The sequence below is a fragment of the Pistacia vera genome, unplaced genomic scaffold (assembly GCF_008641045.1).
Source record: "Pistacia vera cultivar Batoury unplaced genomic scaffold, PisVer_v2 Contig673, whole genome shotgun sequence".
In the NCBI taxonomy this organism is placed as follows: Eukaryota; Viridiplantae; Streptophyta; class Magnoliopsida; order Sapindales; family Anacardiaceae; genus Pistacia; species Pistacia vera.
The window spans coordinates 1,452,795-1,505,452 of record NW_022196527.1 but is presented as its reverse complement, the minus strand read 5'-3'; the positions used below and the strand labels follow the sequence as shown (position 1 = coordinate 1,505,452).

General features: G+C 34.6%; 4 protein-coding genes across 7 annotated transcripts; all 4 read right to left on the bottom strand.

The window, feature by feature from the left end:
• Positions 1 to 3,458: 3,458 nt before the first annotated feature.
• LOC116113158 (bax inhibitor 1-like) lies at positions 3,459 to 6,094 on the bottom strand. Its single transcript, XM_031399316.1, has 6 exons — positions 5,904 to 6,094; positions 5,253 to 5,396; positions 5,064 to 5,155; positions 4,135 to 4,321; positions 3,870 to 4,025; positions 3,459 to 3,783 (listed from the first exon to the last, which is right to left on the bottom strand). Exons 1-6 carry the CDS (start codon positions 6,006 to 6,008, stop codon positions 3,733 to 3,735), a joined length of 735 nt encoding a protein of 244 aa, XP_031255176.1. The 5' UTR covers positions 6,009 to 6,094; the 3' UTR covers positions 3,459 to 3,732.
• Positions 6,095 to 8,547: 2,453 nt separating this feature from the next.
• Positions 8,548 to 14,850, bottom strand: LOC116113162. The gene is made up of 15 exons (XM_031399319.1): positions 14,466 to 14,850; positions 14,336 to 14,373; positions 13,062 to 13,925; positions 12,832 to 12,898; positions 12,689 to 12,751; positions 11,707 to 11,770; positions 11,481 to 11,574; positions 11,324 to 11,407; positions 11,151 to 11,240; positions 11,001 to 11,028; positions 10,074 to 10,598; positions 9,925 to 9,986; positions 9,164 to 9,273; positions 8,989 to 9,076; positions 8,548 to 8,907 (listed from the first exon to the last, which is right to left on the bottom strand). The coding sequence occupies exons 1-15, from the start codon at positions 14,836 to 14,838 to the stop codon at positions 8,602 to 8,604; spliced, it is 2,856 nt and encodes a 951-aa protein (XP_031255179.1). The 5' UTR covers positions 14,839 to 14,850; the 3' UTR covers positions 8,548 to 8,601.
• A 1,530-nt stretch (positions 14,851 to 16,380) lies between these two features.
• Positions 16,381 to 45,497, bottom strand: LOC116113058 (vesicle-associated protein 2-1). Of its 4 annotated transcripts, none has more exons than XM_031399208.1 (8): positions 45,299 to 45,497; positions 44,958 to 45,105; positions 43,971 to 44,041; positions 43,779 to 43,860; positions 43,311 to 43,426; positions 43,088 to 43,219; positions 17,162 to 17,230; positions 16,381 to 16,692 (listed from the first exon to the last, which is right to left on the bottom strand). In XM_031399208.1, exons 2-8 carry the CDS (start codon positions 45,016 to 45,018, stop codon positions 16,561 to 16,563), a joined length of 663 nt encoding a protein of 220 aa, XP_031255068.1. In that variant the 5' UTR covers positions 45,019 to 45,105; positions 45,299 to 45,497; the 3' UTR covers positions 16,381 to 16,560. The 4 variants fall into 4 exon arrangements, with proteins under 4 accessions (XP_031255068.1, XP_031255067.1, XP_031255069.1 ...); XM_031399207.1 differs by having other exon boundaries at positions 44,958 to 45,086; XM_031399209.1 differs by having other exon boundaries at positions 44,958 to 45,058.
• Positions 25,032 to 27,437, bottom strand: LOC116113056 (50S ribosomal protein L19-1, chloroplastic-like). The gene is made up of 5 exons (XM_031399206.1): positions 27,329 to 27,437; positions 26,885 to 27,235; positions 26,593 to 26,679; positions 26,367 to 26,500; positions 25,032 to 25,226 (listed from the first exon to the last, which is right to left on the bottom strand). The coding sequence occupies exons 1-5, from the start codon at positions 27,350 to 27,352 to the stop codon at positions 25,118 to 25,120; spliced, it is 705 nt and encodes a 234-aa protein (XP_031255066.1). The 5' UTR covers positions 27,353 to 27,437; the 3' UTR covers positions 25,032 to 25,117.
• Positions 45,498 to 52,658: the final 7,161 nt, after the last annotated feature.

Genomic DNA, 52,658 nt, shown 5'->3' with positions numbered 1-52,658 from the left:
GGTTTGAAACATGTTTTGTTTCTTTTAATATTTTATTTATTCGCAGCATTGTATGCCATGAGGTTAGTCTCATGGTTATCTTTAAGTATGGTATGAATAAAAGGCATCTTATCTATCTTATAGTTGCCTCATATATATATAGGTAAAAAATTTGTTTGGAGCTCTTATTCGACTTTGAATTTTGATTTTGTTATGACTTATGTGTTTAATTTGACACTATAGTTGAATCTTGGCTAAATATTGTGTTTAAGTCTGGAGACTATAATTTGAATATCAGTTATATAGTGTGTATTTGTGTTATTGGTTAATTGAATACTTTGCTTTTAACTAGGTAGTCCATAAAAGTGTTAAAACTAAGATTGATATTGCCGTATTTTTCAAAACGTATTATTGATAATACACCGTATTAAACCCGTATATACCCGTACCGTATTTTTCCCGTACCATATTTTTCCCATATCCGAATTTTATGGCAGAATTTTTATAAATGTATTTTTCACTATTTGCCGTATTATACCCGTATAATTCCCGTACCGTTTTTTTGCCATACCCGTATTTACTAACTAGGTTGACAAATGCCCCCTCCACCTTTCAGGCATTGATGAATGTGATTTTTAAACCTGTCCTCTAGAAATTCGTGTTGGTTTTCTTCGACGATATTCTCATATATAGCCCTAATTGGGAGTCCCATTTAGCCCACCTCGAACAAGCTCTCAAGATTTTGGAAGAGAACAAGTTGGTAGTGAATAAGAAGAAATTTTTATTCAGGCAACAGAAATTAGAATATTTAGGCCATTTGGTCTCGGCAAAGGGGGTAGAAGGCGACCCTAAAAAAATTGAAGCCATGGTTTCTTGGCCCATTCCAACGAATGTGAAGAGTTTAAGAGGATTCTTGGGTCTCAAGAGGTACTACCGAAGGTTCATAAAAGGTTACGGAAGTATAGCACAACCACTCACCATGTTACTAAAAAAGGACTCCTTTACTTCGAACCATGAGGGACAATGGGCCTTTGAACAACTCAAGGAATCCATGACTTTTGTCCCAGTCCTAGCAGCCCCAAATTTCGAGCGCCCATTTAAGGTTCAGACTGATGCATCAGGCCACGGTATTGGTGCAGTTTTAGTCCAACAATCACAACCCATAGCTTACTTGAGTAAGGCATTTTCTCCCCAAGCCAAACAAAAATCAGTGTATGAAAAAGAGTTAATGGTCTTTGTCTTTGCGGTACACAAATGGAGTCCATATTTGTTGGGTAGGAAGTTCATCATCAAAACTGACCAAAGAAGTTTACAGTTCCTCCGAGATCAGTGGGTTAAAACTCCGAAGCAGCAAAAATGGTTGTCCAAACTAATGGGTTTCTCCTTTGATATTCACTATTGCTCGGGGACCACCAACAAGGTGGCTGATGCACTGTCCAGAAGAGAGGAAGCTCCAGCCATTAATTCAATTTCAGTAATTCAGTTTGATGAGTATGAAGATTTGGAAAATGAAGCCCAACGTGACCCCAAGCTCCAACACATTATTCAAGACCTTCTTGTGGACTCTAGCAACCATCCATATTACTCACTACGCCGTGGCTGTTTACTTTACAAAGGGAGATTAGTTTTACCCAAGGGATCTCGGTTTATTAGTAAGTTGTTGGTTGAATTTCATTCCAATCTAGGAGGGGGTCATTCGGGATTTTTTTGGACTTACAAACGGGTGGTAAATGTGGCCTATTGGGAAGGAACCAATCATGATGTTCAGAATTTTGTTGAAACTTGCATAACCTGCCAAGTCAACAAACATTCCGCCCTTAAGGCCACAGGGTTGCTACAACCTTTACCTATTCCATCTCAAGTGTTCGATGATTTGACGATGGACTTCATTGGAGGACTTCTGAGAGCAAAAGGGTTTGATAGTATCCTGGTGGTGGTTGATCAATTGACTAAGTATAGTCATTTTCTTCTCTTGTCCTACCCTTATAATGCTAATGAGGTGGCCCTAATTTTTATGAAGGAGATTGTGAAACTCCATGGGTTCCCAAAGTCCATCATCTCAGATCGAGATAGACTCTTTATGAGTCAATTCTAGCAAGAAATCTTCAAGGTTTCAGGGATAACTTTGAAGTTCAATTCTGCTTACCATCCACAAACGGACTGCCAATCCGAAGTGGTGAACAAATGCTTGGAGGCATATCTGAGATGTTTTTGCAGTTCTCAGCCCCATCACTGGCCGAATTGGCTCTCTTGGGCTGAGTTTTGGTATAATACAACTTATCATCGATCAACTAAAATGACAACCTTTAAGGCACTATATGGTCGTGACCCACCTACCCTCTTTAAGCTCACCGATTGTCCCTCCCCGGTGGAGGATGTGAACCACCAGATTTGAGAGCGCAATGCCATCCTCCAGGAACTCAAGCACAACCTGGAAAGTGCTCAAGTCCACATGAAAGTGCAAGCAGACCACCACCGTAGAGATATCAACTTTGTTCCAAGTGACCATGTTTACCTTAGGCTTCAGCCCTACAAATTCAAATCCTTGGCAAAAAAAATTGAATGAGAAACTTAGCCCAAGGTTTTATGGTCCTTTCCCAATGCTAGAGAAGGTCGATCAGGTGGCCTATAAGCTGGAACTTCCGCCCACAACCCGCATTCATCCCGTATTCCATGTGTCCCAGCTTAAGCGCAATCTTCACAGATCAGTCCCCGTTCAGCCCTTTACCCCTTTTCTCATAGAAGACCTGGAACTCCAGGTTCAACTAGTTGAAGTCTTAGCCGTGCAGACCCTTCTAGATGGCTCCAAGGAGGTGCTCATACGTTGGCAAGATCTCCCTACCTTCGAAGCAACTTGGGCACCCTTTGAAGTCATCAACACTCAATTTCCTCACTTCCACCTTGAAGACAAAGTGGCTCTGTTTACTGCAATTCTAGGAATTGATTGGGAAGTCCCTAACTCCTCGAAGTGCTAGGATCCATATTCTATCTCCTTATTTCATCTCTGTTTACTACTTTTCCATTGTTATTTTGAATACATATATGAAATATACCATTTGGGTTCCATTAAATCATGTCTTCTCTCTATATTGTGCACTGTTCCCGTGTGTGGTTGTGCGGAGTCTGATTCAATAGGAAGGGGTTTCCATCGTTATTTAAGATTTACTTTTTACTTTTTGTATAGAATAACATACTCTTACTTACTAACAAATATACAAAGATTGGCATTACAAGTACTTGGTCGAAATCACTGATTAACAATTGCACAAACCTAAAACCCTTTATTTCAAATAAGACAATTCGAGACTCCAACAAAAATTCTTTAAAGACCGTTGAAGTGCTACTTTATGTCTAAGTGACTTAGATAAACCGAAAACTAGAGTTTGTCAACTAAATCAAAATCAAAATCAAAGAAACACCACCTATTCTAAACTTGGAGTGATATATACTCGAGATGCCATAGTTTGAACAAACCAATGTAATACTGCAAACAGTGACTTTATTTAGAGAGAGCAGAAACCGACATGTCAGAATCCAAGGGGAAATGCAGCCATATACAATCACCAAAATTTAAGGGAACACAGACACTATTACCCCCACAGAGCACATATTTCCAACACCAGGGCCAGATGAATACAGTTTCGTATAGTTAGCTGTAGGAAAGTTTACAGAAACAGAAAACAAATATATACATAAATTTCATTGTTTGAAACCCTAAGTAAAACAAGTGGAGTTCACCAACTAGCCACTCTTTCAATCCCTTCTTTTCTTCTTCTTCTCATTCTTCTCACTGGCATTTTTCAGCTGCTCAACAAAAATAATCAACATTATGAACCATAATAATTATAATCAAAATTGGTGGTAACAATATCCCTGGCATTTTAACTTACCATGATAATGAGAATACGGACAAATACAGCAACGAAGTCAGTGAAAAGGGTCAGGGCATGCTTCACATAGTCCAGATCGCCAAAGTGAGCTTTCTCAATTATATCCTGGGTGTCCACCACAATGTATCCCACAAACACCAACAACCCAAAGTACAGCTGCAAACAATCAAAAGAATATTAAATAATGTCATCTGTGAACAACAATATCCAACTAACCCAACAAAACTGTCACCATAAGAAAGTTAACAAGTAATCATCTTCTCACCTCAAACTTGAAGATATTTGTTGAGCCCCCAAAGATAGAGGAAGCAAACTGCAACCAGAATAACATTGACAGGCCTGATGAAAGCAAGCCACCAAGGTAAAGATATTCTCTTCGCTTTGCCAACATAGCTGCTACTGAGAAACATGCAAAGGCTAACCCAGTTCCCACAAATGCTGTGATCAGAATGCTGTAACAAAAGATATATATTTCATAATCAGCAAAGTTAATTTTACGATCAACCATCTCATAAAAAACTCAATCATAATATTATGTCTTAAGTTAGTTGGAAAACAATTAACAAACTCAAGAAGCATAAGTTTGAAATAGACCTCCACACTGGAAGGATCACCCAAGCACTTAACCGCACAAGTTAGCTCCATTACCATAAGAAAATTTGGCGCTATAAGCACACTTTCTAACTAAAGTATCGTAAAGACATATAAACCAAAGGAGGAAGAAATCTTTTAGGGTTTAGCTGAGAGGTATGACCACATAAACTTAACACAGTATAAAGCACTAAATGCTCAATAATTACACTTATAGAAAAATTTGAAATAACAACACAAATTAGAAGCACACCCAAATTAAATTCGGGCATTAACTCAATAATTCCCAGAAGTCAAATGTTTATTAAAGCAGTGAAGAAGAATATCAGATAGATGAGAAAAAATTCCCCGCTCTCAGGAAATTCTCGTGCATTGAAACTTTAGTCAAACTATTCTCTGCTTACAAATCAGAATATATGTCCCTTGAGTACAACCAAGTTCAAAAGTAAAACAATAACTAAATTGCTAAATTGTAGCCACAGTTTATGGAAAGTGCCTATCAAATAATAACCAAAACACCGTAATCTAACTTATATAAAACCACAGCTCATAGCTTGAACATATGATACAATAGAAAATAACAAAATATAACTGGACTTGTACCTTGGGTCAATCTGAATGGCTAAATCAATCAAAGGACCAATTGAGGCCCCTTCAAAAAGGCCAGCTGCCATCAGTAGACCAACTCTCTTTCGCTACTCACCATGCAACACAAATCAAAATGAGAAGTGAGTTCTCATAACATTATAGAAACAGAATAAAAACACGAGAACACAAATAAAGCGACAGTACCTCTTCATAAGGTGGGGTTGAGAGCAGCCAAAAGATGCATCCCAGCATTGCAAAAGTTGTAAGGAGACCACCAATGTTCCAGAGGAGATGCAGGTAGACTCCAGTGGCCGATGCAACAAGGGCACAACATAAGGAGAGATAAACCTAGAAAATTGCAGAAGCCGCTTTTTCGATGAGAAAAGAAACAAATACAGAAAACCTAATTGAAAAATACATACTCATGGATGAGATCAACCTATTCTCTGAGCTCACAAAGTAGATACATCAAAAGAATCCATTGACTGACAATAAGTTTCCATAACGTTAACAGCCAGAAATCCTCTCTCGACTTGTATATTTCACGGCGACCAAACAGAAATAAAGATTTTCCAATACAATAGCCCCTTGGACCATCGAAATCATTTATCAATTTTATGACCAAACTATACATCTATACGAAAACCGTAACGCAAATAGACTAGAATTAAATAGAAACCTAAATATTCTAATAAGACTACACCTTCTAGATGTATCAAGACAAAATTATGGCTACAAGAGTGTCCTATTGAAACACTACAGCAAACTATGATAAAGATCGCATGATTCTAAATTTTCCAGCTAAATATTGAGAAATTTACATGTTCTCGAGAAAACAAATCAACATGAATTTACCTGTTTAAGATGAGACTGCACGACGGGAGAGATCTGGCTAAAGTTCTTGAAAGAGTTCCATCGAGATGCATTTTGAGACTCGAAGAAGGAAGAAAAAGCATCCATTTTTGTTTGGATCAAGAGAAACCGCGAGAAAATTGCCTTGAAATCGAGAGAAAGTAAGAGCAACTTCAAAATGATGAAAAAAAGGAAATTCTGGTCATATTTATAATCGTAAAGCAAGGAAGTTACATGAGAAACTTCTAGGCTATGCCGAGTTACAATAGTACCCTTAACCAGTTATTATTACAATTGTGTACAGTCTTTGGGTCCGTAAGCGATTAGGTTAGGGTTGTAAATAAAGGCCAATTACATTTTGCCACACTAACTTTTCCTTAAGACTTTTCCACCCTACGTTTGAAAAACAATCAACCATCCACCTATTTTTCAAATTCAGTTGTTACATTTAACAAGGAAAGGTATTTATATCATTTCCACTTTTATGTAAGTTAACCAAATCCCTAACCCTCATCAAACCCTATTATAAAAATGCAAAATTTAAATATAAAAAAATCCCACAAAATAATAAAAATTATAAAATATATACATCGTCAATGATTGACAAAAAAAAAAATATATATAAACATCGCTCATGATTGACCAATCATATAGTTAACCACCACAGTTTGCCAAATCATCTTATCATAGCATGGGCCGTAATTGCTTGCCATTTTCTTGGCTTGGTCGCAGCAACTTGGCCACAAACTAACTATAAATGATATGGTGTTGATTCTTACCGTTAAAATTCAGTTTAACAGAATTTTCTTTTATTTTTAGTTAGGGTATGTAATATATATATAATTTTGTAATTTCTTTTTTTGTTTTAATGAGTCATGATTGAGTTTACTATTGTGATGAATTAGCAACGAGTGTAAATAATTTGGAGAAGGGGTTGGTAGGTGAAGGGGGTAGTGATTTTGTAAATTGTGATGGACAAATATATTAGCGCTCATGAGTTGGAAAACAAATATATTAGTATCTGCCAAGCTTTATAGTTTATTTGATGGTAATTCTAGAATTTATTTCTCCCTTATCGAAGAGCTCGATAAGGTTTAGAATTATGTTTTTTTCTTCCTTAACTAAGGCGGTGCTTAGTAAGGGATTCAAAACATGAAAATCAAACCTATCCATTATTTCATATTTTATATATAGATTGTCTTAAAACATTAAGAGACAAAAAATTTAGTATCTCAATATATGTAAATTGAGTTTTTTTTGTATATAATATGCAATGAAATAAGTAATTTTTTTGTCTTCTAGTATCATTAACATGTGCCCTCAAAGTACAAGTTAAAATAACCCTTAATACATTGGTGATGTTTACTATATATTAAATTCTAACGTTGATTTTTCAACTTTAAAGAACCCAATACACTTTTTGGAGAAATATACTGCAGGTGTTACATCGAGTCCAAATGCTCCATTTGCATCAATCATCTATAAAGAAATAGAAAAGAGTATTTTAGTCATGGGTTTCCAAGAAACATCCCTCCATTTCACCAGTTTGGTGTGCCTATATTTGTTTGGAGTAAATTTTGGTGGATGAAGGGACTATAATTTTGTGTGGATGATTTTGATCTTGTGTTGAATGATTTATGTTGTCTTTTGTTTAATTTTGAGTGATATATTTTTATTATTCATGATTTTAATTTTTTGTAATTGTTTAATTTATATTATACTGTAATTTTTATTACAAGTGTAAAATTGGTATTTGATCGGTCAAAGTCAGTCAAATTAAAATTCAGCTTAATAGAAACTAAAATTGGGTGTCACATTGATAGTTTTGTAAAATAGGGGTTGTAATGGTAGTTTGCTAAGGATAGTAATTTAGCGTTAAATAAATAAATAATACCCGATCTAGACCCGTTTACACGGTGAATGTGAGAACGACTTATAATTTGGGTGGGTGGCAAGTCACGTTGACTGTTGACAAATTCCGGTCCTCGAATTATCCATGAGAATCAGGGGTAATTATGGAAATAGAAAGGTGGATCTGGAAAATTCGGAGATATTGAAGAGACAATACTATATTATATAAAGTTGACAAATTTTAGATGGTGACAAGCAAGGGATCTTTATTATATTATATTATAAACATCGCTTCGCAAAAAGAAATATCCACTGCTATTTCTCTTGAAGATACGTCATAGAACCAATCATATTTTGACACGTCAGTAAGACACTGTCTCTTGCCCATGCCATGTCATGAATCCTGGTTTGGTTTAGTTAATAACGAGTGGCAAAGGGTAATATTCGATATTTCATCAATAACAAAACATTTTATTGAGTACCCTACCAGTTTGTTTTTATAATTTCATTCCTCCACAGGAGTGTCTTTCAGCTTTTCAGTTTCTCAACTACTTGTTTTACAACTGAATGTGAATTCTCCCCGAGAATTACAATTACTGTCCCACCACACCACGTAAGGGATTCCTGACCTCTGTGTCAATGCTTTTCTTTATCAAGTGCTTTAGAATATAAACACATTTATTCATGTAATTGATACACTTGCTATTTCAACACGTAACTAAGAAGTAAATTTACAAGGGATTTAAAATAAAACTAAGCTGGCTCATACCTTCGCAGCAATTGTGAATGGCCACAACAGCTGCAAGCAAAGAATTAGCAATAACTACAGATTTAAGTTTCGAAAAGCTAGCTACCGAGAAAAATTCACAGGCCCAGCAAAGCTTTGTTTTTGTGATTGATGGGCAGTTGTGTTCTCAAGGGCGACCCCCTGCCTGAGCAACTTGTGCTTTTTCAGGCTTTCATGACATGGAGCAAACAACTCGTGTTTGAGAGCATCTTCTGCACTGAGCCTCAGTCTTGGGTTTACCGTCAAGCACTTGTCCACTAGATCAAAAAGTGAACTTGGGATTACCCCAAGGAAGTCTTGTCTCTTTGTGTTCATTTTACACCACTCCCGTAGGTTCATAGGTCCCAAAGATTGCGTATCATAGAGGTCCTTAAATAAAATGAGTAGATTAATATGCATCTTTATAATTAATTTAATTTGGCATTTAATAGATCATAATACTGTAAATACCTCAGGGAATGAGGATTCCCGGTTGTGTAGTTTAGCAACTTCCCATACTTCTTCGCTACCCTTCAATTTTACAATCTCCTTTATGTTCCTGAGGGTAACAGAGATTTAGTTGGCAAAATCAATTACTATCATGAAACTGCATTATACGTTTTGGATCAAACAAAGGGATTCTTACTGTTCAGGATCGCCAAAAAACGGTGCTCTTCCAATCATTAGATAGAGTAAGGTGACCCCAGCGGACCAGATATCAACCTTTGGACCTTGATGTTGAGATCTAAACAAAACCTGCACAAGCAAATAAACATGAGGCTCCATTTGTTTCATTGGAAACAAGATCAACACAAGTAATCATCTCATATACTCACTTATTTTAATGTTTGAGAGAGACCAAATAAAATGCTAAGTAAGCTGTAGTCCTCTCCCTAGCCATAAAATCTTCTACCCTGATATACCCAAAATTTATTCTGTCCTTGGTAAAACAGGCTGGGTTCATGAGGAGCTCCTCAGATTGATTTTTATCAAAATTACTAAATCTGATGACACTCCAATCACAAATACAACTAAGAGAGAATTTGAAGGGGAGAAAAAGGATTAGATTATTTGATCCAATCCATCATCTGAGCCAAAAACGGCAAACAATTTGCTACTCCCATCTCTTTCCCAAGTTTCACAAATTGATTTGAGACTTCATGATTCATAGAAATTAGCATGCAATAGGAGTGTCTTAAGAAGAGTCTTATAAACGATTCTAAGGAGAACTCTCTTCGCTAACTAATATAAACATGCATATCTCTAAGCATCTAAGTTTTTCAGTCCAGAAAAACACAATGCTGCAGCACTTCCAAGTCTTTCATGAAGTGTTGGGGCCAATAAAATAGGTAACCTAGTAATGGATCAGTGTTAAAGCATTAAGTGAAGTTGTTTATGATGCCTCACCTCTGGAGCTCGAAATCCTTTGGTTCCAGCACAAGGACCTTCTTTTTTGTTCTTGGCATTTCCTAATAACAAGAAAATATGTTTAATTACAGGAAAAAAATACAGTTTGGTCTAATCAAATATTTTAAAATCTAACATATGAAACAAACCTTTATTCCTCAAGCCAGCTCCAGCAACAGCAATACCACTCGAGTGCAGAGGCATTGGAGTAAGATACACAAGCTCTCTATCCACTTTTCCAGGAGGGGCAGCAACCCGCTTTCTCATAGGAGCTGGAAAATGTAATGTTTGATGATTCGGACTCTGCATTGCTTGCTGTAGTAGGCTGATGAGCTCCTTCCTACCATGGCATGGTAAAGGTTCTCTCAACCTTTCTGCAGATGGAGTCTTCGTGCTAGTCACATCTTTTGTAGAGGTTATGCCTGAGCCATCTGCACCTTGACTGTTGATCATGCTCCAACTACCCAAGTCGTTGCAGGCTTTTGCTTGTCCTGCAGCCTTTCTCTTCAGGTTTTTATGTTCTAAAGTAGAATTGGAGCCCTTGGTTGCCTCTTGGTTGACTGCAGCCAAAGTTTTACCACTTGGAACCTTCCTACTATTGGTAGGAGGTATGTATTTTGCACTAGGAAGAGTAACATGATTTAAGCTTACATCATACCCCACCTTTGATTTGTCTGTAAAAAGTTAAAATATAGCTCCATTAATTCTTATTGTCTAATCATGTGATAATAAGACCAGGAATCTTGGTGCAAACACATTGTTCTCATACAGAAGACACACGTCTTTTTTTTTTTTTTTTTTTAAACTTGAACTTAGAAAGAGAAGATGGTTAAACTAAGAAATTTTGCAAAAAGAGAAGTGAAGGAATAGATACAGTTGAGCAGACGATCTAATTAGTAACTGTCAAATTTATCCTAATATATATATATATTTTTTTTCATTAGATGAACTTATATTTCTACTAGTTGTCTATCAGATATAGAACCACCTTAAGGTGAAGCCTGTCAGGTGTTCATTTCTAAAATTTTGCCAGTTTTATTTCCTAATATATTAACTCAACAGATATGGAGGCTTACTTATAATTCCATACTTGTGATGCAGATCCTGCAGAAGTGAAGAACAAAACAAGGAGTCAGCAATTTTCTTCAATCACAAAACCAGGGAGAAAAGATTAGTAGAAACAAATCAAGGAAGCATATAAGGCGATGAAGACAAGTGTCACTTACCATTGCAAGATTGAAATCAATAAGATAACCTTTAGTTGCCTTACGAGAGAAAAGGAAATTTCCAGGCTTAACATCTCTGTGAACTGTTCCCTGCAAATGTATAAAACATCTTAAGATATGTAATTCAAGTAAAAATGTAAATCTATGTCGAACATATTTGTCAAACTGCAGACCTGCTTATGCAAACTTGCAAGTGCTCGGAACATACAGTAGCCATACCACTGTATCTCAGAAATATCTATCTCCTTTTTCAGAACCTAATATACAAAACAAAAACAACAGTCAAACAGAAAACGAACAACATATAGTCAGTGAAGATCTAAGAATTACCTCGGGTCTGTCATGCTTAACATGCTCTAGAACCAAGCAGTCAGAATCTCCACTCTTAAAACAGCCTTGATATTTTATAATAAAGTTTTTTCCCCTGAATCAAAAAAATAAGTAAAATAAAAAAGAAAGGAAAATATCACTTGCTTGTGATAATTCACAACTTCTTCACCTCAAAAGTCAAAACAAAAGGAAGATATCATATAACAAACTTAATCAGCAATCTTACCCAAAACGCTCCAGCATTCTCAGTTCATTGTTAACATGGTGTTTATTAGCATTTGCATGAGGGCCTGCAAAGTCATGAACAAGAAATTTGAAATCAGGGAAGTGCTATTATCTTAGAAAACACTTGCTGCAATCCTCTACATACATTCTCTAACTTGTTCATTAGCTTCCTATATTCTAGGTCATAGTAAAGTGCAAGTGTAAATACTGCATCCACATTAATGCTTCTTTTTCCCCTTAAAGCAATTTTGACACAGGGTACTTACTCTTACAGAACACTTGAAGCAAGAAATTAAGCATATTTAAGGGGTGTTTTAAGGAAACTCATGGTTAACTAGTTTAGGCATTCCTTTCCACGCTTAATTTGACAAAATTTTCAAACACATTACTACAGATAATGCCCAAAGTCTTGAAATATCCAGTCCTTCACATGCTCTTAAGTGTTCATGTTAAATGTGCTACAGAAAAGCCGTTGCTGTGATGAATGCTAATGCATGAATGAAAGCAACACAAAGTTCAAGAACTATCATAAGAATCCAGAATATATATTCCATGCATTGGTGACATAGATTTCCCAACATTCTTGATGCTACCTTCCGGTCATGGATGCATCAACTAGATTACTCAGACTCAGATTCAAGAACATTAAATTAACACACTTCATTTTGACTATTCTTGGCTGAAGTTTATGAACTGTCAGTAGGGGATCATACATTCCTGCTTTAGTTGATTGACAACTTCATGAAGTTGAAGCATTATCTTCTTAAAAAATTAAAGCAGTGTGATTTGTGGGTGCATTGTCATGGAAACCAGAATATAACACAAGATCAAAATGGTTTTCAAGAAACTCCAAATTTTTGGAGCAAGAGGAATAGGAAGATTGTCTAGGATCCCAAGCACATATCACTACTGTGTACACTGTATTAGCATCAACCATATTCATAAATCCGTAAGCAAAAATAAATGTAAGATGTCTTGCTTACATTTAATAGCAACTAAAGTTCCATCACTCTTCCTCCGTGCTCTGAAAACTGTGCCATAGCCACCTGATTGGAAGGAAGGTTACACAAAAATCCACGAAAGAATAATGAGGTTGGCATGGATAGGAACAGAGAAAAAAAAATACCTGAACCTTCTTCCTCTTCTACAATATATGATTCAAAGTTAGGTAGTACTTTTTGCTTTGCCTGATCCTACAAAGCAAGAAACAATGCATCTAAAATAACAATTAAATGTGACTAAGGTTCACAAGCTGCACTCAGGGAAACAGCTCTAGTATCATTTAGAATAATACAAATTATAGATCAGGTAATTATCACAAAAAGGATGTGGTTCTGTTACAATTTAGGAGCTTACCTTAGGAGAAATAGAGGTAGAGTTTCCCTTTTGTATGTCATTTTGATTCCGTTTTGCCTTCAGGCCAACAACGACTGACACCAAATCTCTTTTACAGTGCTGCTCATCTTTGGAAGTATTAAAAGCCTTATGTCGCCCCAAGAACTTGCTGAGAGTTTGCTGTTTTGAATCTATTCCATCCTTGTGACGAAAATCTTTCCTGGAAAAGGGTTTCCTCAACAGCTTATTGGCAACAGGAAGCTCAGTTGCTGATGAGATAACCCTGTCATTCACATGCATAGTGATGGGATCTTTATCCAATGTTAGTTCATTACCACCAGAAATCAAAGTGTTAGTCCTATTAGATTCTCTATCAGGACGGATATCAATCAGAGCAGTATCTAACACCGGGGAGAGAGTTCCTTTTCCTTTCAGACTATCTAACTCAATTAATTGTTCTTCCTCCTTGCCTTCACCAATCCTTTCGCATTCAATAGCTGCAATACTTGTAGCTCTACTGCCATCATTAATAACCCCAGAATCAGCAGAAAGTATACTGCTTTGTTTGGCATCTTCTGGACAAGATGGGGCATTATGACTTATGCTTCTATTCAGATGCCTATCATGAAATAATCTACTTGGAAGATCTAATTCCAAGTTAGACCCGCTAATCATTAACCTTTTTGGCACCATCCTTAGTGCAAATGTATTCATATCTGCTTCACCTTCCACGTTTCCAACTTCCCAGAGCTTAAAATTTAACTGATCAGAACTGAATTTAAGAAATAAGGGAGGCTCAAGCACCACTTGATTTAACATGACTGACATGCGACTTCGCTGTGTATTTATGCTTCTGCTGACACCATCAGTTATTTGATGAAATACCTGCAGCAATAATTTACTGGATTCTACATCACCAATATTTCAGAGACAGCTATACTAATTACTAACCCTACTAAAAAAATAAATAAATAAATTATACCAGCTTCTTATGAAAAAGAAGTGAGTCTGCTCCATGGGAAGCAGAAGAAAGAATATGGATCAAGTTTGATCTACAATATCCTTAAAAACATATTCATAATCATTAAAAAAAAAATACGAAGAAACAATGTTTTTGACTCTTTGTGACTTATCCAAAAACTGACATTAACGTCCTAATTTGTAACAACTGATTCAAAAAGTAAGAATCAAAGAATACAAAAACTAAAGATAGCAAATCAATCAGAAATCACGAGATAAGATTACTAAACTGTAGATAGATCACTCAATTTTAAATTTATTAGAAGTAAAATTACCTTTGCAGAAGCATTTCGAATCCTCTTAGGCAATGTTACTGAAAAAATACCGACAAAACAACATCAAATTAAAATGCAAACCAGAATTTAAAAAAAAAAATGTATAAAAAAGAATAACAAAAGAAAATACCTTCACTGCCATCAGAATCATCAAAAGGAGATCGTTTTCGCTTCCTAAAAAGCACGCTCAAGAAGTCTTCGGAGCAGGACCCATGCTGAATCCGAGGCTTGGGAGAATCTAGAGGAACAATATTTTTGGCGACGAGTTCGGTGAAAGATAGGAAGGCGGTTACAGAGAGAGTGACAGAGAAATCCTTTGTAAGTGAAATGGGAGAGTAAGGAATTTGGCAGAGGGAGTGGATGAGGTTGGGAGTTGCGGGGAAGAGTGTGCATCGAGAGGAGATCTCGGCCAGCGAGGCCGGCCGGCCAAGGGAGAGGAGGAGGGCCAAGATGTGCCATGCCTTGTCCGGTGATGACTCGGTGGTAAGTTGGCGATTTAGCATCAGGAGTGGAGTGCAGAGCGAAAGGGTTTAGGGTTGGAAAATGAAAGAAGTTGGGAGAATCCACTGAGAAAATGTGGAGATTGAGGCGGGAATGTGGCACGATTGAAATTCGAGATCTAGCACGTGCGAGTTCCCGCCAAACTATGTGGATGACTGAAAAATTAAAAATAGAACTTTTGCGCCCGGGGAATCTTTTTTAGGATAGTTCCCCAGCACTTTATGTTTATTATTTTTTTTCCTCAAGGTTTTATAAGAAAACAGTTGCACCCCAAGACTTTATAAATAATAGCAAATTATCCTTGGGATCTATCAAAATTACTATCCCAACCAAATCATTAATCAACTTAAATATTTAAAGAAATTGTAATTAAATCCTTATAAACTTGAATTTTATACATTAACTTACCATCACATATCATATTAATCTTTTTTTATTTCTAAAAACAATAAGCTCTTGTTTTGGCATACCTCTTCTATTTCCTATGTAAATAATTAAAAATCTAATCAAACCTTTAATATGTTACATTCTTTTAAGTTAAATTTACGGGTAAGTTTTATTCTTCAAGTTATGCGGATTAAAATTAAATGAAGCAAGGATATGGGTCCATCATTTACAGATTTGGGAAGAAATGAGCTCCACCAAAATCTCATTTCTCAGCTCCTTGGCCAGAAGTTTGGCACGGTGGCAACAGCCTAAGAAATTTTATATTTAGAGTTAAGCTTCCTCATGCAAAATATTGTGTAATCATGTCATGATCTCAGAGGCGGAATGGGTTTCAGAAGTAAATTATCATTGTTTAATTATGTGGTTATATTGTATCACTAGGCAAATTCAAATTAGTTGGTGTTAGTGGTTTAATAACCATTTAGGATGTTTTGGCTTATTCCCCCATTAAATGATTTCATTCCCCACGGCTGATATTTTTAATTGATTTTTGCTTCGTTTAATATGTAGTGAAGAATAAAAATATGCGGATTGAAGTTGTCCCTAAAATTAAATAGATTTTTAATTAGAAGAATAAAAAGATTATTGTATTCAGACACATCATTGAATGTATTATCGCCATTAAACAAGTGCAAAGTTGGAAGTTGGTTATGATTATCTCTGGAGCTTAAGACTTAAGAGTAAAGCTATGCTCCTAATCAAATGGACGGAGATTCAGATCACTATCTAAAGGCACAATTACCTCCAGGCTCCAACATCTTTACTACCTAGAGACATTTTATTGTTTATCTAGTGCTAATATAAAAGAGAAATACCATATTTACAAAGCTTTGTTTAAAAAAATGAATGCAAAATCCCTTTAGATGAGGTATCAATTAATTAGTTGATTTTGTGTATTCACTCTTACCTTTCTATTGTGCAACACCACTTCATACAAAGATTTTGTAAATGCAATATTAATCTTAAAATAAACGCTCAAAGACGGCAATTGCAATTTGTCAATAACTAAAAAATCAGTTGGAAGCTTTCTATCCGAAGAGTTATGATTTAAAAAAAAAAAAAAAAAAATGACAGAAACTATCTACTGAATTTCAACCTAAGAGTAACATATAAATTGAATAAAACATATTGGGAAAACAAACTGATGAAGGCACAATTTGACAAAGATCCAATATACAAAAAGAAGGAAGTAGGCCAACTTTCCACCCAACAGAACAACCAAAATTATACAATCAAATAGATTAACATTTGCTCCTGCATTCATTACTTGCGTCAACTCATTCTGTCGTGGGGGGTGAAGACAATAAAAGGTTCAAGAGGAACCCCACCATGATTCCAATTACTCCAACAAAACCAGCAAACATTAAAGAGAAACCAGGATCATTTTTTCGTCGTCTCTTCAGCATGTCCTAAAAGACAAAAGCAAAAGACCTATAATTATATATTCTTTACATGTCACAATATATATGAATGAAACAATCTATCTACAGTAAGTTGCCAGTTCAATCATCCTATAGTTACCTTCTTAGGAATCATCAACCAGAAATCCCAATCCTTCCTTCTTTTGTAGTTGCCAAATATATATTTTACTAAATATTTGGCTTCTCCAGAGTTTCATTCGTGGATTTTTATTTCACTTAATTAGCGCAACGTGATGAAAATTCGGAGGGAGGTTACACTTGCAAGTCTATGTTAAGTTTCTATAGTTGATACATGTAAGATTCACTTTAGAGAAGGGCAGATCATATGCATGTAGGTATTCCTATAAGAAACCAACTTCTTTGGTAGGACTTTAGCAATTTAACAACCATTAGAATTTTATCAACTACAAAAGTACCTCAAAATACAATAACATATTTATCAAAAAGGAACACATACCAGATCCTGTTGTAGTAGCTGTGTTTGCCGAAAAGCAGCATCTCTTTCTTCCTTCAGGCACTGTAAAGTCTGAATCCACATAAAGAAAAAGAAAAAAATGAAAAGAATAAGAATTGACTTGGACAAAAGAAAAAAGAAATTAAAAAAAAAAAAGGAAGTAAATTTGCATATAAATAATCCAAAGACAGTCTGTTACTGATAACAAGTTAACAACATGTTTGCTAATAAAATGGGTACTAGCTGCTCGAAATTAAGTTCACAGAAACATATTTAGGAAATTACATTAGCCTTCTCTGAGATTAGACTAAAACACAAGCAGACTCCACTGGTATCAAAATTTGTTAGAAACCTTCCTTAAAATCCTGAAAAATATCATACATCCCTGAAAATTTGCAAAGGACCTTCATCAAATTCATAAAAACCTCCATCAAAAGTAATGCCTCTGCCTAAATTCAGGAGTCCACCTATAGTTAAGCCAAACCTCCTCAAAGGAGGTGGATGAAATATAACCAATATTTAAAAGAGAAAAAAACAGTAGTCTTAGATCTGCTGTCACTCAAATATACTGATAAAAGAAAGGCTGATGCATCTCCTCTTAACCCATATGCACAAATACTGAAGGAAAGGATCCAATTTCTGCATCTCACAAGGCAGAAGGGTAAAGAGAGATAACATGAACTGTACATAAGTTGGCAGATGGGTAGACAGAAATAACAAACTGTACATAAGTGATAAAGATCCTCCTCCCATTAGGATAACCTATAGTACTAAGTTGTTAGACATTCCTATAGATTTTAGATTTATTTTGTTTTATCTTTTACTTTATTTTAATTCCTGTTATTAGGTTCTCTTATTCATAGGAGAGTATTTTTTGTTCTAGTAAGATTGTAGTAGGTTTTAAGCCATTAATAGATCCTAAATTGTAACTGTGTTGTTCATGCTGATAATAAATATATTATTGAATTTTCTCCCCTAAATTTCTTCTTTTCCCCCTCTCAATTTCTCTCTTCTCATCTCTTGATGTAGGAAAAGAAAGAGAATAGGCTTAAAACCTACAATCCTACTAGAAAGAAAATTACTCTCCTAATGAAATAAGAAACTAATAACAAAAGAATTAAATTAAAGTAAAAGATAAAAACAAATAAAATCCTAAAACCTATAGGAACGTCTAACAAACTTAGTACTATAGTTTTTAACTATAGGAACATCTAACAAACGTAGTATGTAGGTTTTCTAACGTCTAACTAACTTTGGTACTATAGGTTCCTACTTTGGGAGGATCTCTATCAATAAGTTGGCAGACTGAACCCAAAAAAAAAAAAAAAAAAAAAAGTCTGCAGTGGGTGGGTCAGGCTCTTGGAACTTGGGTTTTGACTTTGAAACAATTCTACCCGTCGATCTATCTTGCTCCAGCAGAGAAGGGTGGAGTTAAATAAAATCAAAAGGTAGAATTCTTCACCAACTTAACAACTCTCTAAACTGCTTGATTTGAAAAAAAGAAAATTAAGCGAAAATATCAAATGTAAACTATCTACAAATGGACAACTTGAATGACAAAGAAAGAGAAGTAGAACGGCCTCCAGTTGCCGATTAGTGCTAATACTTAGTCAACTAGAACATGAACAATTGATACACGAAAAAAAAGGAAATGGCAACTGGAGATACTTCACGTCTTCATTTTGTATGTTAACATCCATTCACACAACACTTCAAATTTACTTATCTATTCAACTTTAGTTTCCAACCCCACAGCCCATCCATAAGCTGCCCTTAATGGATATACCATTAAAAATAAAACTTCCCAAATATCCTAAAATAATACAATTTATGCATAATGAACAGCTGACCTCAATCTTTTGGCTTCAATGATAACATGTACGCATGCTAGTTTTAGTACAATGAGAGATGTTGTATAACTAAGCACTACTTGCAAGAGTTTCTATTTCAACAGATGAAATATATATTAAAGATATTGCAAAATGAAAATTTCCGAATTTAAAAATCTTTGTCTGTCAAACCACAAGAACAACAAAAAATAGGCACTAATACAAGCATAAACAAACAGATGCATGAGCATGCGAGCATGCAGACATACATACTGCGCACACACATTCTGCCAAATCCCATAGAATAATTACAAAAATCAACCATAGAAACAGCAGAATTTATTAAACTCACAGAGTTTGCTCAGGACTCCGTGTGGAGCCCCTAAGCCTTCATCTTCTAGTTTCTTGAGCTGCAGTAGGAGGAGTATACACAACTCTGAGCTTGCACTCCTCTATTGTCTTTCCACTGTCCTATTAAACTGAATGCAAAATGGAACAATTTGCACAATTTAATATAAATTCAAATAAATATAGAGCAACAAAATTATTCGATGCACAATATTCTTACAGTATCAGGGAGAAGCTCATCAACATCAGTATTTGGAAGCACTATTGCGCTCTGCAAGAGAAATTTGTCTTTGCATTGCATATCTGGAGGAGCTTCACCTGTGCTTGGAGGGTAACTACAAATCCAGCAGTTAGTTAAAGCCGAAATACATGTCAAAAACCGAAGGAACAAGTGGCAGAGCTTATTAATAACTGTAAACTAGTATAAGTCCCTAAGAAGTGGCGTATAATTGGACAAGCCAGCTAAAACATACCTTAGATTGAAAAACTAACTACATCTGCAATGTTATTTCATAAATTTATTATTGCCAACTGCTATTTTGCTCTGCTTACATCCATATCCACCTTAAAAGTTCATAACTATATTGAGCAGTCTGTCCTAAAGACATCCATTATTTGCAATTTTTACTCCAAGGAGAAGAAAGTTCTTATCAAGATGGAAAATAGGATGTAGCACCTCTGATAACACATGAATCCCAAGGCTGTTCACACCAGTGTTGGGTCTTACAAAGTACTTCTTAGGTGAAGTGGTTTTGACCTAGCGAAAAGATAGCACACTTCCGTGAAGATCATAAAAAAATTCAATAAGAAATTGAGCAATACAAATACATAAACAAAAAAAGTTGTGCAGTATCAGTGATAGTACCTTGAAAGCAACATGATGTTCTGTATTGTTCATAACTTTAAGATCGCAAAAGCTTTGTTTTTCTAGTTCAACTGCAACATGATTTCATGATCATCAGCCCGGAAGATTTATATTGAACAGCAAATATCAGAACAATACATTTATGAAGAAATAATCATTATTACTTCTAGGACACTAGAATTTAAAGAAAGTAAGACCTGCCTCACACTTTGTTATTTAATACGACATTTCAGCACCCATGTTAAATCACAGGATAGTCCTCTAACCTTCTGTGCTTTATGTCTTTATAATTACAGGTAAAGGCATGGAATTTTGATAAACCTACATGAGTAAAAGCACTGCAGAACACTTTATGCAAGGAAAAGTAATCTTGGAAAGCACTCAAAATCCAAGGCACAGAAAAACCCAATCGTACAAACCACCAGCATTTTTATTCCTATGCAACTCTCGATATCATCATAAGATCAAATCAAAGAGTAAAATAACTACTAAAAGTTCCCACTTTAGGTCTGAGCTGGGAACCTTGACCATCTAACTCCAAAGAGGTCACAATAGCATAGCATTTGGAAAGCGCAAGATAACCAAAATCAAGAACCTAGGATTCTAATCAAAGGAAGCACGACATTATTAAATAAAGTGATGATAAAGGGTCTCATTGTCAAAGTCTAAAAACATTACCAAATTCTTCTTCATTTTGTCCTAAAATTATACATCTATAACTTCCATTATGCAGGAATCTCCACTTTCATCCCTCTATAAATCTTGCACATCAACTACCCCAAATGATGTTACTGGTAATCAACACATATATCCATACATAATTCCTTTAGTCATAAAGTGCTCAAATGACTTCGAATTCCTCTTCTACACACAACTAATACACACATAAAACTTGTAGGGGTAATAACAATCACATTCAACTTCATATACAGAAGAATACGATAAAATGGACAAAGAAAACATACAAATGAACTGAGAGCTCGTCTGGATGACAGAGATCAATTGATTACCACCACCGGCAGTCAGACTGGGTCCCACCTTCAGATCAATCAAATTTTCTCGTCTCTGGATAATTACTCAATCAATTTACAAACTGCCACACAACACAACCACTCAACAAAACAATCAAGCAAAACCCTAAGTCAACCAAATTTTTTTATACCCTAATCCATGGAGCAAAAATAGAAAGAAGACTGTCCTAGAATAGAAAATAATAAATTAATAGAATTACGAGTGCCAAACAAAATGCTAAGAGAAATCAAAGTGAGGTGAAAAAGAGAGAGAGAGAGAGAGAGAGAAACTAACCGTGGTGAAACAGAAGTTCTCGGTTCAAACAACCGTAGCAGTGGCCCGATGATTTCGCCACAAAAGTCGGGTCTTTCTCTTTCTTTCAGGTGGGTCCTAAGGAGATGAAACTCGGAATTCTGTTAAACGAGTGGTAGTACGGTGATTCTGTGCACTCAGTGATTCTACGAAAATGGTGATGGGGGACTGAATGAGAAGGGGAGAAACAGAGAGAAAAGAGAGAGATGACACGTGTCGCATAGTAGGAAGGTGATGTCCGGTTCAAAAGTAACAGACTGGAATAGGACCCAATGGAGGGGCACATGGGTGTAAAGTTTAGGTCTGACGTGTCCCCGTTGAGCTTAGGTGTTGAGTCATTATACTAACCTTTCCCTTCCCTCCCCCACAACTTAAATAATCAAATTACAGAAAAGGACTCTGCCCCGCGATTTAAGGAATTTATAATTATTATTACTGTTTTTTAATAAGAGGAATTTTATTATATTATAGAGTAAATGCTTTTCCGCACACAAAAACGGCTTAATGACACTTTCTCGCCCATCGACTTTTAAAAACCATTATTACCCAACTTTACAATTTACATTCTATTTTTTATTCTAGTATGTTGTAACCTTACACCACCATCATTTTCTCCCCAATCATCACTCAACAAAACCTCTCAAACCTACTACCGTCGACCTCGTCAATTATCGGCAATCGAGCGATTAGAGTTTACGTAGCTGCTCCTCCCAAGTCAAATTCTGATCAATCTCAATCACTAAAATCTAACCTTCCACCACCAAAGGAATCATCAGTCTCCCCTTTTTAAAGCCTTAAGAGTCTGGATCGAGTTTAATAACGCCCCACTTGAGATACATAGGTAAGATTCGCTGTATTGCTTAATTGTTCATTGATTTAGCTTCAATTAAGTTATATGTTGTTATTGTTCAGTAATTGCCTTGGAATGTGAGATTTGAGGAATTTTGAAGTTACAGGCTTGCGCGGCGAGAGGTGCTACAACCCGGTGTAGCTGCTGTAATTCGCCGGGGCGAAGAAAGTTCTTCGCCATGGCGACAGGACGGCTAAAAAGTTTATTGAGTTTTAGATATTTTCTTCCTAGAGGCTATTTGACTATTTTACCCCTAATTAGCAGGAAAAGGGGAGTAAAATGTAAGAAAATTTAAGGGAGAATATGTTAGTATGGGGGTGTGTTTGTAATGAATCAAAGGATTTGGATGGATTTCCAAGAAAAGGCAAGGGCAAAATGGGAAGAATGGGTATGTTATGAGATATTTAGGGGTTAGTCTTAGAAAGCCCTTCATTTCCCATTTCCACCGCCTCCATTCCCCATTTTCTCTCAAGTTCTTCAATCTTCAAAGATTCTAGGGGCTTTTTGAGTAGTTGGTAGAGAATTAATCTAAAGCATCCTAAGGTAAGGATTCTTGCTTTGGATGAGAATTTCTTATGTTTTGGTTAAAGTCTTATGTTGTGTTGTTGTTGTTTAAAGTTGTAGAGAGAAATCAAGCTACAAAAGGGAAGGAAAAGTGCTAGAGAAGTCACTTGTTCACAAGGTAAGTAAATCCAACCAAGTTGAGATTTGAGAAAGTCTTTGAGTAGAGATTTCTTTATGTATGTACATATGATGTTTATAGAGAAATTGAGTAGAGAGATATGTCTACTTGTTGATGAATTGAATTGAGATGAGTATTCATGTTGAGTTTGTTGGATGTATTTCCTCTATGAGAAGTGTTAAGATTTTATGATGTTGAGTGAGTTTTGATTGAAGTTGAAGGAAGTTTTGAGTAAACTTTATAGAAATGTTTTCCTTTGACAGGGAATTAGAGTGTATGAGGGAGTTTTTCTCCTATTTTGGATGATTAAAAAGAAGAGAAAAGTTATTGCTAAAGTAGAGTTTTATATGCACATGAGTTGTATGATGAAATGCTCAAGAAAAGCATGAGTAAGAATAGAAAGCCTTAATTTTTGCTACATGGCACAATTGCATTTCATGAGTGCATTAATGAGCATGAGTCATCTATATGTAGTAATTATGCATTAATTATGCATTAGAGAAAGAGAGTAGAGAAATTGAGTATAAGCTACTCTAAGAGTAAAGAGAAAGAAAGAATGAGCACTAGAGAACAAAGAGAAAGTAGTGCTAATCAAGAGAATAGAGTAGGTTGTGCGATGGGGAACCTGTGAGTATGGGTAGAGTATTCCCGCATGTACGCCGTATTGAGAGAGCGGCATGAGTATAAGAGAGAGAAGTGGTGTAGCCCGTGAGAGTACATGCGGATAAGGGCTATACCCAAGAGTACCCGAGAGAGAGTTATACACTCACATGGCCAAAGGTTCCGAATCCATGCATAACCGAGTCCAATCGACTAGAATGAGTAGAAGTCACAGAGAGCGGGAGCGAGTCCCGACCGTGCCTCCGGTAAGATGGGACCGTGACTTACTAAAGAGAGTTAGTAGAAAAGAGTTACGAGAAAGAGAAAACAGAGAGAAGTATAAAAGAGAGAGTAAATGAGAATTGTAAGGAAAGAATTAGAGAGAGTTACGGGGATAGATGAGTTGAGGATTTACTTACTGAGCATTGTTTTGTGCTCACCCCGTTGTTCCTTATGTTTTTGCAAGACCTAGGTGAGGACACAGTTGGATGAACGTCGGCACGCGAGGAGAAATGGCTGCACTGTCCACCCTGTTTTTGATAGTTTTGTACATGATATAACTTTTTGTATAAAAAATGTATATGTTTAATAAAAGAAAAATTTGAACCCAACTTTTTATGTTATCTTACATGTATTTTTACTATATATATTTTAAAAGAATATGAGTAGAATGAAGTTGTTACAGTTTATTCCATGTTCACTGCAGAAATATAAATTTAAATAATAAAATGATATTTTAAAAGCCTATAGGTGAAAAATTGTTATTAAGCCATTATTTGAGTAGGAAACATACGTTAACTCTTATAATAAAGGTAATTTGTTATCCCTTATGCTTGTTTCTACTTTCTACCCCTTCGTAATATCTTGATCTATTATCAAGATATTGTCCGGGTGAAGATTTAGAGGACGCATATAAAATGTCATAGTAAACAGCCCAAGATGCTCTAGCTGGAAACCTGAAAGAGCAATAATATTAAACATTTGCTTTCTTTAAAACTTAAAACTAAGCTTAGAGCGGCAGTTTCCAATTTATGACTTCGCTTTCAAACACTATCTTCATGTTTTTGCTTCTAAGTAAACTAAGTGTTCTAATTAAGCACATATATGGATAAGATCCATGGGAGTACAAAAGTAATTCTCTTTCTGAATGTTTTTACCAACTCAAGCTATCATAATTCTCAGACGCAATCATTTGCAAAATGATACCCCTTTTTCGCCACTGTAGCAGCTCAAGGGTCAAATGTTTGCCTTGTATCAAAAGTGTAACACATTGGCTAGAAAGATATACTGGAAGCCTGAAATTATTGATGCGTAAACTGAGAATGATGATTTGGTTCATCTATGCTTACAATTTTCTTTTAGATTAAGGCAAAAAGGATAAAAAAAATGGAATAAGGAATTACAGCTTTTACAATATCTCAGGTTCGGGGAAACTTTGTTGAAGGCACAAACATTAGTGGTCTCATTTGAAAGTGGAGAATCTAGGAAGCTTGTCTCTCAAATAGTACAGCCGTGCCCTCCTGACTTTCCGGTGTTTGACTACTTTTATCTCCTTAATGTTTGGTGAGTAACTGCAATAACAAAAGATGGATCATTTATAGGTGACTTCCTCATTGTTCTTTCCTTTTCTGCTTCCAATTTAAATAGAATATGAAAGAAACATAGAAACAAAAGGTTCCCAAATTCAAAGGAGCCCAATTTTACATGTACAGACACTGATTCTGTACTTCTATCTCACATATCATTCTTTGAATGATAGCAAATTAGCTTAAAATAACAGAATAGCACAATCACCGTGGAACTAAGGAGCCTATTCCACAATAATCATTGGATGTTAGCTTGCTGTGGTTAAGAGAAGAAGAGAAAAGAAAAGGTGCAGAATGTTAGTCAGCAAGATGAGGACATACATATGAAGCCTCGAAATGCTGCATGTTTCAGTTGGTGAAATCAAGCCAATAATGTAAAGAACAACCAGTCTTAAAGTCCTAACTCTTTCGCTAGTAAAAAAAGAAAGGGTTTGATAAATGAACACCTCATCTTACCAGAACTTGCTCCTCATTAATAGAAGCAATATGTTAACTCCACAAGCAAAATAAGAGTGTTGGTATACTATCACGATTACAACAAAGTAAGAGTTTTGATATGGCTAACACAATTACAACACTGTGGCTGGTGAAGGAAGGGTAAGGGAAATTTTATTGATTCTTCAGTCCATTGGAACCCTCCCTTGTTCCTATTTTATCACAAATAATTGACTAAATCATATTCCGTGAATTTCTATGCTCCTGGGGGTCGCCTCATTCCCACAAAGAATATTAATTAAAATTAAAAAAAAAAATACATTTAAAAGAATTAAAAAAAAAGACAGAGAGAAAGAGAGCCCCCCAACTTCAGAGCTCTAGAATAGGCTGTAAAAGGGACAACATCCAAAAACAATCAAGACATCACAATTCCTATTTATTATATATTTTATGAGAAAACATATGCTAAGAGAAGGAGGGAGTGAGAAAGCAGGCATTGTCCACAAAGGACTTTTCCTGCACTTCAGCAATTTATTTTCAACTGATATGAAACACAAAATATGTTAACACAGGCTCACTAGTCAATCAGAAGAATTGTTTGCCCAGAGTCATGCATGAAATAAATCCTCTAATAAAATAAAAATAAATACTGTTGATGAAATTAAGTGTTAATGGAAAAGAAATACTCACAGAGGGAACACGATCTCCACCCCTATACCGGCAATAATCCTACGGATTCGAATGGTAGTGTGGATACCGGCATTTTGTCTTGACATAACAATCCCTTTGTAAATGGACAACCTACGCCTGTTTTCAGGAACTTCCTGTAAGTCAACAACATAAACCAAAAATCTCATAAATTCTGTTTAAATGGTACAACAAGAACCTAGTAAAGAGAATCAGAAACAAACATTACCAATTTAATCTCAATGATATCACCCGTTCTAATATCTGGGATCGGTCTTTCCTTCTCAGATGCTTCAACTGCCCTCTTATTTAATATCTACATAAAATATAGAAACACAGTTGAAATTTACATAAAACTCCAACTTCACTGACCCTAAACTAACTTCATAACCAAAAAGAGGAAATGCACCCCAATTAAAAAGAACCCATTTTCTAGAAAAATCGGTTTCCCGCATTTTCCGAGAACGAAACAAATCATTAACAAAAACAAATAAAACAGCTGCAATTGATAAACTTATTACCCCCATTATATCTCCGAGCTTAACAATGGGCTTTCTCGGTGTTTTCACTTCTTCCTCAGCTTCGGTTTCGGCTTCTGCTTCTTCACCATCTCCTTCTGCTTCAACAACATCCCGTTCCTTCTCTTCAACACTTTCACTCGCTTCCACTTCATTAGACTCCGCCCTCACCGCAAAGTCGCCTCTCATTGGTGCATTTACAAACAAGCCCAAATTCCACCCAACTGGCCTCGCCGAAACTTTAGACACGGAAACCCTATGACCGCTGTAGGACCCAAGAGAAAGAACAGTCGAAAACCCTAGCTTCTTTGAAGGGAGAGATTGAGAAGAATTTATCGGGATCATATGCATAACCTTAACACGAACAATAAGAAAACGCTTAAACGGTTTCGAAAATGGAAAGAAATAAAAAGAAGTTAAGCATAAGCGTATTATGAGAGAAATTACCTGCGGAAGAACTTGGGAGCCCATGGTGACACTGTGAGTGTGAACTCTCGTGAGGATTTTGAGACACTGAGTGAAACAATGCCTTATCTGCAGAAGTTGAAGAGATCGGCTTAGGTTCCACACGCTCTATCTGCTTCGTCCACACGTGCGTGTACACACACACACACACATTCGTCCACACGTGCGTGTATACACACACACACACATTCGTCCACACGTGCGTGTACACACACACACACACACACACACACAGATATATATATATATATATATATATATCTTTAGTCATAAGTTGAGGTGAAACATTTGGGTCATGTTAGACGGGTCAACCCTAACCCGGCAACAATCCCCAGGCGGGCCGAGTTGCACAATGGCAACCCACAACCCGGCGGGTTACTGTTTTGTCTCTTTGCAAGAGACCCTCAACCCGACTGGCTAGCCAAAAATAAAAAAATAAAAAAATTTTATTTTATTTTTCAAATTACCCCTTTACCTTTGAATATAACCGTTAAGAGTGTCTTTTTCGTCATTTTTCTATCCCATTTTTTCTATTTTGGCCCTAAACTCTCATTTTTCTCACAACTCAATTCTCCATTCTCTCATATTCTCTAATCTCTAATCTCTACCTCTAATCTCTCAATTATTCATTTATTCTCTTATCTTTTTGTTATCAATTCTCATATTTTAATTTTTATTAGTTTTTGCAATTTTTAATTCATATTTTTATAATTTCCAAATCCCAATTTCCATATCCAATCTCTTTCTTTAATTTTATTTATTCTACATCAATTTTTTTTTTCAACTACAATGGATAATATTTATCTACATCAATTATAATGATGACGGAAACTACTATCCTGTCCTAGTCCCGTTGATTTTACTAACATAAATGCAGGAGGAGATTCAAATAGTCCTGCTTTCCCACTCTCAAAATCCGATACACCTCAAAATATGCCCCCGTTCCAACACTCCAGGTGGTTCTAGAAGTCGCCCTCGTAATCGTCGTGCTCGTCCAACTTCATCTCAAGCTGAGGCGGTCATCACTGCCGTCGAAAGCGAAGACAGACACACATTAGATGTTTGGCCCATTCAACAAGTTTTACGAGATAGAAAATGACGTTCAAGTCGAAAGCGGATGCAAATACTGTGGAAATATTTTAAAGCTGATTCAGGTAATGACTATACTTTAAAAAGGCATGCTAATAAACATATTAATCAACATGGAATAGAGTAGCATCAAACTCAAATAACTAATATGTTACTAATTGGCGTTATAATTCTGATGTATATAGGGAACAATAGCTTTATATATTTGCTACAACTGATCAACCTATTAATATGGCTGAAGATAAATATTTTGAAAGATTTGCTCAAAATTCATTTTTTCCAGGATTTAAAAGTTTTCTAAAACTGCAACTAGAAATGATTAATAAAATTGTTTAAAAAATGAAATTAGAATTAAAAATAAAATCCATACTTGTTATGTTAGTGTGGCTGTAACTGCCGATATTTGAAGTGGTAGAGCTAAACAAGATTATATTTGTGTGACTAGTCTTTATTTTGATAATGAATGTAAATTAAATAAATCTTTATTAGGATTTAGATTAATATGATTTGATCATAGTGGTGAACAATTTATAATAAAAGTGTTGAAGTTTTAGAAAATTATGATATTGTTATAAGTGATAAGTTTAACTTTAGATAATGCAAGTTCTAATAGTAAAGCTATATATTATTTTCAAAGTAATTATCCTTTATATAACAATTTGAAGTTTTTTCACCAACGTTGTGCATGCCATATTATTAATTTAATTATGAAAAGTGGTATAAACAATTAAAGAAAATATTAATAGATTGAATCGTTTAGCTTGGATTACTAGTAGTAATAAAAGAAATGTTGAATTTCAAGACGATTGTATAAAATCAATATGTCTCCTAGAACTTTTGCATTAGACATGCATGTTAGATGAAATAGTACTTATTTAATGCTTGATTCATGTTTACCTTATGCTAATATAATTAGTTATTTTGTAACAAAATAATAGAGGTCCTCATTATTTGGGTAGAAAATTATGGCAAATAACTAAGATATTTCATTCTTTTCTTAAAAACGTTTTACCAATCCCTTTACAACTTTCTGGTGTGTATTATCCTACTAGTCCATTGGTAATACATACATTATAAAATTTCTGAGTTATTTATAAAAACAAAGACAATGTAATTTTTAAATGCACCAATAAGGCAATGGAATTTTTTTTTTTTTTTAATATTGGGACCCATTCATTTTCTTTATGTTTAGGTCCATATTTTGATCCTAGAATTAAATTACCAGTTTGAATGGTTTTGACAATTTATGTGAAAATTTACAAACCGAAGCTATGCCAATCAATAGGAGAGGTAAAAAATACACTTTTTGAAGTATATTTCTAGTATGAAAATAGGTATGGGAACCCGCAAAGAGGCAAAACATCCAGGAAGCTGCATCAGAAGAAACAAATGAAGACTTCTACTCTTGGGTGTGCACTGAATAGGTCAAAGAAGACCCAATGCGAAGCCAACCTCCTCTTCAGAAGCTCCACCAACAACAACACTAATGTATTGTCTTCCATGCAGTCGCAGAGTAATGAGCTTCAACATATTTGGCAAACCGTGAAATGTTACCAGTAGATCCACAATAGAGAGCCACATTGATCTCTTAGACTATTGGAGAGCCAGAAAATGTATTTTTCCGGTATTATCAAGACTTACCTTGGATGTTTTCGCTGTTCCTGTCTCAACCATCTCATCCAAACAAAAATTTAGTGGCAAGCGGAAGAATTTTAAATGAAAGGAGAACTAAACTTTCACCACAAATGATTGAAGTCCTCACATGTCTTCGAGATTGGAACGGTCGCGCATCAGGTCAATACGAGGTTGTCAACGAACTTTTAATAAATCATTTCAATTTTGTAATATAGATGATACGGATGAGGGAGGTCCTAGTGAATCCCAAATTAGTTGCTTTGTAAATTGTAACTTGACAATTAATTGTCAATTATTGCACTTTTTTCCTTACCAACTTTTTGTCCTATTGGGTTTTTTCTTGTTGAGTTTTTTAACAAGGCAATAATTATTGTAATTTCTTATTTATTTTTTAATAAATTAAATATTTAATTATTCTTATATTACAATTTTATGTAGTAATTGAATTAATATTTGGAATGTTAAAAAAAAAAATTATTTAATTTAATTTTGATATTTGAAAAGAAATTAACATTAACTAAAACAATTACATTTATTCATTTATAATTGTTAATTAGTTCTTTGAAAATTTAATTAAACATTTAAACTTAAACAAATAAAACAAAACAAAATCAAAAAAATAAATCAAAAAGCGGGTTAACCCGACCAACCCGCGCCTAACCCGGCGGTTAGGGTTGGCGGTCCGGTTTGGACCAGCCATTCCTTAATATTGCGGGCCTACACGGCCCGCCAATGTCACTGAGCAGGTCAAGACCGACCTGCCATTAATAGCAACCCGCCGTGGGCCAGGCGGGTTGCTTTTCCACCTCTAGTCATAAGCTATATGATTGCCATTTTGAGGGTTAAAATTCTTTTATTTTGACACGTCAGTAGATTGCCCGACACATGGTTGGATTTGATTGGTGATAATGTAGATTGTTTACATTTGGTTGGATTTTATTGATGATGATGTAGCATAAATTGATGAGTTGTACTTTATGGTATATGTGATTTCATGAAATTGGTGTTTCATATTGTTTGTCATTAATGACAGATTTTAATAACCTTATTTATTGTTGTTTGTTTTACATTAACAAAAAATATTTACATTTACACAACCTTATACACAGAACGTTATTTATTGCTGTTTGTTTATAAATTTTTGTGAGTGTAAGAGGTTTTATACGTTGTATGCTATTCACAATGCATTTATGTGAATTTAGGGGGTTTGTGTATATGAATGGTTTGATAAGTTTTTATTTTATTACATTGTATGTGTTATGTGTTGCTCTTTAATATAAACGGTTACAGATATTTATGAGAATGTGAAAGAGTTGTATATTTTAATTGGATGTAAATAGTATATATATGTAATTATTTGTATAATTTGGTACATTATTACCAACCAAAAACTGAACAAGAAACAAATGTATAGTTTTTCGTTTTTATATGTTTATATGTCATGTTCTTGCCAGTTTATTGTTTATTTTTTTTCACTTATGTTCATGCCAGTTACTTTTTCCTGAAATTTCATATAGGTATATACAATTTGTGGAAGGAACAAAGCTGCTGCTACTTATATATCTTGGTGAAGGTAAAGTTATTCGATATTGTAATTTTTATATGTTAACATGTGATGTTCTTGCCAGTTCCAATTATTTTTAATATTTTTTTCATTTATAATGATTTATATTATAAGTTATGGTTCGGCAGGCGAATCATGAGCAGTCGAAGTATAATGAATTATGTTATAATTTATGGTTCGCTAGTTGAACCATAATGGACCATTAGTATGTTTACAGTGGCGTCGCACAGGCAAATTATGTCTGTTTATTATTGATATAACAACTACTTTTTTCTCAAATTTGATTTAGGTATATACGATTTTTGGAAAAAACAAAGGTGTTGTTTATATATCCCTGTGAAGGTAATGACTCTTTTTATTTGTTAATTTTCATTAAAAATTCAGTTGACCGAATTATAATTACAATAACAAGTTAATGTTTATATGCCGAACCATAGTGATATAATGATTTATATTATAAGTTATGGTTCGGCAGGCAAACCATGATGAACCGTTAGTATGTTTGTCATTATGTCACAGGAACTCCACACAACGAATCATGTAGAGCATCATGAGTGGCCAAAGTATAATGATTTATGTTATAATTTATGGTTCCACAGGCGAACCATAATGGACCATTAGTATGTTTACAGTGGCGTGGCACAAGCGAATTATGTTGGTTTATTACTGGTATAACAACTATTTTTCCAATTATAATTACATATATAACAAAGTAATGTTTATATGGTGAACCATAGCGATATTGTCGGATAAAATTTGCAAGAGCAAACTATAATGATTAATATTATAGTTACGGTTCGGCAGTCGAACCATAATGTATCATTGGTATGTTTGCTTTTATGTCACAGGAACTCGACACAACGAAACATGCAGTTTTTTATTATATTGTAAAAATTCAGCTGCCAAACGATGCTGCACCATTACTATACGTTATTGATAATTTTCTTTTTTTTCCCTTGCAGGCAATTCATTGCAATGTCTTATTGTTTGCTGAAAGATCTTAACCAATCACGTGATGATTGGGTAATCGTTGCCAGAGTAATAAGATGTTGGGAATGCATTAATTTTAAAATGAATAACGATGTGTTTAGCATTGATATGGTTTTGATGGATGAACAGGTGCAAAATATAAAGATTTATGTTAGTTAAAAGTTTTATTATTCATAAATTACACATATTTGTTAGTGCTTTTCATTTGCATTGGTTTTACAAAGCAATGTGATGCATGGAACTATACCAAAAAATAGGGTTCCTAAGTTTAGAAGCCAGATTCATGAAGGTTGTATATATCTAATTAGAAATGTAAGAGTTATAGGATGTGTTGCTTCTTACAGGCCTGTGGAAGGCACATATCATATACAATTTCTGATGACCACATCTTTGAAGGAGATCAAGGAACCAAGAATAGCCATTCCAAAATTTTATTTTAAATTTTCTGGTATTCATGATCTTGAAAATAGATCGCATGATACTACTTTGTTGTCAAGTATATTTAGTTTTACTTATATGGTTAAATCACAGGATAGTCCTCAACCTTCTGTGCTTTATGCTCTTATAATTACAGGTAAAGGCATGAATTTTAATAAACCACATGAGTAAAAGCACTGCAGAACACTTTATGCAGGAAAGTAATCTTGAAAGCACTCAAATCCAAGGCACGAAAACCCATCGTAAAACCACCAATTTTTATTCCTATGCAACTCTCGATATCATCATAAGATCAAATCAAAGAGTAAATAACTACTAAAGTTGCCACTTTAGGTCTGAGCTGGGAACCTTGCCCATCTAACTCCAAAGAGGTCACGAATAGCATAGCATTCGGAAAGCGCAAGATAACCAACAAGAACCTAGGATTTTCTAATCAAGGGAAGCACGACATTATTAAATAAAGTGATGACAAAGGGTCTCATGTCAAGGTCTAAAAACATTACCAAAATCTTCCTTCATTTTGTCCTAAAATTATTACATCTAAAACTTCCATTATGCATGGAATCTCTACTTTCATCCCTCTATAAATCTTGCCACCTCAACTACCCCAAATGATGTATCGTGTATCAACACATAAAGATACATCAACTTCTTATCGTCAAAAGTTCGCTCAATGACTTCGAATTCCTCTTCTACACACATCATTACACACAATAAACTTGTAGGGGTAATAACAATCACATACAACTTCATATACAGAAAGAATACGATAAAATGGAAAAGAAAACATACAAATGAACTTGAGCTCGTCTGGATGTACAGAGATCAACTGATTACCACCACCGCGTCATGACTGGGTCCCACCTTCAGATCAATCAATTTTTCTCGTCTCTGGATAATTACTCAATAAATTTACAAACTGCCACACACACAACCACTCAACAACAATCAAGCAAACCCTAAGTCAACCAAATTTTTTTTATCTCCTAATCCATGGAGCAAAATAGAAGAAGACTGTCCTAAATAGAAAATAATAATTAATAGAATCTAGTGCCAAAATGCTAAGAGAAATCAAACTGAGTGAAAAAGAAGAGAGAGAGAGAGAGAAAACACCTGTGGTGAAACAGAAGTTTCTCGGTTCAAACAAACCGTAGCAGTGGCCCGATGATTTCGCCACAAAGTCGGGTCTTCTCTTTCTTTCAGGTGGTCCTAAGGAGATTAAACTCGGAATCTTCTGTTAAACGAGTGGTAGTACGGTGATTCTGTGCACTCAGTGATTCTACGAATAAATGGTGATGGAGATGATTGAATGAGAAGGGGGAAAACAGAAGAGATGACACGTGTCGCATAAGTAGAGGTGTGTCCGTTTCAAAGTAACAGACTGGAATTAGGACCCAGTGGGAGGGCACATGGGTGTAAAGTTTAGGTCTGACGTGTCCCGTTGAGTTTAGGTGTTGAGTCATATCACTAATCCTTTCCCCCCCCCTTTTAAATAATCAAATTACAGAAAAGACTCTGCCCCGCGTTATTTAAGGAATTATTTGTTTTTATAGGAGGAATTTTATATTATTACTTTAAGAGTAAATGACTTTTCCGCACGCAAATAACGGCTTAGCTGACACTTTCTCGTCCGATTTTTAAAAACCACTTTATTACTCAACTTTATAATTAATATTCTGTTTTTCATTCTACATCGTTGTGAGCTTACACCACCATCATTTTCTTCTCCAATCATCACTAACAAACCTCTCAAACTCTACTATCGTCGACCTCATCAATTATCGATAATCGAGTGATTAGAGTTTACGCAACCACTTATCCCAGTCAATTCTGATCAATCTCATTACAAAATCTAATCTTCCACCATCAAAAGACTTATCATCTCCCCTCTTTAAACCCCTAAAAATCTGGATCAAGTTTATTCTATGTTCACTACAGAAATATAAATTTAAATATAAATGATATTTTAAAAGCTATAGGTAAAAATTACCATTAAGCCATTATTTGAATAGGATATCGTTAACTCTTAAAAAGGTAATTTGTTATCCCTTATGCTTGTTTCTACTTCTACCCCTTGTAATATCTTGATCTATTATCAAGATATCTTCCGGTGGAGTTTAGAGACGCAATAAAATGTCATAGTAACAGCCCAAGATGCTCTAGCTGGAAACCTGAAAGACAATAATATTAAACATTTGCTTTCTTTAACTTAACTAAGCTTAGAGCGGCAGTTTCCAATTTGACTTCGCTTTCAAACACTATCTTCATGTTTTTGCTTCTAAGTAAACTAAGTGTTCTAATTAAGCCATTATGAATAAGATCCATGGGGTACAAAAGTAATTCTCTTTCTGAATGTTTTTACCAACTCAAGCTATCACCACCACTGTAGCAGCTCAAGGGTCAAATGTTTGCCTTGTATCAAAAGTGTAACACATTGCTAGAAAGATTACTGGAAGCCTGAAATGATTGATGGCTAAACTGAGAATGATGATTTTTTAGTGAATGCACTCTATCATCTATGCTTACAATTTTCTTTAGATTAAGGCAAAAAGGATAAAAAAATGGAATAAGGAATTACAGCTTTTACAATATCTCAGTTCGGGAAACTTTGTTGAAGGCACAAACATTAGTGGTCTCATTGAAAGTGAGACTAGGAAGCTTGTCTCTCAAATAGTACAGCCGTGCCCTCCTGACTTTCCGGTGTTTGACTACTTTTATCTCCTTAATGTTTGGTGAGTAACTGCAATAACAAAGATGGATCATTTATAGGTGACTTCCTCATTGTTCTTTCCTTTTCTGCTTCCAATTTAAATAGAATATAAAGAAACATAGAACAAAAGGTTCCCAAATTCAAAGGAGCCCAATTTACATGTACAGAGACTGATCTGTACTTCTATCTCACATATCATTCTTGAAGAATAGCAATAGCTTAAAATAACAGAATGCACAATCACCGTGGAACTAAGGAGCCTATTCCCAATAATCATGGATGTTAGCTTGCTGTGGTTAAAGAAAAGAGAAAGAAAAGTTCAGAATGTTAGTCAGCAAGATGAGGACATACATATAAGCCTCGAATGCTGCATGTTTCGTTGGTGAAATCAAGCCATATGTATAAAACAACAGTCTTAAAGTCCTAACTCTTTCGCTAGTAAAAAAAGAAAGGGTTTGATAATGAACACCTCATCTTACCAGAACTTGCTCCTCATTAATGAAGCGATACGTTAACTCCACAAGCAAAATAAGAGTGTTGGTACCTATCCCGATTACAACAAAGTAAGAGTTTTATATGGCAACACAATTACAACACTGTGGCTGGTGAAGGAAGGGTAAGGGAAATTTTATTGATTCTTCGTCCATTGGAACCCTCCTTGTTCCTATTTTATCACAAATAATTGACTAATCATATTCCGTGAATTTCTATGCTCCTGGGGTCGCCTCATTCCCAAAGAATATTAATTAAAATTAAAAAAAAACATTAAAAGAATTAAAAAAAAAAAAAAAAGACAGAGAGAAGAGAGCCCCCCAACTTCAGAGCTCTAGAATAGGCTGTAAAAGGGACACATCCAAAAACAATCAAGACATCACATTCCTATTTATTATATTTTATGAGAAACATATGCTAGAGAGGAGGGAGTGAGAAAGCAGGCATTGTCCACAAAGGACTTTTCCTGCACTTCAGCAATTTATTTTCAACTGATATGAAACCAAAATATGTTAACACAGGCTAGCATTCAATCAGAAGAATTGTTTGCCCAGAGTCATGCATGAATAAATCCTCTAATAAAATAAAAATAATACTGTTGATGAAATTAAGTGTAATGGAAAAGAAATACTCACAGAGGACACGATCTCCACCCCTATACCGGCAATAATCCTACGGATTCGAATGGTAGTGTGATACCGGCATTTTGTCTTGACATAACAATCCCTTTGTAAATGGACAACCTACGCCTGTTTTCAGGAACTTCCTGTAAGTCAACAACATAACCAAAAATCTCTAAATTCTGTTTAAATGGTACAACAGAACCTAGTAAAGAGAATCAGAAACAAACATTACCAATTTAATCTCATGATATCACCGTTCTAAATCTGGATCGGTCTTTCCTTCTCAGATGCTTCAACTGCCCTCTTATTTAATATCTACTAAAGTATAGAAACACAGTTGAAATTTACATACTCCAACTTCACTGACCCTAAACTAACTTCATAACCAAAAAGAGGAAATGCACCCCAATTAAAAAGAACCCATTTTCTAGAAAAATCGGTTTCCCGCATTTTCCGAGAACAACAAATCATTAACAAAAACAAATAAACAGCTGCAATTGATAAACTTATTACCCCCATTATACTCCGAGCTTAACAATGGCGTTCCTCGTGTTTTCACTTCTTCCTCAGCTCGGTTTCGGCTTCTGCTTCTTCACCATCTCCTTCTGCTTCAACAACATCCCGTTCCTTCTCTTCAACACTTTCACTCGCTTCCACTTCATTAGACTCCGCCCTCACCGCAAAGTCGCCTCTCTTGGTGCATTTACAAACAAGCCCAAATTCCACCCAACTGGCCTCGCCGAAACTTTAGACACGGAAACCCTATGACCTGTAGGACCCAGAGAAAGAACAGTCGAAAACCCTAGCTTCTTTGAAGGGAGAGATTGAGAGAATATCGGGATCATATGCATAACCTTAACACGAACAATAAGAAACGCTTAAACGGTTTCGAAATGGAAAGAAATAAAAAGAAGTTAAGCATAAGCGTATTATGAGAGAAATTACCTGCGGAAGAACTTGGGAGCCCATGGTGACCCTGTGAGTGTGACCTCGTAGGATTTTGAGACACTGAGTGAAACAATGCCTTATCTGCAAAGTTGAAGAGATCGGCTTAGGTTCCACACGCTCTATCTGCTTCGTCCACACGTGCGTGTACACACACACACACACATCGTCCACACGTGCGTGTATACACACACACACCATTCTTCCACACGTGCGTGTACACACACACACACACACCACACCACACACAGATATATATATAAATATATAATTAATCTTTAGTCATAGAGTTGAGGTGAAACATTTGGGTCATGTTAGACGGGTCAACCCTAACCCGCAACAATCCCAGGCGGGCCGAGTTGCACAATGCACCACAACCCGGCGGGTTACTGTTTTGTCTCTTTGCAAGAGACCCTCAACCCGACTGGCTAGCCAAAATAAAAAAATAAAAAATTTTATTTTATTTTTCAAATTCCCCTTTACCTTTGAAATATAACCTAGAGAGGTCTTTTTCGTCCTTTTTCTTTCCCATTTTTCCTATAAATTGGCCCTAAACTCTCACATTTTCTCACAACTCAATTCTCTCATTCCTCATATTCTCTAATCTCTAATCTCTAATCTCTAATCTCTCAATTATTCTTATTCTCTTAATCTTTTTTATCAATTTGCTCATATTTTATTTTATTAGTTTTTGCAATTTTTAATTCATATTTATAATTTTCCAAATTCCAATTTCCATATTCCAATTCTCTTTCTTTAATTTTTATTTATTCTACATCATTTTTTTTTTCAACTCAATGGATAGATATTTATCTACATCAATTATATGATGACGGAAAACTACTATCCTATCCTAGTCCCGTTTATTTTAACTAACATAAATGCAGGAGGAGATTCAAATAGTCCTGCTTTCCCACTCTCAAAATCCGATACACCTCAAAATATGCCCCCATTCCAACAGCTCCAGGTGGTTCTAGAAGTCGTCCATCGTATCGTCGTGCCGTCCAACTTCATCTCAAGCTGAGCGGGATCATCACTGCGTCGAAAGCGAAGACAGACCACATTGATGTTTGGACCATTTCAACAAGTTTTACGAGAAAAATGGACGTTCAAGTCAAGAAAGCGAGATGCAAATACTGTGGAAATATTATAGCTGATTCAGGGTAAGGGTACTAGTACTTTAAAAGCATGCTAATAAACATATTAATCAACATGGAAATAGAGTAAGCAATCAAACCAAATAACTAATATGGGTACTAATTGGCGTTATAATTCTGATGTATATAGGGAACAATTAGCTTTATATATTGCTACAACTGATCAACCTATTAATATGGCTGAAGATAATATTTTGAAAGATTTGCTCAAAATTCATTTTTTCCAGGATTTAAAAGTTATTCTAAAACTGCAACTAGAAATGATTTAATAAATTGTTTAAAAAAATGAAATTAGAATTAAAAAATAAATCCATACTTGTTATGTTAGTGTGGCTGTAACTCCGATATTTGAAGTGGGTAGAGCTAAACAAGATTATATTTGTGTACTAGTCATTATTTTGATAATGAATGTAAATTAAATAATCTTTATTAGGATTTAGTTAATAGATGTTGATCATAGTGGTGAACAATTTATAATAAAAGTGTTAAGTTTTAGAAAATTATGATATTGTTAGTAAGTGATAAGTTTAACTTTAGATAATGCAAGTTCTAATAGTAAAGCATATATTATTTTCAAAGTAATTATCCTTTATATAACAATTTGAAGTTTTTCACCAACGTGTGCATGCCATATTATTAATTTAATTATGAAAAGTGGTATGAAAACAATTAAAGAAAATATTAATAGAATTAGAGATCGTTTAGCTTGGATTACTAGTAGTAATAAAAGAAATGTTGAATTCAAGACGATTGTATAAAATCAATATGTCTCCTAGAACTTTGCATTAGACATGCATGTGATGAAATAGTACTTATTTAATGCTTGATTCATGTTTACCTTATGCTAATTAATTAGTTATTTTGTAACAATAATAGAGGTCCTCATTATTGTGGTAGAAATATTGGCAAATACTAGATATTCATTCTTTTCTTAAAACAGTTTTACCAATCCACTTACAACTTTCTGGTGTGTATTATCCTACTAGTCATGGTAATACATACAATTATAAAATTTCTGAGTTATTTATAAAAAACAAAGACAATGTAATTTTAAATGCACCAATAAGGCTGGAATTTTTTTTTTTTTAAATATTGGGACCCATTCATTTTCTTTATTGTTTAGGTCCTATATTGTATCCTAGAATTAAATTAGCAGTTTAGAAAATGGTTTTGACAATTTATGTGAAAATTACAAACCGAACTATGCCATCAAATAGGGAGGTAAAAAATACACTTTTTGAAGTATTTTCTAGTATGAAAAATAGGTATGGGAACCCGCAAAGAGGCAAAACATCCAGGGAAGTCGCATCAGAAGAAACAAATGAAGACTTCTACTCTTTGGGGTGCACTGAATAGGTCAAAGAAGACCCGAATTCGAAGCACAACCTCCTCTTCAGAAGTCTCCACCAACAACAACAACTAATGTATTGTCTTCCATGCAGTCGCAGAGTAGAGCTTCAACAATATTTGGCAAACCGTGAAATGTTACCAGTAGATCCACAATAGAGAGCCAACATGATCTCTTAGACTATTGGAGAGCCAGAAAATGTATTTTTCCGGTATTATCAAGACTTACCTGGATGTTTTCGCTGTTCCTTTCTCAACCATCTCATCCAAACAAAATTTAGTGCAAGCGGAAGAATTTTAAATGAAAGGAGAACTAAACTTTCACCACAATGATTGAAGTCCTCACATGTCTTCGAGATTGGGAACGGTCGCGCCATCAAGGTCAATACAGGTTGTCAACGATACTTTAATAAATCATTTCAATTTTGTAATATAGATATACGGAGAGGGAGGTCCTAGTGAATCCCAAATAGTTGCTTTGTAAATTGTACCTTGACAAATTAATTGTCAATTATTGCACTTTTTTTCCTTACCAACTTTTTGTCCTATTGGGTTTTTTCTGGTGTAGTGGTTTAACAAGGCAATATTATTGTAATTTCTATTTTATTTTTTAATAAATGAATAATTTTAATTATTCTTATATTACAATTTTAGGTTTGAAAATTGAATTAATATTTGGAATGTAACAAAAAAAACTATTTAATTTAATTATTGATATTTGAAAAGAAATAACAATTAACTAAACATTACATTTATTCTTATAAATTGTTAATTATCATTTGAAAATTAATTAAACATTTAAACTTAAAACAAATAAAACAAAACAAATCAAAATAAAAATCAAAAAGCGGGTTAACCCACCCAACCCGCGCCTAACCCGGCGGGTTAGGGTTGGCGGTCCGTTTTGGACCACCAATTCCTTAATATTGGCGGGCCTAACACGGCCCGCCAATGTCACTGAGCAGGTCAAGACCGACCTGCCATTAATAGCAACCGCCGTGGGCCAGGCGGGTTGCTTTTCCACTCTAGTCATAAGCTATATGATTGCCATTTTGAGGGTTAAAATTCCTTATTTTGACACGTCTGTAGATTCCCCGACACATGGCTAGATTTGATGGTGAAATGTAATTGTTTACCTTTGGTTGGATTTATTGTGATAGTAGCAAATTGATGAGTTATACTTTATGGTATATGTGACTTCATGAATTGGTGTTTCATATTGTTTGTCATAATGAGATTTTTAATAACCTTATGATTGTTGTTTGTTTCACATGACAATAAATATTTACTTTACATAACTTTATAACAGAGAACATTATTGATTGCAGTTTGTTTATAAATTTTTGTGAATGTAAAGGGTTTTATACGTTGTCCTTTATTCATTGTTATTAGGTTCTCTTATTTCATTAGGAGAGTATTTTTTTGTTCTAGTAAGATTGTAGTAGGTTTTAAGCCTATAAATAGATCCTAAATTGTAACGTGTTGTTCATGCTGATTAATAAATAATATTATTGAATTTTCTCCCCTAAATTTCTTCTTTTCCCTCCCTCTCAATTTCTCTCTTCTCATCTCTTTGATGTAGGAAAAGAAAGAGAATAGGCTTAAAACCTACAATCCTACTAGAAAAAGAAATTACTCTCCTAATGAAATAAGAAAACCTAATAACAAAAGAATTAAATTAAAGTAAAAGATAAAAACAAAATAAAATCCTAAAACCTATAGGAACGTCTAACAAACTTAGTACTATAGTTTTTCCCTATAGGAACATCTAACAAACGTAGTACTGTAGGTTTTCTAACGTCTAACTAACTTTGGTACTATAGGTTTTCCTACTTGGGGAGGATGTCTATCAATAAGTTGGCAGATTGTAACCAAAAAAAAAAAGGCGTCTGCAGTGGGTGGGTCAGGCTCTTGGAACTTGAGGTTTTGACTTTGAAACAATTTCTACCCGTCGATCTATCTTGATCCAGCAGAGAAGGAAGTGGAGTTAAATAAAATCAAAAGGTAGAATTCATTTCACCAACTTAACAACTCTCTAAGCTGCTTGATTTAGAAAAAAGAAAATTAACCGAAAATATCAAATGTAAACTATCTACAAATGGACACTTGAATGACAAAGAGAAGTAGAAAGGGCCTCCAGTTGCCAGCATTAGTGCTAATACTTAGTCAACTATGAACATGAACAATTTGATACACGAAAAAAAAGGAAATGGCAACTGGAGATACTCTTCACGTCTTCATTTTTGTCATGTTAACATCCATTCACACAACAGTTCAAATTTACTTATCTATTCAACTTTAGTTTCCAACCCCACAGCCCATCCATAAGACTGCCCTTAATGGATATACCATTAAAAATAAAACTTCCCAAATATCCTAAAATAATACAATTTATGCATAATGAACAGCTGACCTCAATCTTTTGGCTTTCAATGATAACATGTACGCATGCTAGTTTTAGTACAATGAGAGATGTTTGTATAACTAAGCACTATCTTGCAAGAGTTTCTATTTCAACAGATGAAATATATATTATAAGATATTGCAAAATGAAAATTTCCGAATTTAAAAATCTTTGTCTGTCAAACCACAAGAACAACAAAAAAATAGGCACTAATACAAGCATAAACAAACAGATGCATGAGCATGCGAGCATGCAGACATACATACTTGTGCACACACATTCTGCCAAATCCCATAGAATAATTACAAAAATCGAACCATAGAAACAGCAGAATTTATTAAACTCACAGAGTTTGCATCAGGACTCCGTGTGGAGCTCCCTAAGCCTTCATCTTCTAAGTTTCCTTGAGCTGCAGTAGGAGGAGTATACACAACTCTGAGCTTGCACTCCTCTATTGTCTTTCCACTGTCCTTATTAAACTGAATGCAAAATGGAACAATTTGCACAATATTAATATAAATTCAAATAAATATAGAGCAACAAAATTATTCGATGCACTAATATTCTTACAGTATCAGGAGGAAGCTCATCAACATCAGTATTTGGAAGCACTATTGCGCTCTGCAAGAGAAATTTGTCTTTGCATTGCATATCTGGAGGAGCTTCACCTTGTGCTTGGAGGGTAACTACAAATCCAGCAGTTAGTTAAAAGCCGAAATTACATGTCAAAAACCGAAGGAACAAGTGGCAGAGCTTATTATATAACTGTAAACTAGTATAAGTCCCTAAGAAGTGGCGTATAATTGGACAAAGCCAGCTAAAACATACCTTAGATTGAAAAACTAACTACATCTGCAATGTTATTTCATAAATTTATTATTGCCCAACTGCTATTTTGCTCTTGCTTACATCCATATCCACCTTAAAAGTTCATAACTATATTGAGCAGTCTGTCCTAAAGACATCCATTATTTGCCAAATATTTTTACTCAAAAGAGAAAGAAAGTTCTTATCAAGATGGAAAATAGGATGTAGCACCTCTGATAACACATGAATCCCAAGGCTGTATCACACCAGTGTTGGGTCTTACAAAGTACTTCTTAGGTGAAGTGGTTTTGACCTAGCGAAAAGATAGCACACTTCCGTGAAGATCATAAAAACAATTCAATAAGAAATTGAGCAATACAAATACATAAACAAAAAAAGTTTGTACAGTATCAGTGATAGTACCTTGAAAGCAACATGATGTTTTGTATTGTTCATAACTTTAAGATCGCAAAAGCTTTGTTTTTCTAGTTCAACTGCAACATGATTTCATGATCATCAGCCCGCAAGATTTATATTGAACAGCATAAATATCAGAACAATACATTTAATGAAGAAAATAATCATTATTACTTCTAGGACACTAGAATTTAAAGAAAGTAAGACCTGCCTCACACTTTTGTTATTTAATACTGACATTTCAGCACCCATGTTAAATCACAGGATAGTCCTCTAACCTTCTGTGCTTTATGCTCTTATAATTACAGGTAAAGGCATGGAATTTTGATAAACCTACATGAGTAAAAGCACTGCAGAACACTTTATGCAAGGAAAAGTAATCTTGGAAAGCACTCAAAATCCAAGGCACAGAAAAACCCAATCGTACAAACCACCAGCATTTTTATTCCTATGCAACTCTCGATATCATCATAAGATCAAATCAAAGAGTAAAATAACTACTAAAAGTTCCCACTTTAGGTCTGAGCTGGGAACCTTGACCATCTAACTCCAAAGAGGTCACAAATAGCATAGCATTTGGAAAGCGCAAGATAACCAAAATCAAGAACCTAGGATTTTCTAATCAAGGGAAGCACGACATTATTAAATAAAGTGATGACAAAGGGTCTCATTGTCAAGGTCTAAAAACATTACCAAAATTCTTCTTTCATTTTGTCCTAAAATTATTACATCTATAACTTCCATTATGCATGGAATCTCTACTTTCATCCCTCTATAAATCTTGCCACCTCAACTACCCCAAATGATGTATCGTGTAATCAACACATATATCCATACATCAACTTCCTTATAGTCATAAAGTTGCTCAAATGACTTCGAATTCCTCTTCTACACACAACTCATAATACACACAATAAACTTGTAGGGGTAATAACAATCACATTCAACTTCATATACAGAAAGAATACGATAAAATGGAAAAAGAAAACATACAAATGAACTTGAGCTCGTCTGGATGTACAGAGATCAACTGATTACCACCACCGGCAGTCATGACTGGGTCCCACCTTCAGATCAATCAAATTTTCTCGTCTCTGGATAATTACTCAATAAATTTACAAACTGCCACACAACACAACCACTCAACAAAACAATCAAGCAAAACCCTAAGTCAACCAAATTTTTTTTATCTCCTAATCCATGGAGCAAAAATAGAAAGAAAGACTGTCCTAGAATAGAAAATAATAAATTAATAGAATTACGAGTGCCAAACAAAATGCTAAGAGAAATCAAAGTGAGGTGAAAAAGAGAGAGAGAGAGAGAGAGAAACTAACCTGTGGTGAAACAGAAGTTTCTCGGTTCAAACAAACCGTAGCAGTGGCCCGATGATTTCGCCACAAAAGTCGGGTCTTCTCTTTCTTTCAGGTGGTCCTAAGGAGATTGAAACTCGGAATCTTCTGTTAAACGAGTGGTAGTACGGTGATTCTGTGCACTCAGTGATTCTACGAATAAATGGTGATGGAGATGATTGAATGAGAAGGGGGAGAAACAGAGAGAAAAGAGAGAGATGACACGTGTCGCATAAGTAGGAAGGTGTGTCCGGTTCAAAAGTAACAGACTGGAAGTAGGACCCAGTGGGAGGGGCACATGGGTGTAAAGTTTAGGTCTGACGTGTCCCCGTTGAGTTTAGGTGTTGAGTCATTATCACTAATCCTTTCCCCCCCCCTTTTAAATAATCAAATTACAGAAAAGGACTCTGCCCCGCGTTATTTAAGGAATTTTATAATTATTATTACTGTTTTTTAATAAGAGGAATTTTATTATTATTATAAGAGTAAATGACTTTTCCGCACACAAATAACGGCTTAATGACACTTTCTCGCCCATCGACTTTTAAAAACCACTTTATTACCCAACTTTACAATTTACATTCTATTTTTTTATTCTAGTATTGTTGTAACCTTACACCACCATCATTTTCTTCCCCAATCATCACTCAACAAAACCTCTCAAACCCTACTACCGTCGACCTCGTCAATTATCGGCAATCGAGCGATTAGAGTTTACGTAGCTGCTCCTCCCAAGTCAAATTCTGATCAATCTCAATCACTAAAATCTAACCTTCCACCACCAAAGGACTCATCAGTCTCCCCTTTTTAAAAGCCTTAAGAGTCTGGATCGAGTTTATATAACGCCCCACTTGAGATACATAGGTAAGATTCGCTGTATTGCTTAATTGTTCATTGATTTAGCTTCAATTAAGTTTATATGTTGTTATTGTTCAGTAATTGCCTTGGAATTGCTTGAGATTTGAGGAATTTTGAAGTTACAGGCTTCGCCGCGGCGAAGAGGTGCTACAACCCCTGGTGTAGCTGCTGTAAGTTTTCGCCGGGGCGAAGAAAGTTCTTCGCCATGGCGACAGGACGGCTAAAAAGTTTATTGAGTTTTAGATATTTTCTTCCCTAGAGGCTATTTGACTATTTTACCCCTAATTAGCAGGAAAAGTGGGGAGTAAAATGTAAGAAAATTTAAGGGAGAATATGTTAGTATGGGGGTGTGTTTGTAATGAATCAAAGGATTTGGATGGAATTTCCAAGAAAGAGCAAGGGCAAAATGGGAAGAATGAGTATGTTATGAGATATTTAGGGGGATTAGTCTTAGAAAGCCCTTCATTTCCCATTTCCACCGCCTCTTCCATTCCCCATTTTCTCTCAAGTTTCCTTCAATCTTTCAAAGATTCTAGAGGGCTTTTTGAGTAGTTTTTGGTAGAGAATTAATCTAAAGCATCCTAAGGTAAGGATTCTTGCTTTGGATGAGAATTTTCTTATGTTTTGGTTAAAGTCTTATGTTGTTGTTGTTGTTGTTTAAAGTTGTAGAGAGAAATCAAGCTACAAAAGGGAAGGAAAAGTGCTAGAGAAGTNCTTATTTTATTTTTTAATAAATGAATAAATTTAATTATTCTTATATTACAATTTTAATGTATTAAAATTGAATTAATATTTGGAATGTTAACAAAAAAAAATTAATTTAATTTAATTATTGATATTTGAAAAGAAATTAACAATTAACTAAAAACAATTACATTTATTCATTTATAAATTGTTAATTATTCATTTGAAAAGAAATTAACAATTAACTAAAAACAATTACATTTATTCATTTATAAATTGTTAATTATTCATTTGAAAATTTAATTAAACATTTAAACTTAAACAAAATAAAACAAAACAAAATCAAAAAAATAAAATCAAAAAGCGGGTTAACCCGACCCAACCCGCGCCTAACCCGGCGGGTTAGGGTTGGCGGTCCGGTTTGGACCAGCCAATTCCTTAATATTGGCGGGCCTAACACGGCCCGCCAATGTCACTGAGCAGGTCAAGACCGACCTGCCATTAATAGCAACCCGCCGTGGGCCAGGCGGGTTGCTTTTCCACCTCTAGTCATAAGCTATATGATTGCCATTTTGAGGGTTAAAATTCCCTTATTTTGACACGTCTGTAGATTGCCCGACACATGGCTAGATTTGATTGGTGATAATGTAAATTGTTTACCTTTGGTTGGATTTTATTGGTGATGATGTAGCATAAATTGATGAGTTATACTTTATGGTATATGTGACTTCATGAAATTGGTGTTTCATATTGTTTGTCATTAATGACAGATTTTAATAACCTTATTGATTGTTGTTTGTTTCACATTGACAATAAATATTTACATTTACATAACTTTATACAGAGAACATTATTGATTGCAGTTTGTTTATAAATTTTTGTGAATGTAAGAGGTTTTATACGTTGTATGTTATTCACAATGCATTTATGTGAATTTAGGAGGTTTGTGAATATGAATGGTTTGATAAGTTTTTATTTTGTTACATTGTATGTGTTATGTGTTACTCTTTAATATAAACGGTTACAGATATTTATGAGAATGTGAAGAGTTGTATATTTTAATTGGATGTAAATAGTATATATATGTAATTATTTGTATAATTTGGTACATTATTACCAACAAAAAACTGAACAAGAAACAGAGGTATAGTTATTCGTTTTTATATGTTTATATGTCATGTTCTTGCCAGTTTATTGTTTATTTTTTTTCACTTATGTTCATGCCAGTTACTTTTTCCTGAAATTTCATGTAGGTATATACAATTTGTGGAAGGAACAAAGCTGCTGCTACTTATATATCTTGGTAAAGGTAAAGTTATTCGATATTGTAATTTTTATATGTTAAAATGTGATGTTCTTGCCAGTTCCAATTTATTTTTAATATTTTTTTCATTTATAATGATTTATATTATAAGTTATGGTTCGGCAGGCGAATCATGAGCGGCCGAAGTATACTGAATTATATTATAATTTATGGTTCGCTAGCTGAACCATAATGGACCATTAGTATGTTTACAGTGGCGTTGCACAGGCAAATTATGTCTGTTTATTATTGATATAACAACTACTTTTTCCTCAAATTTGATTTAGGTATATACGAATTTTTGAAGAAACAAAGGTGTTGCTTATATATCCCTGTGAAGGTAATGACTCTTTTTATTTGTTTATTTTCATTAAAAATTCAGTTGACCAAATTATAATTACATATATAACAAGTTAATGTTTATATGCCGAACCATAGCGATATAATGATTTATATTATAAATTATGGTTCGGCAGGTGAACCATGACGAACCGTTAGTATGTTTGTCATTATGTCACAGGAACTCCACACAGCGAATCATGTAGAGGATCATGAGTGGCCGAAGAATAATGATTTATGTTATAATTTATGGTTCCACAGGCGAACCATAATGGATCATTAGTATGTTTACAGTGGCGTGGCACAAGCGAATTATGTTGGTTTATTACTGATATAACAACTATTTTTCCAATTATAATTACATATATAACAAGTTAATGTTTATATGGTGAACCATAGCGATATTGTCGGATAAAATTTGCAAGAGCAAACTATAATGATTAATATTATAGTTACGGTTCGGCAGTCGAACTATAATGTATCATTGGTATGTTTTCTTTTACGTCACAGGAACTCGACACAACGAAACATGCAGTTTTTGATTATATTGTAAAAATTCAACTGCCGAACGATGCTGCACCATTACTATACATTATTGATAATTGTCTTTTTTTCCCTTACAGGCAATTCATTGTAATGTCTTATTGTTTGCTGAAAGATCTTAACCAATCACGTGATGATTGGATAATCATTGCCAGAGTAATAAGATATTGGGAATGCATTAATTTTAAAATGAATAACGATGTGTTTAGCATTGATATGGTTTTGATGGATGAACGGGTGCAAAATATAAAGATTTATGTTAGTTAAAAGTTTTATTATTTATAAATTACACATATTTGTTACTGCTTTTAATTTGCATTGGTTTTACAAAGCAATGTGATGCATGGAACTATACCAAAAAATAGGGTTCCTAAGTTTAGAAGCTAGATTCATGAAGGTTGTATATATCTCATCAGAAATGTAAGAGTTGTAGGATGTGCTGCTTCTTACAGACCTGTGGAAGGCACATATCATATACAATTTCTGATGACCACATCTTTGAAGGAGATCAAGGAACCAAGAATAGCCATTCCAAAATTTTATTTTAAATTTTCTGGTATTCATGATCTTGAAAATAGATCACATGATACTACTTTGTTGTTAGGTATATTTAGATTTACTTATAGATATTTCAAGTCTATGAAAAATGAAGTTATATATTATATTTAACATAAATAATGATATGCAGATGTGATTGGTATTCTGAATAGAATAGGAGAAACTCAAGAAATAGTATCAACAAAAAGTAATAAAAGAGACATTAGACTGCAGATTGAACAATAAGTTTTTTTTTTTTTTTCAATATTGTTACATCCTATTATCAATTGATATAACTAACATCGTTATTAATTTCATAGAACCAATTGCTATATCTTTGTGGGGAAAAATTTGTGATGAAATAAATGATGTTATGCAAATGGAAAATGGCAAGGCTATTGTTATGATTGTTACATCAACAAATGTGAAGAAGTTTCAAGGTATTTTATACATGTTATAGAAAATTATTATATTGTGAATAATTAACTTTTTTTTTTTTTTTTTTTTTTGTGTGTGTGTGTGTGTGTAACATGCAGAGCGATTATTTCTGAATACAACTTTGGCATCAAGAGTTTTATTAAATCTCGATATTGAGGAGGTGCATTCCCTTCAAGACATGTAAGATATCAAGAAATTGTATATTATAATATTAAATGTTGTATAACATTAATATCTTATGTATTGTTATTATTATGAAAACCAAAACATGTCAGTAGTTCAATTGCAAAAGAGAATTTTCAATGAAGTATTAGTAGAAAATGAGATGTTTCAAAATAGAGTAACACTGAAGCATATTACCAATCTAATGCATGTGGTATAACAATGATGATCAAGTACAATATTTACTATGTAATTAAATTGATTATTACAACTTTATTTTTCATATAAGAAATTCATTTGAATAGGTCATTACACATTTAGTTTTTATATAAAAAATTCATTTGAATAGGTCACTGATTTCACAATAAAGGCTACGCTAAGTGATGTTGATTCTAGATTTGGTTGGTGCTATTTGTCTTGCAATTTTTGCAAGGAAAAGATCCCAGAGAATTTTTATTGTCAAAAATGTAGAAAAGAATCGAAATTCCCACAGATGAGGTATGTATATTTTTTTTTTCCCTTAGTAAATTTTAGATTACAATTAAATTGTTTATGGAATTTTTGTTAATGTTACAATAGGTACAAGATAGAAATGAAAGTGACAGATGAAAGTGCAGAAACAACTTTTTTATTGTTTGATTCAATAGCCCATAAATTGATTGGACTATCCCGCTTTCAATTACTGAACAAACAAGAGAATGACCCAAGAACAATCCCAAAACATTTGTATGAACTATGTGGCCAAACATTTGTTTTCAAGATCAGGTTGGGAGATTCAAACCTCAAGGAAGGATATCAATCTTATACTGTAGTGAAAGTATTTTCAGTCAATCATAAACTGGAGAATGAATACAAACTACATGGACAAGGTTAATATAGACTTTCATATGAATTTGTTAATTTGTCCAGATTATTCAAGTAATGTGAATGGATTGTATTAAACAACAGGCAACGGGTGGAGAAGATGACACAGACCAAAAAATTGAAGGAGAAGATGAATTAAAGGTATTAGTGGCAGATGTTACTAAACCTGATGTTGAACATCGTGACCATGACACGATAACAAACAAATCAACTTTCGAGAAGACAGATGTAACAGTTCGTAAAGAAGAACGAAGTGAACTGAAAAAAAGATAGGATTGAACAAAGTACATCTACTAAGCAAAATTTTCATGGGAATGAAAAGAAAAAGCAAAAGCTGTGATAAAATATGTAAACATTAGTTTGCATGAATGTTATTCATTACCACATTCAATAATAATTTTTTAACATTCTTATATAATTATTTTTATATTGAAACGAAACAGGGTTTAAAAAAAATTATTTTAATAGTACTTTTAGTCAGAAGTAATTTATATTTTAAAACACATTATAAACATTGTTGCAAAAACACATTAAATATTTATATATGTTCATAAACGTTGTTCCAAAAACAGAGAAAATATTTACAAATGGTCAGTATTTGAATATAATACATCAAGTATCAACAACATCTGGAGTAGTGTCAGAAACAACCTGATTGAACGAAATAGAGAAGCAACAGGAACAAAATAATAATAGTTAAACAAAACAAACAGTAAACAAAGAAAGTAATACGCGCGATTTACCTGGTTCACCCAATGTAGGCTACGTCCAGCTGAGTCAATATTATTGCAATATGCCTCACCTCTCTCGTTTACAATGAATGAATTGTTCTCACACACATAACAAGAGAAAAGAATGTTTATATACTAGGTTTAAGGGATTAAACCTAGTTTTACAAGAATTCCTATTCCTAAGCCCAACCCAAAAAGGAATTAATAACTTAAAAGGAATCCTACAGCGGTTATACATGGAAAAGCCCAAAACTGCCTACGGGCTCGGGGGCGCTGCCCTCGCGACCCCCGCCCGCTCACCGGGGAGCGGGGCACCCGCCCGCTGACCGGGCAGCGGGACCCCTGAGTGCGTCTCCGTTACCCATTAATGCTGAAGTAATCGACAACTCCAACACTGATTTGTCTGTTCTGCTTGCAATTGTAATCGCTACAAGAAAGCAGGGTTTTCATTTGGAAACCGCAACTTAAATTCGTTAACACAAGCTGCTCAAGTTTCGAAGAACATCCGAGTTAGTAAACCACAAGCTTTATTCCTGTCTACTTCGGCTTGAGCAATAGCAGATTCTATTTTAGTATTGGAGTCAATTAATTCTTTTTCCTGTCTTTTAAGAAGACAAACTTCTTCATGAATTTTTTCACAATTTTGTCCAGCAACTTTAACTATCTCCTCATGATCCTTTAATTCAATTATGACTGCTGCATATTTGTTCTGTAGATAGTTGTTTTTAGCTGTAAGTTTTTCCTTTAGAATGTCTAGATTTTTTTTTCCTTTTCTGCAGTTTAACAATGATATTGTCAAACCCTCGCCAACGTCGCTTCATTTCAAGCAAACTATACAAATTCTATTAATAAAACAAGACAAAAACAATTAAAAAATTATATGATC

What these genes read in the sequence shown, in the direction of transcription:
- LOC116113162 (XM_031399319.1), bottom strand. Translation starts at nt 14,838, where the DNA reads ATGCTAAATCGCCAACTTACCACCGAGTCATCACCGGACAAGGCATGG. An exon ending in TTGATTTCAATCTTGCAATG is followed by an intron (nt 11,029 to 11,150) that starts GTAAGTGACACT and finishes TCACTTCTGCAG; the next exon opens with GATCTGCATCACAAGTATGG. An exon ending in TCACAAGTATGGAATTATAA is followed by an intron (nt 10,599 to 11,000) that starts GTAAGCCTCCAT and finishes AACTTTTTACAG; the next exon opens with ACAAATCAAAGGTGGGGTAT.
- LOC116113056 (XM_031399206.1), bottom strand. Translation starts at nt 27,352, where the DNA reads ATGGGCTCCCAAGTTCTTCCGCAG. An exon ending in AGCTCGGAGATATAATGGGG is followed by an intron (nt 26,680 to 26,884) that starts GTAATAAGTTTA and finishes TATTTTATGTAG; the next exon opens with ATATTAAATAAGAGGGCAGT. An exon ending in ATATCATTGAGATTAAATTG is followed by an intron (nt 26,501 to 26,592) that starts GTAATGTTTGTT and finishes GTTGACTTACAG; the next exon opens with GAAGTTCCTGAAAACAGGCG.
- LOC116113058 (XM_031399208.1), bottom strand. Translation starts at nt 45,018, where the DNA reads ATGACTGCCGGTGGTGGTAATCAGTTGATCTCTGTACATCCAGACGAG. An exon ending in AACATCATGTTGCTTTCAAG is followed by an intron (nt 43,861 to 43,970) that starts GTACTATCACTG and finishes TCTTTTCGCTAG; the next exon opens with GTCAAAACCACTTCACCTAA. An exon ending in GGAGTCCTGATGCAAACTCT is followed by an intron (nt 17,231 to 43,087) that starts GTGAGTTTAATA and finishes ATGTGGATTCAG; the next exon opens with ACTTTACAGTGCCTGAAGGA.
- LOC116113158 (XM_031399316.1), bottom strand. Translation starts at nt 6,008, where the DNA reads ATGGATGCTTTTTCTTCCTTCTTCGAGTCTCAAAATGCATCTCGATGG. An exon ending in GCCATTCAGATTGACCCAAG is followed by an intron (nt 4,322 to 5,063) that starts GTACAAGTCCAG and finishes CTTTTGTTACAG; the next exon opens with CATTCTGATCACAGCATTTG. An exon ending in CAAATATCTTCAAGTTTGAG is followed by an intron (nt 4,026 to 4,134) that starts GTGAGAAGATGA and finishes GATTGTTTGCAG; the next exon opens with CTGTACTTTGGGTTGTTGGT.